This window comes from Cervus canadensis, chromosome 1 (genome assembly GCF_019320065.1).
Source record: "Cervus canadensis isolate Bull #8, Minnesota chromosome 1, ASM1932006v1, whole genome shotgun sequence".
NCBI lineage: Eukaryota > Metazoa > Chordata > Mammalia > Artiodactyla > Cervidae > Cervus > Cervus canadensis.
In genome coordinates, this window is record NC_057386.1 from 53667217 (window position 1) to 53739305 (window position 72089).

Below are 72089 nucleotides of genomic sequence, written 5' to 3' on the forward strand. Positions count from 1 at the left end.
GTAACCTAAGAAGATTTTTACTTATTTGACAATGCTTCCCAAGTAATTTAACATACCAAATTAACTTAATTAGCTTATATCTCTCTTTGGGACGTTTCAGTGTTCCTTTGAAGCAACCAAAACTTGACTAGAGGTCAGAGAACTATGTTAGAATTTGATCTGGGAAATTTTTCACCAAAAATATCAAAAAGTTTCAAACTACTTGGTCAAACAGGATCATAGGTCACCGTGAATCAGTATTTATCCACTTAACCAAAATGACAACTGAAGATCTCAAAGGTAAAATAAGGAAGTTATAACAGATTCCCGGCTAAAGGTAGGAGATCAGTATTTTAAGAAAACTATCCTCTAACAGAGAAAAAAAAAAAAAAACAAATCCTGCTTTTATACCAACTTACTTTTAAAATTTACAGAATTAAATTTATTCTAAGCCAACCATTCCCATGCACAAAACTCTGTTCTCAGTGTTATTTTCCACAAATCTTCCATAAATTTCTGTATCCACATTAATTTGTCTTTTATTTTTATTTTTTCTATCCAGACAACCAGCTCTAAGACAAAATTACTTTTTTTTTTTTTTTAGCATAATGCAGTTCTACTCCTATCTTTTTCTACTGAAAACACAAATCCTACTTTGCCATTGTATACTGAAATGTTTCCCTTATTACTTTTAGCAACTTTAATTTCATATCTAAATTCAAATCCTCAATTCTTAAAACCTTAATTATAAGTGAAAACTAAGAAGTAAGCAATTATGAACTTTTACATTAGCATTCTGTAGATTGGCAAACATAAAACCAATAATATTTTCTAAAGCTATGTGCCTTTTGTAGAAAATATCTCAGTGTGGCACCAAGTATATTTTTTAATCATCTAGATACCTTTAATTTCTTTGTAAAAGGAAGCCAGTTTTCAGTGATTAATGTCTTGGTATCTTGTTTTATTTGGAAATGACCTATTTAATAAACTTTCATCATTTGACTTAATTGATCACAACTCTTAATTTCAAATGCCTAAAATCTGGAGAGATTGTTTATTAATTTTTCCTTTTAAGTGTAGTTGATTTACAATGTTGTCCTAGTTCAGATATACAGCTAATTGATTTATATTCTTCCATAGTAGCTTATAGAAAGATATTGAGTATAGTGCCCTCTACCATACAGTAAGTCCTTGTTGGTTTGGGAGATTATTTCTAACAAGGTATTTCTAAAATGTAGTTATTCCTAAGGAGTTTACCCAAAAGCTCTTATTTATATTTAATTTATTTACAAAGATGTCATCATATGAAAAGCACTTTTTCTTTTCTTTATAAGCAATGCAATGATATTAAGGAAGTTAATTTTTATTGTTTCTCAACAACAATTAAGTTCAAACATTGAAAAAGAGTTTAACGTTTTACATGAAGCAACCACAGGCAATAATTTTTTTTTATTTATTTATTTTTAATTGAAGAATAATTGCTTTACAGTATTGTGTTGGTTTCTACCAAACATCAACACGAATCAGCCACAGGTTTACCCGTGTCCCCTCCCACTTGAACAAACCTCAAGTGCTTATTGCAGCTCTATTTACAATAGCTAAGATAGTCTAAGGTAAATGCATAGTTCATTAACATAAGAAAAACATTTCCATAAGAAAAATGCATTGGTTAGCTTTAAGTTCAGGTGGAACCAGGTATTGTCATGGCAACACAGAATTTTAGAAGAAACCTCTTTTAAATTTTGTATAGAGAAGGAGAAAAAAACATCTGACACTTGCAGTCTATTTCCTCCACCTGGGGGCCCCTAACCTTCCTGCTATACTCTTCCCCTATACTCTCACACGGAAGCAACCTAGATGTCCATTGACAGAGGAATGGATAAAGAAATTATGGTACATACATACAATGGAATATTGTTCAGTTATAAAAAGGAACACATTTGGGTCAGTCCTAATGAGGTGGATGAATCTAAAGACTCTTATACAGAGTGAAGTCAGGAAGAAAAACAAACAATGTGTACTAACACAAATATATGGCATCTAGAAGGATGGTACTGATGAGTCTATTTGCAGAGCAGCAATAGAGACACATAGAGAAAAGATTTATGGACATAGCTGTGGGAGAGGAAGGAGAGTGTGGGATGTATGGAGACATACATTGGCATGGAGACATGTCAACATAGATTACCACGTGTAAAGCCGATGGGACTTTGCTATATGACTCAGGGAACTCAAACCAGGGCTCAGTTGCAACCTAGAGGGGTGGGAAGGGCAGGGAGGTGGGAGGGATGTTCAAGTGGTAGACTTTTAAGATTTTTTTAAACTCCTTATTTTAAAAATAGCCTTTTTTTCTCTCTTTCTGATAAAAATTCCCTTACTTCCTAAAGAAGATTATGTAGAATGTTTTCATCTCAAAGGCATAAAGAAGGAAGGGAAGTTGAACCAAGGACCTTTGTTCCTTAAGCCCAGAACTTTTAGAATATCTGCAAGACTTCGGAGATCAAAAAAGTACATTTGGGGATTGGTGAAAAGGATAAGAGGACTTAGAATTATTTCTAGATCTTCATTTCTGTTCTTATAAAGGCTTGATTTATAAGGCAAGTAGTAAAGTAGTGAAGTTGCTCAGTTGTGTCTGACTCTTTGTGATCCCATGGACATAGCCCACCAGGCTCCTCCGTCCATGAAATTTTCCAGGCAAGAGTACTGGAGTGGGTTGCTATTTAATCCTTGGAGGCAATATGAATAATATGGAGTTTGCCCTAACCATCCAATGATGTTATCCTCAATTCCCTTCTTTACATCAAGAAAAAGATCTTCAACTAAAGTGGAAATCAATCATAATTGACAAAGACATGTTCCCCAATGTTCATTGCAGCACTATTTACAAAAGCTAGGATATGGAAGCAACATAGATATCCATCAGCTAATGCTCTGGTGTATATATACAATGGAATATTACTCAGCCATATAAGGAATACATGAGCCAATTTTAATGAGGTGGATAACCCTAGAGCCTATTACACAGAATGAAGTAAGTCAGAAAGTGAAAGGCACTCAGTCGTGTCCAACTCTTTGCAACCCCACAGACTATACAGTCCATGGAATTCTCCAGGCCAGAATACTGGAGTGGGTAGCCTTTCCCTTCTTCAGGGGATCTTCCCAAACCAGGTCTGCCCCATTGTAGGCAGATTCTTTACCAGCTGAGCCACAAGGGAAGCCTGTAAGTCAGAAAGAGAAAAGCAAATATAGTATATTAATGGATATATATATAGAATCCAGAAAGATGGAACTATTTGAAGGGCGGGAAAGGAGATGCAGTCATAGAGAGCAGACTTGTGGACACAGGGGGAAGGAGAGGGTGGGCTGATTGAAAGTGTAGCGTTGAAACATATACATTGCCTTATTTAAAATAGCCAGTGGGAACTGGCTGTATGGCACAGGGAGCTTAGACCCAGCCCTCTGTGATGCCATAGAGAGACGGAAGGGGTTGGGGGTGGAGGGATGTTCAAGAGGGAGGGAACATATGTATGCCTGTGGCTGATTCATATTAATTTATGGCTAAAACCAACACACTGTTGTAAAGCAATTATCCTCCAACTAAAAATAAATTTAAAAGTGTGATAGTCAAGGATTAATGCAAAAAAAAATTTTTAAAGGCTATTCATTGAGACCTACTTAAAGGATATAATTTGAAGGAATAATAAATTTCTACTCAAGAATAAAGAATAATTAAAATATTGCTTCTTAAAAAAGTGCTATATTCTAGATTTAGAACTGTGTGTCTGAGGAGTGTTTTAATAAGCTTTTCCACAAAGGCTTCAGAAGTTTTCTTTGCCTCTGGCTCAATAGTTTCACTTTAGTTTAGAGGAGAAGGCCTTGAGAAAAAGTTTCCAACAAGCTCTGAATGTCAGCTTCCAATTTGGCCAATTTCCTAACATACAATTAAAAAAAATCCTTTGAATATCTTATAGTTTTCTGTTGGATAAACAGTACATACTCCTGGGTCATAAATACTGAACAAGCCCATAAGGCAAGAGGTGTCCCAAAGGGTGCAAAAGACACTACCCCACCAAGTTCCACAGCTATACCAAAGATAACAAAAAGAGAGAAAGAAAGGCTTAGATAATTCCCTTGAAAGCTGACAACAGTGGTAGGACCCTGGCTGCACCTGGAGTGCAGCCCACATTTCCTCCCAGCTAAAATTTTTGGATCTTTAAATTGGTTGTTGCCAAGCCAAGTTATCAGGACAGAAGTTAGACAAACAGGAATGCAATGGCTGTGCTTGAGAAAGAAGGAATCCACAACCATCAGGTACTCAAAAGCAAACAAAGATCTAATTCTTAAGAATGTTTACTGCCTACCAGTCTGAATTTAGAAAGAAAGGGAGAAGGTGAAGTTTTACCTCCTCTGTTAGCCATGCACTACTGATGGAGACAGCGGTGAGAGAACTGACTTTGGTCAGAATTCTTACCTTTGCTGGCTTCTGGTTGTTTTCCTGGAATCCTTTCTGCAGGCTCTGGAGTGAGTAGTGTGTTCCAGCAAATCCCATCCTGGTCATCTAGATTTTAGAGGAGGAAAAGTCACACTCCCCCTACCTTCATAATGAGTTCTTGGCTGAGATCCCCATTACACTCAAGTGTTGTGTTTAGTCGCTCAGTCTTGTCTGACTCTGCAACCCCATGGACTACAGCCCACAAGGCTCCTCTGTCCATGGGGATGCTCCAGGCAAGAATACCGGAGTGAGTTGCCATTCTCTCCTCCAGGGGATCTTCCCAACCCAGGGATCAAACCTGCAATCCCACATTGCAGAAGGAATCTTAACCATCTGAGCCAGCAGGGAAACCCAAGAGCACTGGAGTGGGTAGCATATCCCTTCCCCAGGGGAACTTCCTGACCCAAGAGTCAAATCAGGGTCTCCTGCATTGCATGTGGATTCTTTACCAGCTGAGCTATCCAGGGAGCTCTTTTATTCTAGATCACATCATAAATGATAAGATTATCGAGGTTACAATTTCTCCACTGTGGCCACTGTGATTCAAGATGATCTTTGGTAAGGCTAGCCTGCTGGTCCAGCCCTAAAACAAAATGTTATTCACCTGAGGTCCCACACTGGACTCAGTCCAACTTAAGTAAGGTTCAGACTGACTCTAGACTCATTTAAGTTTCTAATCTTGATCCAGTTCAATCCCAGACTCAGTCCTATTTCTAGTGAAGTGAAAGTCACTCAGTCGTGTCTGACTCTTTGCAACCCCATGGACTATGGGATTCTCCAGGCCAGAATACTGGAGTGGGTAGCCTTTCCCTTCTCCAGGGGATCTTCCCAACCCAAGAATCAAACCAGGTCTCTGTGTTGCAAGCAAATTCCTTATCAACTGAGCTATCAGGGAAGCCCATTCAATTTTTAAGTCAGACCCAATCTGGTTTTAGCCAGTTTCTGGACACAGTCATGAAGGAGATGTGCTCAAATAACATCTGATACCTCAAGGAAAAGCTGCAGAGCTAGAATCTGAGAGGGACTTACTGCCTCCAGAAATCCCTGATAAGACAGCTGAGGTCAGGGGCTCAGTAGGTACCAAGTCTGGTTGATTTTGCTTCTGGGGGCCCTCAGGGCATCTTCTTTGGTATCTTCTTTTTATACCAGAATGTTTCAAAGATAAGCTAAGACATATTAAAATTTTTAAGAGCTTCTTTCAGTAAAAATTGAGGGTGGGATGACTTGGGAGAATAGCATTGAAACAAGCATATTATCATATGTAAAATAGATGACCTGTGCAAGCTTGATGCAATAAGCAGGGCACTCAAAGCTGCTGCTCTGGGACAACCCAGAGGGATGGGACGGGGAGGGAGGTGGGAGAGGTTTCAGGACAGGGGACATATGTACAGCTATAACTGATTCATGTCTCTGTATAGCAAAAACCATCACAATATTGTAAAGTAATTAGCCTCCAATTAAAATGAATAAATTAATTTAAAATAAAAATAATAAAGTCAAAGGGGAAAAATCAAAGAACCAATGAGATAAAGCATGCAATATGTTTAGTTCCTCGCACATAATAACTGCTCGATAAATGGTAACCATTATTGTTTAAAAGCAATCAATTCAATTGGACAGCATCCCTCCTAGGAGATAGTAAGGAGCTCCAAGGGATGAATAAATGAGAGACTTTTGTAAGCAGAAGAGAGCAGAAACAAAGAGGTTATATTAGGAAAAGAGCAGGTTGGTTATTACAAGGTTACTTTCCTTTAGGGGAGGGCAGGGGTCTATCCAAGTCATCTCTTGTGTTATTGGAAAAGAGGGTTTGCTCTGACCAGTGTGTTCTTTTGAGAAAACTCTTTAGCCTTTGCCCTGCTTCATTCTGCACTCCAAGGCCAAGCCTGCCTGCTACTCCAGGTGTCTCTTGACGTCCTACTTTTGTATTCTAATCCCCTATGATGAAAAGAGCATCTTTCTTTTTTTTTTTTTTTTTTGGTGTTAGTTCTAGAAGGTCTTGGAAGTGTTCATAGCACTGTTCAAGTATAGCTACTTTGGCATTAGTGATTGAGGCATAGACTTGAATTATTGTGATGTTAAATGATTTGCCTTGGAAATGAACAAAGATCATTCTGTCATTTTTGAGACTGCACCCAAGTACTGCATTTCAGATTCTTTTGTTGACTATGAGGGCTGCTCCATTTCTTCTAAGGGATTCTTGACTACATTAATAGAGATAATGGTCATCTGAATTAAATTCGCCCATTTATGTTCATTCTAGTTCACTGATTCTGAAAATATTAATGTTCATTCTTGCCATCTCCGGCTCGACTATGAACGATTTATCTTGATTCCTAGACTTAATATTCCAGGTTCCTATGCAGTATTGTTCTTTACAGCATCAGACATAACTTTTACCAACAGACACATCCACAAGCGAGCATCACTTCTGCTTTGGCCCAGCTCTCTTTCTGGAGCTATTTCTCCACTCTTCCATAGTAGCACACCGGACACCTACCAACCTGGGGGGCTCTTCTTCCAGTGTCACATCTTTTTGCCTTTCCATACTGTTCATGAGGTCCTCACAGCAGTAATACTGGAGTGGTTTGCCATTCCCTTCTCCAGTGGACCACGTTAAAGGAAATCAATCCTGAATATTTATTCCAAGGATTGATGCTGAAGCTCCAATACTTTGGCCATCTGATGCAAAGAGCCAACTGGATAGAAACAACCCTGATGCTGGGGAAGATTGAGGGCAGGAGGAGAGGGAGGCTCCAGAGGATGAGATGGTTGGATGGCGTCACCAACTCAATGGACATGGGTTTGACCAAACTCTGGGAGATAGTGAAGGATAAGGAAGCCTGGCATGCTGCAGTCTGTGGGGTCACAAAGAGCCAGAAACAACTTAGTGACTGAACAACAACAAGAGGTCTATCAAGCAGATTAACTGGTGCTGATCAAGAATTTTTTATGGACCTCATTGAGATTCTATTTCTGGGAGAGCCAAATCTGAAATTAGTCCTGGTTTGGGATGGCGGGCTTTGCATAAGGCTCCATTTGGGGCCTTTAATCTTTTTTTTTTTCTTCTTCAAATCAGTTAACTGAAGAATCCCAGAATATCACATTTTCCTTCTGTATGGCAGTGATCCCAGCTTCTCATTATCATAAACTGTGTGCATGTTCCATGTTCTCAGTAGTCTGCTAATTCTCTAACAGAAGAATTAATTAAACTTTATGAACGCCACTGCCTAGCACTCAACCTGGCACATCAGGTAGAGAACTTGCAAACTCACTCCCATAACATGCTGCCTCATTGTTGTTCCATTATTTTATCTGAGGAAATGGAGCATACATTACATGTATCCAAGCAGACACACAAAAACACACACAATGGATTAGCAATACAAACAGTTTTTCTGAAATCCTCCCATTTTGTGGTTTCTAAACTCTGAGAACATAAACAGATAAAGTGTATTTATATTCTCGAGAAAAAAAAAAATTCTTCCTTGTAGTTGGAGAGTTGTATCCAAAATTAAACTTTGGTGAAGGTAGACCTGCTTACCTGTTGCGTGACTTCCTTTTTTCACCACCACTTCTGGCTCCTGCACTGATTCTGCTCTCACGGGATGCATGATGCAGTCACACTGGGAGGCATGTTGACAACTGCATGGACCAGGAGCATCAGGGCGATGGGCATGGATGTTCCCTTTTTCTCCAATTAAGTTTCAGAGCCTGATGCTCTACCTTAGACATTAGGTTTGGATGTGGACTACTGAGAGTGCTGCCTCACGGTGGGAGGGATACAGAGTGACAAGACTTACAGCATCTTGGAGAGCACCTCCATGACAGTGCTGGAGGGATGCTGGCGATGGTGGAGAACCATGGGGGGAAGTGAGCTGGTGTTAGGAATGACTATGTTTTATTGGGCCACTGCTCAGCCTAAAATTATTCAAACTTCACTTGCATTCTGTGTAGAACATCCAAAATCCTTGCCATAGCTCTCAGGATCTCCTGTAGCCTCACCACCTTCTTCTTCAGCCACATGTGAGTGATGTCCTCCTCCATCCTCACTGTTCAGATCCTTTGGCAGTTCCTGCAACATGACTGGCTCTCCTGCTTGAGGGATTTTGTGGAAATGGTTCCTTCCATGTGGAAGAGTCTTCTTTTCCAACCTTCATCCAGCCAACGCCAACATGTTCTCTGAAACCCCTCAGATTTGGTTAGTGCCCCAGGTTTAGACTCTAGCACACTTTATTTGCCCTTTCTCACAATTCATCATCTTTCAATAGCTTCTCTGCTATGTCTTCCTCACTAGATCATAAGCTCCTTGAGAGTGGACCCCAAGTCCCTACAATTCCAAGGAGCTACCTTGCTGTCCCCTGGGCCAGAAGGATGCCAGACCATTGAGAAATATCTGTGAAGTGAATACAGATCTCAAAGCATTTAAAGATAATTCTCTGAGCCGACTGGGCGGTGCCACCAGAAACATGAGGACTGAATGAGCTCTTCCTGCGTTTCTTTCAAACCCTGCTGGGAAGAAGAAGTTTTGAAGGGCAGGCCCTCGAGGTGGGATTCTTGGTGAGGGATCTCAGCCAGGGGCCAGGCCAGGACCCTCACTGTGACATAAGAACATTTTCAGGAACTGATCGTCTACTGGAATTCCTCAGTTCCAAGGTCGTTATTAACTTTAAACTGTTATGCAGTATGAATAATTAGACTGTGGAAAAAAATTAGCACTGATAGTAGTTGCTACTTTAGTCATCAAAATCCTGACATCCTGACTAAGCTCAGCTGGACTGTGTAGACAGTAAGGTTTTGTAACATTGAAGTATAACCTAAAGCCACATCAGCATAGTCACCCCATTATAAGCAAAGGACCTGAGCACTTTCAAGGAGAGACCCAAGAGATCCTGAGGAATCAAGAACCCCCAAAATGATGATGTGGGAAAAATTGCCTTGAATCAGATTATTAAATATTAAAATAGTATTTCATGTAATCAAATCTCACCTCTGTATCTAGATAGGTTTTGCCTTCTGGGTGTGTGTGTGGTCAGTCTTCTCCAGGTCCTTAAAGTCCCTCATTAGGTACCATTTGAATGCCTAGGATATACTTGCTTAGGGGTCAGTAATCTAAGAGAAAGAAGGGTTTCTACCCACAAAGATCTTATTATCTACTCAGAAGGACAGAAAAAATAGGTGAAACAGAGTTAGAGGAATGAGAATACAACAACATTAAATTCCAAATGATACATTCAGTCCCTTCAGTGAGTCACATTGTAAAAATCCAGCTCAAACTCCAAAGCACCAGTTCCATGTTTTTTGGTCCTCTGGCATTTACCGTTTGGTCAGGGCTTCCATGCTTCCCACTATTTGGTACTATCTTCTCCAATTTAGTAAACTTGAATGCCAAAGGGTTTTAACTCTACTCATTATAGCAAACAGTGATTTTTTTTTAAGCTGCCTTACCTAGAAACTTGGTGAAGAATCTGCCTGAAATGCATGAAACCTTCCTGATATCTGCAATGCATGAAATTTTCCTGCATCAGGGAGATCCTCTGGAGCAGGGAATGGCTTCCCACTCTAGTATTTTTGCCTTGAGAATTCCATGGAGAGAGGAGATTGGCAGGCTACAGTCCATGGGGTCACAAAGAGTTGTTGACAGAGTTGTTGACTAACACTTTCACATACACTTTCACTTTCACATGTAGAAACTTAGTATTCTGTGTTCTTAGCAGATTATCAAACACTGTTAAAGATAGTTTGCATGATACCATTTCATGTGGATTCTCTGCTGAAAGACTATAATCCTAGTGCTTGTATTTCAATGACTTTATATATAAACAGTCAACTTGACCTCTATTACATGAGATATTCAGATTTACTTTATCTAAAATTAAATTGCAGCTCTTCAGTCCATGGAATTCTCCTGGGAAGAATAGTGGAGTGGGTAGCCATTCCCTTCTCCAGGAGATTTACCCAACCCAGGGATTGAACCCAGGTCTTCTGCACTGTAGGAAGATTATTTACCATCTGAGCCAGAAGACAAGCCCTACATTACCAACAGTGCTATTTCAATGATACATTTATGAAGTATTCATTTATTTGCAGAATTCTATCCACATGACCAATCACTGGGATAGGGATTGATATATGGTTTAGAGGGAATCTTGGGGTGGTTCAGGATCTACTGAAAGAAATTTTTTTTTTTGACTTGGTGTGAACTCAGGAAGATGCAGGTCTTCCATTTTCTACTAGCAGTGATCCTGCCACCAAACATGGCCCAGTATCTAAGAAACCTTAAAGAAGAACAGAGCTGATTCCTAATATCTGTCAAGCACCTGTATCAATCACTACCTGAAGCTACTGTACACCTGACCTTGCATGTAAGTGAGCCTAAAATTCTTTTTTATGTTCAAGTCCATGAGTTAGGTTGGATTTCACTTGCAAACCAAACAGACCTAATGGTCTCATTCATGGGGAATAAGGCAGAAAAGAGACTGTAGACAGGACAAGTATAAGTCACTGTGTATTTATTTGATATTCAACACACCTCCTTTTCCAGAGAGAAAAGACACAGTCTGAGTTATCCCATTTTAATAAATCCCCTGCTTCTGGCATCACATCCTGAATTTGTATGTCCAGTAATCAAGACTTGGTACCATCACACACAGTAAAATTTTCCCTGAGATTATAAAGCTGTGCCTTTGTCCACAGAATAGCTTTCATTCCGAGACTCAAGAGAAAAATTGGAAAAGGGAAGTCTTCTGTTGGTGGGAGACAAATAACAGAATTCCTAAGAAAAAAGGTGTAGCATCAACCACACCACTAATTCATATTTCCCTGTCTGTGAACACTTATTCTTTCAACATGTCCAAATATTATAGAAGGAAATTACACATAAAGAAAATTATTCTCAATGTTGTGTGCAGAGCAAGTTGGCTTATGGTAACCACCAGAGTTATCTTGATGCCTCATTGTCCAGTAAAACACGGAACTAGAGAGGTACAGACAGCCTTCCCCAGTGGCATATGGGAAAGAGAAAAACCCAGACAAGGATGATGAGAAAAAAACTGTTTCACACCTTACACATAGTCAGGTCTGTGACATCTTTCAAATGGTTTGAAATCAAAACAGGTCATGATCCTCCCCACATAGGAATGCGGACAGGTTTAGTGGATTATTGTCTCAAATCAGCAAAGCATAAGGCCAACAGACATGCATCCTCCGGTCTTGGCACACTGGGAGTCAGTTCTGAAGGCAAAACAACTTCGCCAGGAAATCACCCTCCTGAGTTGCAACGACTCAGGTGTGGGAAGGAGCCGGCTCACTGGGATCAGTCGCCCTGAGGAGGTGGTGTCAGTCCCCCACCCACAACACCCTAGAAGGGCATAATGAAATGACTGTGTTCCCTAGAGGACTCCCCTTTTTAAAAATAAACAATCAAAAGTTTCCCTAATATCACCTGCATTCAACAGTGGAAGAGGGCAGTGGGTCCCAGGCAGGGAGAGTGGGAAAGGAAATGGATCTCAGGCAAACACACTTGAGGACAAGTGATGGAGAGTGTGTGGGCCTCTGAGGCTGGAAAAGAGAGAGGCAGGCTGAGTGTCAGTGCTTGGGGCATGTGCAGGCATCATTCTATGGACATCACTCCATGGACACAAGGCTCACAAATCTCTCTTCGGCTCTGTGGTACTTCAGACAGGCATTCTCCAAGTCTCTCAGGAAGCCAGGAATTTCACTCTGCAAAGGAAAGGAAACTGTCACTTCTATGCCCTCACGGTGTTCACTCTTGATTCTTCAGGAAGTGGCAAAGATAATGAAGATGGCTTTTGGAATGATAAATATGACAATCGGGCCCCCGAGCAGATTTCCACAGAACGCGGCCACAGATGATGACACAGGTTAAGACACGAGGCACTGGTAAGGCAAGGTGGCCACTGTTGTAAGACCTTGTGCATTTTAGCTTTTGCTAATAAAAAGCAAAGATATTTATGAGATATCATATTATGAAAGAAAAAGGAAGGTAGAAGATGGGATTCACTTGGGCTGTGGGACTCTTCCAAAAAACTGAGAGAAAGGACTTGCTTTCCAGAATTAGAAAATGGTAAAGATGGGGGTGGGCAGGGGGATGAAGCAGGATATGTGATCCTCTAGTTAGCATCGAGCATTCAAGAATTTCCCCAAATGTTGTCTTATTTAATCCTTCTCTATAGAGTGGGGATATCCACCTCTATTTTTTGGAGGGGAGAAACTGATGGCTTGCCTAGGTTACACAGTCAGAAACAAGGTCAGGATTCAAAATATCTTGTGCTTGATTCTAAATCTATGTGCTTTTTCATTCCCCCAGGGAACTGGTGACCTCTCCAGTCAGTAAGTAGGACCTTACAAAGCAGACTGAATGGCAGGCATGATTCCAGGTCCTAGACAGTCTCTACTGATCCGGGTCAACTGGGGCTCCTGCTCCTCAACAGAAAAAGAAAACAAGAAAAAAACTGGAAGTTTTCCCAGGCTTGGACATGTCTCACTGCCTCCCAAGTCAGCTTGGCCTAACTCCTCCATAAGCAAACAGAGGGCCCGCAGCACCGTTGTTCCTACAGGGAGCAGGCTATTGTCTGGAGGTTCCAGAGAGTGATCCTGATGAGATCATGGTGGGCAAGCGGGGAGGGCTGGCATTGCAGGTAAAGATTCTATGTCTTTTGTCCTGGCTGCTGTCCTGGATGTTGGCAACTCCAGTCCTAACTAGAGTCAGTCAAACAAGCTGCATGAGGCCTGACAGTGCATCTCTCCAGACTGCTAAATTAACATCTGCCAAACACACCTCCCCTGATGTCTCCTGGGATCTTACCTTGGTGAAATTGTTAAGGATCCAGAACGGAATTTGGCCACCTGGGTTATTGAAGTAATACATGAAAACTAGAGAGCGAAAGAAAGCACAATTTACAAGAGGAAAAACAGAGCCAAACCCCTGGAAATACCCAGGCTTATATTCAGTCCAGAAATTAAGGAGGGAAGTAACACTGAATTCAAGTGAACTCTTGCCTTATGGGAGACTTACACATATACATTTAGGAAAACAGCCCAGGCACATTCTGCTCCTTTTTATTAAAGGCATGACTAGTGCTATTAATTGATACTTATTATCTATATCTAAATGGGATATATCTCCCATTTAATTATTTCTCTCATTAACTATCTGAATTATAAAAAGTTGATAAAATTGAATGCCAGTTTATAAATAATAAAATGAAGATTCAGAAGAGTAAAGTGACATGTAAAGGTGGCCCATTTAACACACGTCAGAACTAAGTTAAGATTTTACTGCTGCTTCAGGGTCACATCCATTCCAGTCTGGCAGATGGCTGCATTGACCCCTCCCAGCCTCTTTCCTGAGGCTGGAACTCAAGGCAGACAGGTTCCGAGTCCCTGGGTTTTTGCTGAGGAGGAGCTGCCTCCCCAGAGGTGGCCCCACCAGCCCTCCTGCCCACCCCTGTCCAGCTTGTGCATGTACAGGACCTTCCCAAAGTGAGTTTCTAAGCCTTCTGGTTCCCTTGGATGTTTTGGTTTCATCTGGACAATGGAGTCAGTAAAGAATGGACTCATCAGATTTAAACATCCATCTTGCATTCTAGCCAAGCTTCTGGGGTGAATTGAGTTTCATTTGGTTCTTTTGCACCCATGCCCAGTCTCTGACCTCAGGGAAAAAGCATCCTGCATTTGATAGGCCTGCAATCAGTGTGGCCTTCACATGGGTGGCCCAGGTAGATGCACCAACATATGCCCTGTATTTACCTTCGCTCCTCCAAGAGTCATAGCTCTGGATTGCCAGGCTCTGCTTGTACTGCTTCACCCTGATCATGCCCGACTTCTCTGAAAACCACGGTACAGAGATGCTCTGGGCCAGGATCATGTGGACCTTCCGCCCTTCAAAGTCCAGCTGTCGCCGCTGCCTCACATAGACACACTACACCACCAGTCAAGGCACAACATCAAGGCCAGCATGTCAGACGAGCCAGAAGCAAAGGGACATGATTCTGTTCCTCCACTTGGTGTTTGCTCCCTTATACTGTTACATCACTTCCTGTCCTTCTGCCTACCTACCCTGCAAAACCATGGCTCCTCCCACCTGGAGTTCTCATTTGAGAGCACGCACCGAGAACATCAGAGAGAGACTGGAGCAGAATCTCACTCACTAAACAATGGGGTTATTGCTCTCTGTCCTCCCCCTAGGCCCCAATCACTGATATCACTGATTTCTATGCACAAAGGATGGTCAGGCAAGGTTGCTTACACCTGGCAATCATAAGAAGATGCATAATATTTGAATAACCAAATATTAGTAGGCAGATGTCCTCGCTGGGTCTGGTTCACGAAGAATCGCAAAAGTCATTTCATCTCAGTAAACACTCACAGACCAACCACTACGTCTATGACACTATTACAGGGAAGATAATTCAATTTTAAGAAATGGCAGGAGTCACCACTTATTGAGCCCTTCCCGTATACATACATCCTATGCTTTACATTGAACACCAGTTCTGATCCTAAGAAAATCCCTTTGAGTTTGGCATAAGTCCCGTCATCTTACAGATGACAAAATTGAGGCTCAGAGAAGTAAAGAAACTTGCCAAAGATCCCATAGACTAGCTGGAGGGCTGGAACCTGAATTTGAAAACAGATCAGGCTCTGAAACCTGAAAAGACTTTCATAGCTGCAGGTGACTCAGCTCTTTAACGTGTTCCTTAGACTTTCTAGTGACAGAATTTTGGGTTTCACAGGGTAAGGAGTGAAAGCCTAAAATAATCCAAATAATCACTCTAAGTGCAACACAATTACACTTACTATAAAAGCCAAAACCAGAGCCCAAGGGCAACTCAGAGGCTCTATAGCCCTTACTGTGGTCTGCCCCTCCCCCAGGCACCCTGCAGGATAGTTTATGGCCCCCACTCTCTACTTACTGATGCATAAATTTCTTAAATGTTTTAGGGAAGGAATGATGTTGTTTTGGCTCTGAATTTCCTCCCTCCCAAGCCTTTTATTTTTTCCACAGCAAATATTCTCCCACAACTTGCTCAGCTCATGTGATAGACTTTACCTGAGACTCAACTGAGGAAAAATTAGCTTAATGTATCTATTACAATTTGACAGAAGTTTTTGCAGGGTTGCAAAGTCCAGTGTGTGACCTAGAAGCCCAGGGAGGTGAAGGGCCTTTTCCAAGGTCACACAGCAAACCAGGAGTGAGCACACATGCAACCTGAGAGCCTTCCCTCCAAAACTACTGCCCTTTTTCTCTACACTGTTCTCTGTGCTCAAAACCTGAACAGCCCTGCAGATACAGAGACTGAGATACTCATCATGGGATTGAATGGCATTGGAAAGACAACGCAGCAGAACTTCAAGGAGCCCCAAGTGTCTGCTCCCAAGAACACCCCCCCACAGGGTCCTGTGAGGTCAGAGTTCGCTCTGGTCCAGGTTTGCTCTGGTCCAGATCACTGTCTCTGAGCACAGCTGGACCTGGGTCCACACCTGCATCTGCTGCCCATAATGGTGAGACCCTGCCGAGAAGCTGAGCAGAGTTCTGAACGTCCCTCTGCCTCAGTTTTCTTCCCTGTCTGAGGGGGACGATGGCTCCTACCCTGCACAGTTTTGACAGGATGAGAGAAAACCATGTAAAATCTAAGAGAGTGCTGCTGCTGCTGCTGCTGCTAAGTCGCTTCAGTCGTGTCCGACTCTGTGCGACCCCATAGACAGAAGCCCACCAGGTTCTGCCGTCCCTGGGATTCTCCAGACAAGAACACTGGAGTGGGTTGCCATTTCCTTCTCCAATGCATGAAAGCGAAGTGAAAGGGAAGTCGCTCAGTTCTGTCCAACTGTTAGTGACCCCATGGACTGCAGCCTACCAGGCTCCTCCTCCATCCATGGGATTTTCCAGGCAAGAGTACTGGAGTGGGATGCCATTGCCTTCTCCGAAAATCTAAGAGATTAAGTAACCACAATTGGCTGAAATACATACCACCTATATACAAACTACCTAGCAGTCTGTGGGAATTGTGCCAAGAAATAAACCTTATGGAGTCTGTAATGTGGCCGAGCCAGGGTAACCAATCACACAGGAACAATACCCACACTCACCTCCACACCCCCTCTCTTTCTAGAGCACAATTATTCAGGAGTATACAGGCTTACAGAATGTTACAGCTGGAAAAGATTCCAACAACCATCCAGCAGTGGTTTCCAAGCAGTTTTTGCTTGTTTTTTAATTCCACAGACTCTTTGTTAAAAGAATCCTTTATGGAAATGCAGTGTGTAAAAATTCAGCTTCTATGACTGAAGAGGACAGTAGAGTTGAAATCTCACCTGTCCCCACCCCTGTTTCACCCCATCCACCCACACAGCAAATGTCCATCAAACCCTCCCAGCCTGGCCCTACCCATTCAACTGCTTCTAATTGAGGAGAATGAGGGGTAAAAAATACGCACCCAGTGTCCAGAGCCAACATTCAGGAAGGTGGGAAGGCGGAGAGCGCTGGAAATGTGGGGCCAGCATTGCAGCCTCCAGTCGGCTGCTAACCATCTGCCTGTGTGCGTCTGTCACCTGACTTCTCCGGGTCCCTGCTTCCTCCTCTACAGACTGAGGGAGGGCATTGGATACTCTTCATGAAAAGTTTTTTCAGGTCCTCAATTCTGATGCAAAAAGAGTTCCTAGAAATGTTCTCAAGAAAGTATGAGCTGCCTTCCCACAATTACTGTAGTAATTGTACATGTAGTCAGGCCCAGAAATCACACCCTGAGGTCTCTGAAAGCCGCACAAGAAGCAATAGCTTTAGCAGATGCTTGCACAAGAGTAAAAGACAGTGTCGTCCACACCTCCTGGCCATGCCACCATTGGGTGACAGCCACAGGCACAGAAACACCAAGAAAGCTGATCAATGTTGAACCAGGATGGGCTTCTCCGTTAGCTCAGATGATAAAGTATCTGTCTGCGATTGGAGTCCAATCCCTAGAACCAGAAGATCCCCTGGAAAAGAGAATGGCTACTTAATCCAGTATTCTTGCTTGGAGAATCCCACAGACAGAAGAGAATGGCAGGCTACAGTTCATGGGATTGCAAAGAGTTGGCCATGACTGAGGGACTAGCACTTTATTTTTGGAAAGGATACATCTCTGTTGGACATGGGAAAAGGGTACCTCATTTGCCAATAGACCGCTTCTTCTCCATCGACTTTTATTTCACGGAGTTCTAAAAAAAAAAAAAAAAAAATCAAATGATGTTATTGCATCTGGAAGTCTCTTTGGCTTCAATTAACAAGAAGTGTTGATATGAGAACCTTGTAGAGGATGATAAACCACTAAACCAGAAGGCACTGACTTCCAGGAAAAGTCATTATCACTGAAAGCTTGTTGCCCAGGAACAGTCTTTAGTAGACTTAAAAACACATTAAATATAAAAGAATCCAACAAAATTCGTTCATTGGATGCTACAAACATTCTAAGGTAGAATGTGATAATAAAATTAGGCTCCCAAAAAATAAAATTTCAAGTTATTAAATCATGGTAACCATTGGATGGCACTGCAATACCAATAGTTTTGCTGTTGTGACCTTACTCCTCACCTTAAATTTATTGACATATTACAAGTATTCTGGGACTGAGCAATGCTGTTTAGTGTTTACAGTTGTTTAATGAAGGTTTCGGCAAGATTAGTGTTCTTCTAAGCAGGAAGAAGCTCGACTATGCTAACATTATGCTACTTGCCTCTCTCCCATTTTGTGTTATACTACAGAGATAGGAACCAAATCTGCATAATGTCCACCATGCTTTTGTGTGCAAATAACATCAGCTCAAGGAGGAGGATAGCAAAGGGATACTATGAAGTGCACAGCCTCTGCCCTCAAGCTGTGTGGGAAGCTTCTAACTAACCATATAGAGGAGTCAAGCTAAGACTGCTGAAAGAGCCAAGAGAGCCCCTTGAGGAGGTGCTGACAGCAGAAATGTGTTGTTTAATTCAGCTTCTGAAAGAAGTAAAACATATTAGAAGCAGACTATGGAGTAAAGAACTTATCAGTACATTACTACAAGAGGCTGCAGATGCCCTTGAAAGGAAGGAAAGGAGTGGACATCCATTGCTTTTGCCTGCTCTGCTATGACTCTCCCCTTCTTGCCCCAGAATCTCTTTCTCCTTCAGGTCATCACCATTCCCCTCCTTCTCCACAATGTGGTTTAAGCAGGACTGACTCAGTGTTAAATTCAGGGCTGGGAAAATGAGTCAAACATGATCACAGCAATTAGTTTAGGGAATACATGCGTGGATAGTCTTGGCTTACCACTCTAGCAAGCTTAGGCCCAAAAGTGGTTTTGTAAAGGCTCTCAGGAAGCTCAGAGAAGATCTAGGAGGAATAGAGTTAGGTTAGGAACCTCAGGATTGCCCCAGAGAAGTCAAACTACTGCAGTCTCTGGGCCATACTCCATAGTGCAGACTCTTAATGCCAAGTACCACACATCAGAGGCTCTGCCAGTGTCTACAGCACATGACTGAACCACAACTGCTAGGAAGATGAGCAGAGAATGTGTGACTTCTTCCTTGAATTAGTGGGCATCACAATGCCCCCTAAATAGTAAGGGTATTTGATAACATTAAGTGACCCCAAACCATGACAAACATCCCCAAGAAATAAGCACATGATCCATGCTGAGGCAATAGGAGTCAATCCTGGGAATCTAGATGCCATAAGTAGGAATGTTCCTGTCCTTCTGTGGTTGTGTACATGGTTAGAATGTAAGCCTACATCTCCTGGGCTGCCAAGACACAAGAATCTGCCTGAGATTGTGGTCAACACAAAAGAAAACAGTCAAGCTGGAGAAATGAAGTACTGAATACAGCTGTCCTGGAGGCCAGATACTCATTGATTTTCAATGTCGTGAAACAATAAACTCTTTCCTTTCCTTAGACTGCCATTTGTTAGCTTTTCTTACTTGCAAACAAAATTCTTGACCACAACAAGGGTCTACCAGGATTCCTGTGCCCCTCAGCTAGCTGTGTATCTATTTTACAGTGACTGAGATGGCAGAGACCATTGTTCACTCTAAGTGGGAAAAAGATACCTTATCTATTCCCTCTATAACTCTCTATCACTTATAGGAAAAATCTAAGATGTGTAGCCAGGTGGCCAGCCTAGGCCCTTGGGGCTAATTCCAATTCTGCTACCACAACTATGCAAGAACACAAAATTGCTCATGGTTGTTTTCCTTTTTTAACATTTCATGTTGTTTCAGGTATTTCTCATTTTACTAATGCTGTTATTTGGGCCAAATGTCCTTATTCCACTCACCCCCCTCACCTCTCACTTCCCCATACACATGTATTCTTGCCATTTATAAAATTTCGATTCCATTTCTAAAGCAAAGTTCAAACATGACCTCTTCCAAAAACCCTTTCTTGAATATTCAGGTATGTATATCCAGGTATATATCAGGATATACCTGGATATTCAGGTATATATACAAGATGACAACAAACTTGCAGTAAGGGCAAATTATCACATTTAAGCCCAGCACTTCAGATATTTAAGCCAAAATTTTAAATGAAACATAATATAACTAAACTTATTGCATATATAACATAACTAAACCTATTGCATTCTACTGGCTAGAGTAATAGGAATAGATTCTACTTTCTAATAATTTTTTTAGATCAAGTGTGACTCACCTTGAACATACTGGTCCCACTGTTTTCTATAGTCTAAGTCCATATAGACATCTGCAAGTAGGTCTGGTGGAGATCTCACAATACCAGTGACCTTATACTCATAAAGTCCAGTCGGCTATAAAATGAGAGCAGAGAGAAATAGCCTGTTGGTTCTCGAGTTGCTATTACACAGCACATGAAAAATGGTTGTTTGTATGTCATTCCTGAGCCCCTCTCCTGTAGACTTGGTGATGCAATGCTGAAAAAGCAGGTGAGGATTCTGCTCTCACCACCTTTGCCACTGGAGGTGACAGCTACCCAGGTAAAGTAAAAAGGGTAGAAGAGAGTTATGTGATAAATGGTGTCTAGTTTTGGTGGGCTGGTTATTCATCCTATTCCAGTTTTGGTGGGAATTGTTTCTGTATTGGACTAATCAGAATTTTTTTCTAAATAGCAGAAGGAGCCAGCTATGGGAAAATTAAGAAAGACCATTCCTGGTTGGGAAAGGGCCCTCAGGTTGATTCATTGTCTTACTCAAAGAACAGAAAGTCAAGGGGTCCAGAGAACTGTGATGGGGGACAGTCAGAGAAGCAGTGGGGGCTGGGTCCAAAGGGCTTTGTGAACCAAGGTAAAGGGATAAGAGATCTTATTCTAATTGCTATGGAAAACAAATGAATTAATTAAAACAAGGAAATAATTTTTTAAAACATGGTTCTTGCTGCTTGAAAATAGATTATAAGGGGGCAAGAAGATGGGTTAGAAGACCAGGGCAATGATCCAGAGAAGAGATGTTGGTGATTGGACAAAGAGGTAACAGAAATGATGGGGAGAAGTTAGTGATTTAGGGACACATTTTGAAGTAATGTTAACAGGAATTGCTGACAGACTGGCTGTGGGGACAGAGAAAGCAAAGAATTTTTAAAAATTCTTATAACATTTGCTTAAACAACCAGGTAAATAGGAGATCAATTTTCTAAAACAGCTAAAACTTGCAGAGGTGGTGATCTGACGGCTGCAGGGTAACCAAGAGCTCTACTGTGAGAATGTTGAGCTTGAAATGCTTATTAAATATCCATGTGGAGGTATCATATATGCAGCTATCATCCAAGCTTCAGATTATTTTAGATAACCATAGAGAGAAATGAAATTCAAAATATTGTTTTACTAATTCCAACACAGAATTTTTCATCAACTGCTTCCTTTTTTCTATAAGCAACTCATGTATAGAAAAGAATGAAAGGGGGGAAGAAATACCAACTTCAAACCATACTAGTCCCTTTTAATTAGAAAAGGGCCATTTTTAGATTCCTAAGTACAAAACATATTCCTTGTTTTCATGTTAAACCATATTCTGTGAGGATGTGGGCTGGAGTGGATACACTCCACTCTCTGTACAATGGTAGCTAAGAATTCCTGAACTTCACCTTGACTAAAGACTATATTGTTAAGGTTAAACTAATGACTTAATTAATTTCAGTGCAAAAACTAATAAACTAAACAAAGTGAACCTTTTAGATGGACTCATACTTCCAGTTGCTAATGCAGTGTTATTGACTAATCAAACATGAATGACCCATGTTCTTAAACACTGTCCCAGGGACTTATGTGAAATCAAGGGGTAAGCATGGAAATCTTTCTCGAGATTCTGAGGCTTCAAGGGTCTCCTGACTCAGGTGGTATAACAATAATTCCCAGTTGAGGAATCTCAGATGTAGGTGAAAGTACCTGGCAGGGAATGGAAAGTAAAATTGAAACTGAATTCATAAGGAAGTGTCAGCTTTAAAAGTAAATGGCCTTATACCAAGTGTTTCCAACCAGCAAATGACAAGCTGGTAGGTCTGACCCCTTTACATGCTCTGCCATGGATACCCCAAAGAAGGGCAGGTTAAGGTAAAAAATATCTCCTTCTCCTCCTCCCTCTCCCCTCCCTCTCAAGGATGGGAAGACAGTGAGGGTTATAGACAACACACATCTACACTCACACAGCTTTGGGAGAGAGACAATTAGCTGCTCTTCAGGAATAATGTAGCCCCATTTTCTACATACAGTGAGCAAAGGGGATAATTATGTGTAGAGATTATGATCTTTCCAACTTCACATGAGTTAGCTTTGATTATTTGGATGAATTAAGGCAAACTGATTCCTCTGGGAATGTTTCCCTTTCCTCCTAAGTGTATTGATAATTATAGCTCTTAGTGACTTCAGTCCTGTAATATCACAGAAAAGGAAACAGAAAGCCCTGTAATAAGACAAAAATAGAATGCTGTGATTTATGTCAACACCGTAGAATGAACTATTATGATAACTTCCTTTAAACATTCCCTTCATGGAAGGGCTGAAAAATGCCAGAACACCGAAGAAACCAAATGCTCAATGACTCCTTTCCTAGTCTATCAGTAAATTTTTTTTTTTTAGGTAGTTAGCAGCCTCACTCAAATTTGGATCAATGCACTTTTTTAAACCATCATTTCTTTTAAAAGAGAAATTCAGCAAATACAATAACATTTTCATTCTGTCACTGAAAAAATAAAGTGAGTTTTTATAGTTATAAAAATAATTCTTAATCATTAAGAAAAATTATGAAATGCCCAAAGTAACAAAGTTAAAATGGCATGCAACTCTATAATTCACAAACACCTAATTGCAATATTTGACATATTTCTCCTTTTTGCAAAATATTTTATTGAAACAGTTGGTTTACAATGTTGTGTTAATGTCTGCTGTACAGCAAAGTGACTCAGGTATAATATATACCTATATTCTTTTCCATTGTGATTTATCACAGGACATTGAATATAGTTCCCTGAGCTTTACAGTAGAACTTTGTTGTTTATCCATCATGTATACGATAGTCTGCATCTGTGAATCCTAAACTCCCAACATTGAATATAGTTCCCTGAGCTTTACAGTAGAACTTGGCTGTTTATCCATCATGTATACGACAGACTGCATCTGCTAATCCTAAACTCCCAATCCTGCACTCCCTAATCCTTCCTCTTCCCCTTGGCAACCACAAGTCTGTTCTACATATCTGTTAGTCTGTTTTTGTTTCATAAATATGTTAATTTGTTTCATACTTTAGATTTAACATATAAGTGATATCGTATGACATTCATCTTTCTCTTTCTGACTTTTCCACTTAGTAGGGTAATTTCTAGGTCCATTCATATTGCTGAAAATGGCATTATTTAATTGCCAGCAACAGTGTAAGAGGTTCCTTCTTCACCACACCCTCTCCATCAGTCATTATTTGTAGATTTTTAATCATAGATTTTCTGACTAGTGTGAGATGGGACCTTGTTTGGATTTACATTTTTCTAATAATTAGCGATGATGACCATCTTTGCAAATGCCTGCTGGCCATCAGTATATCTCCTTTGAAGAAACATCTATTTAGGTTTTGTTCATTTTTCTATTGGGTTGTACTTTTTTGTTACTGAATTGTAGGAGATGTTAAATTAAGCCTTGTTAGTCATATCATTTACAAATATTTTCTCAGAGTCCATAAGTTGTTGTTTTGTTTTGTTTATGGTTTCCTTTGCTGTGCAATGTCTAATTAAGTCCCATTTGTCTATTTTTACTGATATTTCCATTGCCTTGGGAAACTAACCTAAGAACACATTGATATGACATGTCAGAAATGTTTTGCCTCTTCTAGGAGTCATACAGTGTCTTGTCTTATATTTAAAGTTTTAAGCCATTTTGAGTTTATTTTTGTGTATGGTGCGAGGGTATGTGCCTACTTCATTGATTTACATGTGGCTGTCCAACCTTCCCAGCACCACTTGCTGAAGCAATTGTTCTTTACCAGTTGTATGTCCTTGCTTCACTTATCAAAGATTAATTTTCCATAAGTATGTTGGTGTATTGTTGGACTCTCTATTCTGTGCCATTGATTCATATGTCTGTTTTTGTGCCAATACCATATGGATTTGACTACTGTAGCTTTGTAGTATTGTCTAAAGTCTGGGATGGTTATGCTTCCTGCTTTGTTCTTTGTCCTCAAGATTGTTTTGGCAATTCTGGGTCTTTTATGGTTCCATATGAATTTGAGGATTATTTTCTATAGTTCTGTGGCAAATGTCATGAATATGTTGATAGGTATTGTATTAAATCTGTATATTGCTTTGGGTAGTATGGCCATTTTAACAATATTAATTCTTACAATCCAAGAGCATGGGATATCTTTCCATTTCTTGGAATTGTCTTTAATTTTCTTTATTAATGTTTTACAGTTCACAGTGTATCTCTTTCACCTCCTTGGTCAGGTTTTACCTCCTAGATACTTTACTTTTTTGCTGCAATTTTTTCATTCTCTTTCTGATATTACATGTTAGCATAAAGAAATGTAACAGATGTATGTATGTTAATCTTGTATTCTGCTACCTTGCTGAATTCATTTATAAGTTCTAACAGTTTGTGCAGTGAGTCTCTATGGTTTTCTACATGCAGTATCATATCATATGATATGCAGTATCATATCATATCATTATATATGATCATATATCATATATAACAACAATTTTACCTCCTCCCTATCATTTTGAATAGGTTTTATTTCTTTTTATTGTCTGGTTTGTATATCTAAGACTTCCAACACTATGTTGAAGAGAAATGGTGAGAGTGGTTATCCTTGTGTTGTTCCAGATTTTAGTGGAAAGACTTTCAACTTCTCACCCTTGATTATTATATTGGCTGTAAGTTTGTCATAAATAACTTTTATTATGCTGAAATATGTTCCCTCTATACTGACTTTCACAAGAGTTTTATCATAAATGGATATGAAATTTCACCAAATTATTTTCTTGCATCTATTGAGATGATCTTGTGGGGTTTGTCACTTTTACTGATATGATGTATCATAATGATTGATTTGTGTGTTGAAACATCATGGTGTCCTGAGATGATTTCAACTTGGTTGTGGTGTATGACTTTTTTTATTGCTGTTGGAATTGATTTATTAATATTTTGTTGGGAATTTTTGTATCTATATTGACCCAAAATATTGGCCTGTAATTTTCTTTTTCTGTAATATCTTTCTCTGGTTTTGGTATCAGAGTGATGACTTCATAGAATGTTTTTTGGCATGTTTGTTCCTCTTCAAACTTTTGGAACATTAGAAGAAGATTGGTATAAGTTCTTCTTTGTGTGTTTGGTAGAATTTAACTATGAAGTCATCTTATTCTGGGCTTTTGTTTGTAGGGATTTTTTAAACTATAAATCCTATTTCACTTTTAGTGATTGGTCTGATCATGCAATCTATTTCTTCTTGATTCAATTTTGATGGGGTGTATGTTTCTAGAAAGTTGTCTTTTTTCTAGCTTGTCAAATTTGTTGGCATATAATGGCTCATAGTCTTCTCTAATTTATATATACATATATTTGTGGTTGTTATTGTTGTTGTTCAGTTGCTCAGCCATGTCTGCATGCAACCCCCTGGACTGCAGCACATCAGGTTTCCCTGTCCTTCACTATCTCCCAGAACTTGCTCAAACTCATGCCCACTGATTCAGTGATGACATTCAACCATCTCACCCTCTATCATCCCCTTCTCCTCCTGTCTTCAACCTTTCCCAATATCAGGGTCTTTTCCAGTGACTCAGCTTTTTGCATCAGGTAGCCAAAGTATTGGAGCTTCAGTTTCAGCATCAGTCCTTCCAATGAGTTTTCAGGGTTGATTACCTTTAGGATTGACTGGTTTGATCTCTTGCTGTCCAAGGGATTCTCAATGGTCTTCTCCAGCACCACAGTTCAAAGGCATCAATTTTTTGGTGCTCAGCCATTTTTACTGTCCAGCTTTCATATCTGTACATGACCAGTGGAAAAACCACAGCTTTGACTAGACAGACCTTTGTTGGCAAAGTAATGTCTCTGATTTTCAATATGTTATCTAGGTTTGTCACTTTAATTTCATGGCTGCAGTCACTGTCCACAGTGATTTTGGAGCACAAGAAATCCAAATTTCTGTAGTATTGATTTTTATTTCTAGCAATCTATGGTATCGATTATTATTTCTCCTCTCTCAGTTCTTATTTTGTTGTATTTTTTTTCCATTTATTTTTATTAGTTGGAGGCTAATTACTTTACAATATTGTAGTGGTTTTTGCCATACATTGACATGAATCAGCCATGGATTTACATGTATTCCCCATCCCGATCCCCCCTCCCACCTCCTTCCTCCAGGACATGGAAGCAACCTAGGAAGCAACCTAGATGTCCATCAGCAGACAAATGGATAAGGAAGCTGTGATACATATACACCATGGAATATTACTCAGCCATTAAAAAGAATTCATTTGAATCAGTTCTAATGAGGTGGATGAAACTGGAGCCCATTATACAGCGTGAAGTAAGCCAGAAAGATAAAGACCAATACAGTATACTAATGCATATATATGGAATTTAGAAAGATGGTAATGACAACCCTATATGCAAAACAGAAAAAGAGACACAGATGTACAGAACAGACTCTTATTTTGTTTCTGGTCTTGTTTTCCATCTTATCTTCTTGGTGGGTATGGCCAGAGGTTTGTCATTTTTTTTTTTACCCTTTCAAAGCACCAGGTCTTGGTTATATTGATTTTTCCTGTTTCATAATCTCTATTTTATTTGTTTCCTCTCTGATCTTTATTATCTCCCTCCTTCTGCTGCCTTTTTAGTTTTGTTTGTTCTTTTGCTTTTCTAATTCTTCTAGGTTAATGTTAGATTGTTTAACTGAGATTTCTTATTTCTTAAAGAAGACCTGTATCACTATGAACTCCCTTTTAAGAATTGGTTTTCCTGCATCCCATAGACTTTATATCATTGTGTTTTCATTATCATTTGCCTCAAGGTATTTTTAGTTTATTCTTTGATTTCATCATAACAAATTTAAGATGCTTGAAATAATTTATATACTCTTAAATTTGTTGAGGCTTGTCTTATGACCTAATATGTCATCAATCCTAGAGAATTTTCAAAGTGCAATTGAAAATAATGTGTACTTCGCTTTTTGGGAAAGTAGACATTTTTCTTTTAAGTAAATAGATACTTTTACATGTTACAAAATGGAAGTAATATAATATAAACAGGCTATGCTATTTTAAAGAATACTACTTTGAAGCTTGGAGAGATAACACTTAATTTATTTATGAATTATTTCTGTTTCCATACACTTCTACAAATGTGAAATATTTTTGAAACAACTATTCCATATAAACATGGACAATAATGACAATTTTTCCTTCAGAAAACAGGAAGTTTTAGTAGAGATATATTTTAGGGTAAATGATACTAACATTTTGTCTCTTTATAGTTTTTATAAGTGTTTACAAATGTTTAAGGAAATTATTTCCATTTTTGTATTCTCACCAGTAGCACAGGAGCATCTCATCAGGATTGGGTACCACTGTTTCTACAAAAAAATTTAATAGGTAAAGAGCATAAACCTTAGTTTTATTTGGCTAGTGTTCTCAGTATTAATGTGTAAGTCTCTTGCAAAGTATTGATATGTAAGCTCTGCAACACCTGTTGAAGATACTTGTCCAAGCATACTAACATTTCAATGACTCCAAACAAGCTTACTTAAGTGGTTCTTGGCTTTTCCTAAGGCTCCTCCAAAAGACCAGTTCTAAGAATGGCTCAGTTTATCTAAAGTAAAACACATTGCATGATTTTCTAATACTCTATTTATAGGGTATTTAATTCCCTACACTTCAAATAGTTAATGAATTGTTCAATAGTAAGGAATCAGTATGAAGCATATAATACAATTAGCAGAAGAAACAGAATATTTGTTAGAGTATGTGCTATCTTTCTTGCTAGAGAATCCCTATGGCCATGTGCATAGTTAATAACTATCCTGGTCTCCTATGCAGGTGAAGGCAAAAAAGAAAGTCACTCAGTCGTGTCCAACTCTTTGTGATCCCATGGACTATACAGTCCATGGAATTCTCCAGGCCGGAATACTGGAGTGGGTAGCTGTTCTCTTCTCCAGAGGATCTTTCCAAGCCAGGAATCAAACCCAGGTCTCCTGCATTGCAGATGGATTCTTTACCAGCTGAGCCACCAGGGAAGACCATATAACACCTCCTTCATGTTTTGAATACACGCAGGATATTAACAACCCAGCAGCTATTCTGTGGCTAAGAGACAGCAAAGAGGATGTGGCCTAAAAAGATTCAAAGAGTTTTACTAGCCATATTGGTCAGGTGATCCAGTGCCAGCAACTGGTGACCTCTAACTACTTATTAGGTGAGAAAAATAAACCTCATTTTATAAAGTCATTGTTAATGCAGTTTTCTTTTACTTGTAACTAAAAAGCAATCCTAATTATTTTGAGTAGTCCTTACTAACAATGAATTTTACTTCAGTTCTGTAATCCTGGAAGAGTAGAGGTATGAAACACTCACTCTCTTTGTGATCCAGAAAACAGCTTACCACAAAAAAGCCACCTTTTCCCCCATGATTTAGATGAGACTCACACACACACACACCTTATTCACCTATCACAAGGCCAAATACAGCACCTCTAAATGTCCTTTCATTGTCCCATAAATGATCACCGAAACAGTTTACTCCAATGATCAATCATAACAAAATGCTTGATAACCAAACTGGTAAACATATTTCCTTCCTTCAGGTCCCTAAACATGATCGAGCCTCAGCCTGAGCAGCATCTAGATGCTTCTAAAAATAAACTGGTTTCAGGCAACAAAAATCTCTTTTCTATTCTCCAGTCAGGCCACCTTCATATCACTTCCCCACACATGACTTCAGTTTTGTTGACTCTTGTCTATAAAAAATACCTTTCTGCCTCACTCCTGAGACACCCACAGATTTTCTGGTCAAAGTATGCTGCCTCAATGGACATGAGTTTGAACACGTTCCAGGAGACGGTGAAGGACAGAGAAGCCTGGCATGCTGCAGTCCATGGGGTCACAACGAGTCAGACAAGACTGAGCGACTGAACAGCAACAGCAATTCTACCTACTATAATAACCCCCTAACCCTTGGCAATAATCCTTTGAATGAAAGTTTTTCCTTACTAAGTCCAGGTTTGTTTTTTATTTGATATTACACTAAAGTACTGTTAAAAACTTTATATATAAATACTCTAATTATTAATATACTTAGTGAAACACTACTGACAGTTGTACGGTTACTTGTCCTAAAGCAGAATAAATTCTATAAGAGCCAATGCGTTTACATATGGCAAATATCCAAATATCATAGCGTTTGCATATGACATTTGCAATTCCCACATGAGAGTAATTCCTACAGAGGAGTAACCCCTACTGCCCCTATACCCTGCCACCTGACCTGGAAAAAGTCATCTCTCATTCTCTTCAATTTTGGTATTTATCTGCATTTATATCACTAACTACAAGACAGCCCCGATGAATCACGTCTTTCTAATCCTGTCAGTACACTGAATTTTCTTTGCTTTTAATAGAAGAGTTCATTTCTATTCCTCAGGGGCCAGGAAGTCTCCTCAATCCACTACTTTGGAAGATTTCCAACACTAGCCCTGTGGGGCAAGAGTAACAGGCTCAGAAGGTATGAAAAGCAAACGTTTTTTCATTAGGGAGAATCACTCCTAATTGCTGTAGCTGTCACTGGGAAGTGTGCACCATGACTGTAAGAAGAAAGACAGGTGACTAAAACTGATTCAGTATTTGATATCTCTTCAAAATCACACAGCAAGTTTAATACTGAAGGACTGTAGAGAGCTGGCTAAGATAACACTGATAGCAAATGCTCATTGAGTGCTTACTGAATACCAGGGCCTGGGCTGAGTGCTTTACAGGGGTCACCCTACTTAATCTGCACGATGAAAACATGAGAATGTGGGCCATTAGTAAACCCATTTAAAGACAACAAAATTGACGTTTAAGGACATTCTGAGAAATTCCTAGAAAAGTTAATTCTGTAGACACAGGAAGTAGCTTGGTGTTTGTCTGAGATTAGGAATGGGAACAATAAGAGATTGCAAGTGAGCAAGACATTTTTTTTTGAGGTTACACAAATGTTCCAAAATTAGACTCTGGTGAATGCTGCATAACCCCATAAATTTACTAAAAACCATTGAATTGCACACTTTAAATGAATGTATTTTATGGTAGTTAATAAATCTTCAAAGCTTTTAATTAGATATATATAAAATATATATTTTATATATATATATATACATATATATATATATATATGAAACTTATCCAAGTTTCATAACACACAGACTTGAAGTTCATTAGTTACAACAGAACTTGGACCTGAAGCCAGTCATGTGACAGTAGAGTTTAAAGTTTATTATTAAAGTTTATTATCCTGCCTCCAAAAGTCACTGACCTCTGCCAACATATTGTTAAATAAATATTAGGTTGGGGCAAAAGTAATTGCTGTTTTGCATTGTTGAAATTTGCCCTTTGATATTGGGATACATTCTTATATAAATGTGGTTATATTATACATCATTTTAATGTGCATTTCTCACTTTATGTTGTTTGCTAATGATTTATTACTTGCTGTTTATTTTAGATTTATTTTAGACTAGCAAAATTATGTTAGACCAAAACCAAATTAGAGTAATTTTCTTATTCAAGTTCAAAATGGGTCATAAAGCATCGGAGACAACTCACAACATTAACAAAGCATTTGGCCTAGGAACTGCTAATGAATGTACAGTGCCATGGTGGTTCAAGAAGTTTTGAAAAGGAGACAAGAGCTTTGAAGATGAGGAATGCAGTGACTCGCCATCAGAAGTTGACAGTGACCAATTGGGAGAATCATCAAAGCTGATCCTCTTACAACTACACAAGAAGTTGCCCAAGAACTCAGTGTTGACCATTTATGGTCATTCAACATTTGAAACAAATTGGAAAGGTGAAAAAGCTTGGTGCCTCATGAGCTGATCACAAAAAATTTGTCATTTTGAAGAGTCATTTTCTCTAATTCTATGCAACAACAATGAGGCATTTCTCAATCAGATTGTGACATACAATGAAAAGTGGGCTTTATAGGGCAACTGGCGACAACTAGCTCAGGGGTTGAAATGAGAAGAAGCTCCAAAGCATTTTCCAAAGCCAAACCTGCACCAAAAAAAGGTCATGGTCACTGTTTGGAGGTCTGCTGCTGGTCTGATCCACTGTAGCTTTCCGAATCCTGCCAAAAACACTGCATCTGAGAAGTATGCTCAGCGAATAGATGAGATACACCAAAAACTGCAATGCCTGCAGCCGGCATTGGTTTACAGAAAGGGTCTAATTCTTCTCCATGACAACTCCTGACTGTATGTCACACAACCAATGCTTCAAAAGTTGAATGAATTCATCTACAGAGTTTTGCCTCATCTGCCATATTCATCTGCCCTCTTGCCAACCAACTACCACTTCTTCAAGCATCTCAATGATGTTTTGCAGGGAAAATGCTTTCACAAGCAGCAAGAGGCAGAAAATGCTTTCTAGAGTTCTTTAAAACCTGAAGCTTGGATTTTTATGCTATAGGAATAAATAAACTTATTTCTTGCTGGCAAAAATGTGTTGATTGTAATGATTCCTGCTTTGATTAATAAAGATGTGTTTGAACCTAGTTATAAAGATTTAAAATACATGGTCTGAAACCGCAATTATGTTTGCACCAACTTAATGAAGAAAGCTGAAAGCCGAAAAATTGATGCATTTGAACTGTGGTGTTGGAGAAGACTCTTGAGAGTCCCTTGGACTGCAATGAGATCCAACCAGTCCATCCTAAAGGATATCAGTCCTGGGTGTTCCATTGGAAGGACTGATGCTGAAGCTGAAACTCCAGTACTTTGGCCACCTCATGCAAAGAGTTGACTCATTGGAATAGACTCTGATGCTGGGAGGGATTGGGGGCAGGAGGAGAAGGGGGCAACAGAGGATGAGATGGCTGGATGGCATCACCGACTCTATGGACATGAGTTTGGGTAAACTCTGGGAGGTGGTGATGGGCAGGGAGGCCTGGCATGCTGCGATTCATGGGGTTGCAAAGAGTCAGACACGACTGAGCGACTGAACTGAACTGAACTGAACAATAATGCATTGAAATGCACAAAGTTATAGCAAAGATAATTTATATTTTATCATTCCAACCATAGCTCATTTTAGTGAGAGAGGTGTTATAATTTTTTTTTTCCACCAAGGCAAGGGTAAACTAAACCTGTAATGGATATACTGGGACACAGATCACCCTCTCTACAGCTCACAGACAAAGGCCATTTAATTAAAATTAGGTGCTTCAAAACATATCTTCTCATTAGATCTCTGGACAAATTTGGAAGAGCAAGATTTATCTCCAGTGTATAGATGGGGAAGCTGAGACTCAGCTAGGGTTTTATGTTCATAAATCTTAAAATCATAGAACAATTAAGCATCCAAACTATACTTTAGACCAGAGGTTATTATGTCATGCTGGTTATTTTTAAACAGTCCACAAGCTAAGAATGTTTTCTATATTTCTAAGCAGCCAAAGAAAGGCAATCCCAAAGAATGCTCAAACTATCGCACAATTGCACTCATCTCCCACGTCAGTAGAGTAATGCTCAAAATTCTCCAAGTCAGGCTTCAGCAATACGTGAACCGAGAACTTCCAGATATTCAAGCTGGTTTTAGAAAAGGCAGAGGAACCAGAGATCAAATTGCCAACATCCGCTGTGATCAAAAAAGCAAGAGAGTTCCAGAAAAACATCTATTTCTACTTTATTGACTATGCCAAAGCCTTTGACTGTGTGGATCACAGTCAACTGTGGAAAATTCTGAAAGAGATGGGAATACCAGACCACCTGACCTGCCTCTTCAGAAACCTGTGTGCAGGTCAGGAAGCAACAGTTAGAACTGGACATGGACCAACAGACTGGTTCCAAATAGGAAAAGGAGTACGTCAAGGTATATTGTCACCCTGCTTATTTAACTTATATGCAGAGTACATCATGAGAAACGCTGGGCTGGAAGAAGCACAAGCTGGAATCATGATTGCCGGGAGAAATATCACTAACCTCAGATATGCAGATGACACCACCCTTATGGCAGAAAGTGAAGAGGAGCTAAAAAGCCTCTTGATGAAAGTAAAAGATGGGAGTGAAAAAGTTGACTTAAAGCTCAACATTCAGAAAACTAAGATCATGGCATCTGGTCTCATCACTTCATGGGAAATAGATGGGGAAACAATGGAAACAGTTTCAGACTTTATTTTTTGGGGCTCCAAAATCACTGCAGATGGTGACTGCAGCCATGAAATTAAAAGATGCTTACTCCTTGGGAGGAAAGTTATGACCAACATAGATAGCGTATTAAAAAGCAGAGACATTACTTTGACAACAAAGGTCCGTCTTGTCAAGGCTATGATTTTTCCAGTGGTCATGTATGGATGTAAGAGTTGGACTGTGAAGAAAGCTGAGCACTGAAAAATTGATGCTTTTGAACTGTGGTGTTGGAGAAGACTCTTGAGAGTCCCTTGGACTGCAAGGAGATCCAACCAGTCCATCCTAAAAGAGATCAGTCCTGGGTATTCTTTGGAAGGACTGATGCTGAGGCTGAAACTCCAATACTTTGGCCACCTCTTGTGAAGAGTTGAGTCACTGGAAAAGACCCTGATGCTGGGAGGGATTGGGGGCAGGAGGAGAAGGGGACGACAGAGGATGAGATGGCTGGATGGCATCACCGACTCGATGGGCATGAGTTTGAGTAAACTCTGGGAGTTGGTGATGGGCAGGGAGGCCTGGCATGCTGCGATTCATGGGGTCGCAGAGTCGGACACGACTGAGCGATTGAACTGAACTACATGAACTGAAGCAGTTATATAAGTCAATACAAAATAACTTCCATTTTGCTTCATAGCCTGTAAAGCCCAAAATATTTTCTATGTGCCTTTTACAGAAAAAAAGTTGGCAATCTCTGCTTTAGACTATTGCCACCATCACTTTTAAAACATATAACCTGAGAAAGATGTGAATTACTAGTCACCTTGCATTTCCACATGTAAGAAAATAATCTTTGTGGCATAAGTTCTAAATACATTATACTGTATTTTGAATCACATGGGACTTTATGATTTAAGTTCAGACCACCCTTCAAACTAAATCTGTCAATCTTTAGAACACCTTAGGGAATAAATACCAAAAAAAAACTTAAATATATCATATACAAACTCAGAAAACTAAAGAGAAAAAGAGAATATTTAAAGAAGCTAGAGAGGGGAGGATAGGGGAGCACTTTATCAATATAGAGGAATACAGATGAGGATTATAGCAGACATCCCATCAGAAACCACCCTGCTAAAAGAGTGTGTGGTGAAATATAGAATGTTTTGAAAGAAATAAGCCACTGACCTAGAACTCTATATCCAATGAAACTGTCCTTCAAAAGTGAAGCAATAAAAACTGAGGGAGTCCATCAATAGCAGACTACTCTGGAAGAAATGTTAAAAGACATTTCTGAAGGAGAAAAAAGCTATAGGTCAGGAACTCAGATCTACATAACATTGAAAGTGCCTCTTGTCTTAAAACTTCTGAAAGACATGAGCTTTGTCTTTTAGAGACATCAGTTATCACCAGGGCTTAGGAAAACACAAGCAAACAATAAAATCTGAAAGATTGCCAAATGGGTCATGAAGCAATATTCTGGAGTATTCTTCTCATTAAGGTACATTCAGAAAATCCAAAGGTAACTATAGAAAGATGTGTTTCCTACATTAAATGGTAGCTATTTTATATTTCTATAAGATGTATATATTTATATAAGATGAGGTAGCTATGTTATATTTATAAGATTTTTTGCATATTAGCAACACATTAAAAGTACCAGGGTAGAATTTAAAAGTTCATATTAACATGGATTCTCCCTTGCTTACAAAAAAATAGCCATTTGCATGGATTCCATAAAGAGTAAAATAGTTATCCGAAATAGTGTCAGGGAGCGGTGAGCTTGTGAGCTAACAAAGTACTCACACAAAGAGCCTGCTAGAATTCTCCTTCTGCCCACAGGTGTTCATTTTGATGTTAAAGGCCAGTTGGAAGACCAGGCAAGAATTGACCTCTACTTGGCATTGCCCTGGTTCAGCTCCTGATTCACACAAGTATTGGTATGGTGTTACGTCCAAGGATCTGGAATGTCCAAAACCTTCCTAAAAGTCACCTTGCCTGTCAGGTTTTCCAAGGCCCAATGATAATAAAAGCTTTGGTTGATTAATAGCCAGCTGGTGTGACCTTCATGCAAGGATGAGGTTAAAGACAGGGTGGCAGCACAAAGTTATAATTTTTTTAATTTATTTATTTTTTATTGAAGGATAATTGCTTTACAGAATTTTGCTATTTTCTATTAAATCTCAGCATGAATCAGCCATAGGTATACATATATTCCCTCCCTTTTGAACCTCCCTCCCATCTCCCTCCCCATTCCACCTCTCTAGGGTAATACAGAGTCCCTGTTTGAGTTTCCTGAGCCATACAGCAAATTCCTATTGGCTATCTATTTTACATATGGTAATGTAAGTTTCCATGTTACTCTCTCCATACATCTCACCCCTTCCTCCCCTCTCCCCAGGTCCATAAGTCTGTTCCCTATGTCTGTTTCTCCATTGTTGCCCTGTAAATAAAATTTTCAATACCATTTTTCTAGACTCCATATATATGCATTAGAATATGGTATTTATCTTTCTCTTTCTGACTCACTTCACTCTATATAACAGGTTTTAGGTTCATCCACCTCATTAGAACTGACTCAAATATGCTCCTTTTTATGACTGAGTAATATTCCATTGTGCATATGTACCACAACTTCTTTATCTATTCATCTGTCAATGGACATCTAGGTTGCTTCCACGTTCTAGCTACTATAAATAATGCTGAAATGAACAATGGGATACATGTTTCTCTTTCAATTTTGGTTTCCTCAGGATTTATGCCTAGGAATGGGATTGCTGGGTCATATGGTGGTTTTATTCCTAGTTTTTTAAGGGATCTCCATACCATCTTCCATAGTGGTTGTATCAATTTACATTCCCACCAACAGTGCAAGAGCATTCCCTTTCCCCCACACCCTCTCCAGCATTTATTGTTTATAGACATTTTGATGAGGGCCATTCTGACTGGTGTGAGGTAATATCTCATTGTAGTTTTGATTTGCATTTCTCTAATAATGAGCAATGTTGATATCTTTTCATGTGTTTGTTAGCCATCTGTATGTCTTCTTTGGAGAAATGTCTGTTTAGGTCTTTTTCCCACTTTTTCATTGGGTTGTTTGTTTTTCTGACATTGAGTTGTATAAGCTGCTTGTATATTTTGGAAATTAATCCCTTGTCAGTTATTTCATTTGCTATTATTTTCTGTCATCCTGAGGGCTGTCTTTTCACCTTGCTTATAGTTTCCTTTGCTGTGCAAAAGTTTTTAAGCTTAATCAGGTCCCACTTGTTTACTTTTGTTTTTATTTCCATTACTTTAGGAGGTGGGTCATAGAGGATCTTGTTTTGATTTATGTTATTTAGTGTTCTGCCCATGTTTTCCTCTAAGAGTTTATAGTTTCTAGTCTTACATTTAGGTCTTTAATGCATTTTGAGTTTATCTTTGTGTATGGTGTTAGGAAGTGTTCTAATTTCATTCTTTTACATGTAGCTGTCCAGTTTTCCCAGTACCATTTATTGAAGAGGCTGTCTTTGCCCCATTGTATATCCTTTCCTCCTTTGTCAAAAATAAGGTGCCCATAGGCACATGGGTTTATTTCTGGGCTTTCTATCTTGTTCCATTGGACTGTATTTCTGTTTTTATGTCAGTACCATACTGCCTTGATGACTGTAGCTTTGTACAATAATTTGAAGTCAGGAAGGTTGACTCCTTCAGCTCCATTCTTCTTTCTTTGGCTATTCGGGGTCTTTTGTGTGTCCATAAGAATTGTGAAATTTTTTTGTTCTAGTTCTGTGAAAAATGCCTTTGGTAACTTGATAGGGATTGCATTAAATCTGTAGATTGCATTTGATAGTATTGTCATTTTCACAATACTGATTCTTCTTACCCAGGAACATGGAATATCACTCCATCTGTTTATGTCGTCTTTGATTTCTTTCATTAGTGTCTTATAATGTACTGTGTACAGTTCTTTTGTCTCCTTAGGTAAGTTTATTTCTAGATATTTAATTCTTTTTGTTGCAATGGTGAATGGGATTGATTCCTTAATTTCTCTTTCTGACATTTCATTGTTAGTTTATAGAAATGCAAGTGATTTCTGTATACTGATTTTGGATCCTGCCACTTTGCTAAATTCACTGATTAGCTCTAGTAATTTTCTGATACTATCTTTAGGGTTTTCTATGTACAATGTCATGTCTTCTGCAAACAGTGAGACCTTTACTTCTTTTCCAGTCTAGAGTCCTTTTATTTCTTTTTCTCCTCTGATTGGTGTAGCTAGGATTTCCAGAACTTTGTTGCATAGTAGTAGTGAAAGTGGACAGCCTTGTTTTGTTCCTGATCTTAGGGGGAATGCTTTCAGTTTTTCATCACTGAGAATAATCTTTCCTGTCAGCTTATCACATACAGCCTTTACTATGTTGAAGTAGTTTCCTTCTATGCCCATTTTTTGAAGAGTTTTAAACATAAATGGGTGTTGAATTTTGTCAATGGCTTTTTCTGCACCTATTGAGATGATCATATGATTTTTATCTTTCAATTTGTTAACATGGTGTATCACACTGATTTATTTGCATATATTGAAGAATCCTTGCATTCCTGGAATAAACCCAACTTGATCATGCTGTATGAACTTTTTGATGTCTTGCTGAATACTGTTTGCTAAAATTTTGTAGAGGATTTTGCATCTATGTTCATCAGTGATGTTGGCTTGTAGTTCTCTTTTTCTGTGTTGTCTTTGGTTTTGCTATCAGGGTGATGGTGGCCTCATAAAATGAATTTGGAAGTGTTTCTTCCTCTTCAATTTTTTGAAAGAGTTTTAGGAGGATAATCATTGACTTTTTCTCTAAATGTTTGATAGAATTCTCCTTTGAAGCCATCTGGTCCTGGGCTCTTTTTCGGGGGGGGGGGGGGGGGATTTTTTTTTTTTTTATCATAGCTTCAATTTCAGTGCTTGTAATTGGGTTGTTCATAATTTCTATTTCTTCCTGGTTCAGTCTTGGAAGATTGAACTTTTCTAAGAATCCATTGATTTCTTCCAGGTTATCTATTTGATTGCCATATAGTTGTTCATAATAGTCTCTTATAATCCTTTGTATTTCTGCACTGTCTGCTCTAACTTCTCCTTTTACATTTCTAGTTTTGTTGATTTGATTCTTCTCTCTTTTTTTCTTGATGAGCCTGGCTAAGGGTTTGTCGGTTTTGTTTATCTTTTCAAAGAAGCAGCTTTTAGTTTTATTTATCTTTACTATTGTTTCTTTCATTTCTTTTTCATTCATTCTGCTTGGATCTTTATGATTTCTTTCCTTCTACTAATTTGGGTTTTATTTCTTCCTTCTTCTTTTTCCAGTTGCTTTAGATGTAAAGTTAGGTTGTCTATTTGATGTTTTTCTTGTTTCTTGAGGTAGGATTGTATTGCTATAAACTTCCCTCTTTGGACTGCTTTTGCTACATCCCATAGGTTTTGAGTTGTTGTGCTTTCATTGTCATTTGTTTCTATAATTTTTTTAATTTCCATTTTCATTTCTTCAGTAAACTGTTGGTTATTTAGAAACGTTGTTTAATCTCCATGTGTTTGTATTTCTTACAGTTTTTTCTTCTAATTGATATCTAGTCTCATAGCATTGTGATTGGAGAAGATTCTTGATATGATTTCAATTTTCTTAAGTTTACTGAGGTTTGATTTGTGACTCAAGATGTGGTCTATCCTGGAGAATGTTCCATGTGAACTTGGGAAGAAGGTGTATTCTTCTGCATTTGGATGGAATGTCCTGAAGATATCAATGAGATCCATCTCATCTAATATATCATTTAAGACTTGTGTTTCCTTATTAATTTTCTGTTTTGATGATCTGTCCATTGGTGTGAGTGGGGTGTTAAAGTCTCCTACTATTACTGTGTTACTGTCAATTTCTCCTTTTATGTCTTTTATTTTAATAGACAAATACTTGTTTGTCTTAAGTATTGAGGTGTGCCTATGTTGGGTGCATAGATATTTACAATTGTTATGTCTTCCTCTTGGATTGATCACTTGATAATTATGTAGTGTCTTTCCTTATCTCTTGTAATCTTCTTTATTTTATGGTATATTTTGTCTGATATAAGGATTGCTACTCCAGCTTTCTTTTGCTTCCCATTTGCATGGAATGTATTTTTCCATCCTCTCACTTTCAATCTATATGTGTCTTGAGGTCTGAAGTGGGTTTCTTGTAGACAGCATATATATGGATCTTGTTTTTGTACCCATTCAGCCAGTCTGTGTCTTTTGGTTGGAGCATTTAATCCATTTACATTTAAAGTAATTATTGATATATATGTTCCTATTGCCATTTTCTAATTGTTTGGGGTTGATTTTGTAGATCTTTTTTCTTCTGCTGTATTTCTTGACTATTTAAGTCCATTTAACATTTGTTGTAAAGCTGGTTTGGTGGTACTCTATTCTCTTAACTTTTGCTTGTCTGAAAAGCTTTTTATTTCTCCATTAATTTTAAATGAGATGCTTGCTGAATACAATAATCTTGGTTGTAGATTTTTCCCCTTTCAGTACTTTAAATATATCCTGCCATTCCCTTCTGGCCTACAGAGTTTCTGCTGAAAGATCAGTTGTTAAGAGTATGGGGTTTCCTTTGTATGTTACATGTTGCTTCTCCCTTGCTGTTTTAATATTACTTCTTAGTGTTTAATATTTGTTAGTTTGATTAGTATGTTTCTCTTTGGGTTTATTCTGTATGGGACTCTTTGTGCCTCTTGGACTTGATTGACTATTTCCTTTTCCACTTTGGGGAAATTTTCAACTATAATCTCTTCAAAAGTTTTCTCATACCCTTTCTTTTTCTCTTCTTTATCTGGGACCTCTATAAATGTTGGTGCATTTGATACGGTCTCAGAGGTCTCTGAGACTGTCCTCAGCTCTTTTCATTCTTTTTACTTTATTCTTCTCTTCAGAAGTTATTTCCAACATTTTACCTTCCAGCTCACTAATTGTTTCTTCTGCTTCAGATATTGTGCTATTGATTCTTTCTAAAGTATTCTTAATTTCAGTAATTGTGTTGTTCATCCCTGTATGTTTATTCTTTAATTCTTCTAGGTCTTTGTTAATTGATTCTTGCATTTTCTCCATTTTGTTTTCAAGGTTTTTGATCATCTTTACTATCATTATTCTGAATTCTTTTTCAGTTAATTTTCCTATTCCCTCTTCATTTATTTGAACTTCTGTGTTTCCAGTTTGTCCCTTCATTTGTGCAGTATTCCTCTGCCTTTTCTTTTCTTTCTTTCTTTTTTTTTTTTTTTTAAGTTATTGTTTTTGAGTTTTCCTTTTCCCAGGCTTCAAGGAAAGTTGAATTCTTTCCTTGAAGAAGGTTGAATTCTTTCTTCCTTTTGATTCCTGCCCTCCTAAGGTTGGTCCAGTAGTTTGTGTGTGCTTCATATAGGGTGAGATTTATGTTGAGTTCTTGTTTGTTTGTTTGTTTGTTTTTCTTCTGATGGGCACGGCTGAGTGAGGTGAAAGTTATACTTTTATCTGCAGACAAAAGTAGTGGATCCTCCTCATCCCTCGCCCTTCATTCCCCCAAAGCTATATCTTGGGACCAGCATCTTCATACTGCCTTATACCACACCCTCCTCCTGAGAGAGAGCTGAGGCTCTGACATATCTGTCTATCCAGTCGTATGCTCAGGGATCTCAGAGATGAAGGAATAAGGACGAGAGAGAGAGGTGGCTTTGATCAGTGGCAGGACATAGAAGGAGGCCACACCAGGTGCTCAGCTTTAAACTTTGGTGGTTTTACCCATGAATAAATAGGCTCCATTAAGTGTCCTGGGTACAATAACTGTTCCAACAATCATGCTGGTACACATAAGGGCGGGAGAAAGTAGAATAGTCCTGTCATCCGGAAGCAAAAAATCCCATGATGCTATCAGATTCTGATCCCACCTCGAGAATGGGAGTGGAAGCTTCTCTTTCATGGAGGTAAGTGTGTTCTCATGGCAATTAAATATCTGCTTCCCTCTGAAAGGTAAAACTTTCTCTCAGCCCTGCCTGGTGAGCCACAGAGTTTTACTCGAGAGGCCAGGCTCTCAACAGTTTAGTAGATTATCAGCATATAAAAGAACAAACAGTCCCTGAGAAAATACGGTCTGCCTCTCACCAAACTCACTGATTAGAAGACCCATGAAAGAACAAACACAGGCCCCTCTCACAGTGCCAAACAGTGGGCTTAAAAAACATAATAAGTCAAACCATCAACCAGATCTTGGTATTTTGCCATGTTGTGTGGCTTGTGGGGTCTTAGTTCCCTGCCCAGGGATCAAATCCGTGACTTCAGCAGTGAAAGGACAGAGTCCTAACCCCTGGACCTCTAGGGAAGTCCCAGATCTTCACCCCCCCCACACCAGATCTTTTTTTATACCAACATTTTCTTGTTCTAAGTCAATGATGTGAACCTCTGCAAACCATCAACCATCATGTCACTGTGTCTACTGACATAGGAACCAATCTAAAGCTCCATTTAGACCTGACTGTAGTTCCCTAGAAAACTTATGCAAGTGACCTATGGCCCTATCCTGCCAGGAGAATTTCTCAGCACTGTTCAGGGAACCACATTCACTCCCAAGTGGCCACTAATTTAAAAATAAGGGAAAGTGAGTCTTAAAGTAGATGCTGCTTTCATCTTAAGACACTCTTTTACTTTCAATCTTACCTTTCAGTTCCCGCTGTTTCTCATCTCTAGGGCCCTCTCCTGACTCCAAAGTCAGAACCTCCTTGAGCACCATATAAGATGCTCTGCAGACATCAATGGTTATCAAAGTCTGGTCCCTGGACCAGGAATTTCTATGTAACCAGAGAATTCCTTAAAAAGAAAATGAAAAAGAGGAAGGAGGAAGAGGAGAAAGAGAAGAAGGAGGAGAAAGAGAGAAAGGGGAAGTGGAAGGAAAAAAGAAGTAAAAAGGAAACTCTGAATCCAGATGCACGAATCAAAATTAGGAGTTGAGTTCTTTCTGTTAATTTTTAGAGGCCCTACAGGTGATTCTGGTGCACTAGCATTTCAACATACACAAAAGTAGGGAGGACAGAATAATCAACCTCTATGTGAGAGGGGAGTTTTTCCAAAGGACCATCCCTTCAAGTTCCACCACAGCTCAATTAAATTTGAAAGAGACACGTGTACCCCAATGTTCACTGCAGCACTGTTTATAATAGCCAGGACATGGAAGCAACCTAGATGCCCATCAGCCGACGAATGAATAAGAAAGCTGTTGTACATATACACAATGGAATATTACTCAGCCATCAAAAAGAATTCATTTGAATCAGTTCTAATGAGGTGGATGAAACTGGAGCCCATTATAGAGTGAAGTAAGCCAGAAAGAAAAACACCAATACTACTAACACATATATATGGAATTTAGAAAGATGGTAACGATAACCCTATATGCAAGACAGAAAAAGAGACACAGATGTATAGAACAGACTTTTGGACTCTATGGGAAAAGGCAAGGGTGGGATGATCTGAGAGAACAGCATCAAAACATGTATACTATCAAGGGTGAAACAGAGCGCCAGTCCAGGTTGGATGCATGAGACAAGTGCTCGGGGCTGGTGCCCTGGGATGACCCCGAGGGATGGGATGGGGAGGGAGGTGGGAGGGGGGTTCAGGATGGGGAACACATGTAAATCCATGGTTGATTCATGTCCATGTATGGCAAAAACCACTACAATATTGTAAAGTAATTAGCCTCCAACTAATAAAAATAAATGGGAAAAAAAAGAAAACATACACATGAAAAAAAAATTGGGAAAAAAATTAAATTTGGACTCTAAGTAAATCTTGCTAATGTCCTTAGAGCTCCCCAAACAATTTTGTTGTGCTTGTGCTGTGAGAAACACTCTCTGGTCAATTTCTCCTCCAGATATTTTCAGGAGACAATCCCTCATTTTACTTCTATTTCCACTTGATTGTTACTTCTGGAAGAGAGACTTTCCATATTCTATTTATCTAAAGTACATCGCAACACCCCTGGATACTCTCCACCATAACATCTCTGTATTCCTTCATCCCACTTTGCTTTCTTTGTAGAGATTTTCAGCTGCCATTTCATTATATACTATGAGTGTATTATCATCAGTGAATATGGTTTATTGTTCAAGAAGCTCATTTATTGAACCAGCAGCTCCAAATCCCTGTTCCCTGCATATCTGCAGCACCTACAAAGCAGTACCACATGGTAGGAATTTGATGAATATCTCCTAAATAAATGAATGAGAGTGGGGAGGAGCAGAGATTTTAATCCAAAGCTATTTGCCTCCAAAACCCATGTTCTTCCTGAAGTAGCACATGGAATAACACACAGTGGCTTTGCACTGGTTTTGCTTGGTTTGGGGAAAGAGAAGTTACTTCTGAATTGAAGCAAGCTGCATATTTTTGTACTAAGTTCATCAAAGTCAACTGGTTCATATCTGGTTACTAGTTATGAGGTCTTGTATGGTTCACCTAACAACTATGGGTTTTATGCCATCCGTAAAATAGGAAAATAAGCCTGTATCTCTCTTCTAATTCTTAAGAGAGATAAATGAAAAACTATTATGTAGAAGCATTTTGTATATTAAAGCACCTGTAAAGATAAGTTACTACCATTATTACCTGGGCAAAAAAAGAGAAGGTAAGAACAGGGAAACTGAGAAAAGGAAAAGAAATTTTTTAAAAAAAAATGAGAGGAAATGTGACAGTGTGGGACAGAATGATTTTGAAGAGAATTTCTAAGTTTAAAATTCTGTGATTAAATAGGAAAAAAGAAAATTAAAATCTGTCAAAAGTAGCAATTTGTCCAAGATTCAGAATTATTTGTGTCTACTAAAATCACAATCTGTTTTATTTTAAAATGTTATCTATTTGTTACATTGTAAACTCTCTCAAGTGCTTCTACACTTAAATCTTTTCCAAACATATAATAATAGCTTTGTTATAGCGTCATTTAAATCATAGTCACAGCTCACTGCGCTTTCTTAACCAATTGTTCACAATCCTAGAACCTCACATTAGGGCTGATATGAGGACTAAATAAGGCAGTGCCTGCAAAGCACTTAAACAGTTCCTGGACCCTAAGACAACATGCAATGTGTTCACTATTACTGTAGCTGTTATTATTAATTCATCAGTCAACAGTGCCAGAGGAGGGAACTGATAGATCACAGCCACTCTTTCAGATACTTGACTTAGCTGTGGTGTGTAAGATGGAAGGGGTAGAGGGCAACTTAAGGCCAAGAAGCTAGTTAGGAGCTCACTGGATTTCTTCACGTACATTACCCTGAACACCCACTCTCTGAAAAGTCCAGTCTCTTCTTTACCTATATTCAAACCTAAGATACACCTTGCCACACATATACCACTGACATCAACCAAGGAGGGGGACTCCATGTCCTTTTCAGGCAAGTGCATGGGGCTAATAATCAGGCAGACCCACATTATAACACTATCACTAACTTCTAACAAACCACTTTTCCTGTTGGGTAGACCTCAGACCTGAGAATAATTTCAGTTTACCTCTTCACCTCCTGCTTCCACAAGTGGCAAAGTTAGCTGGAGGCATCACCCCAGAAGCATTTGTTCCTCCTGGTTCTGGAAGACTCCTGGGGTCCGGACAGGCTGCAGCCTCCCAGGGGTCCCCTGCATGCTGCTACCTTACCTTGTTCAGTGGTCGCTGGTAGACCCTAACAACTGAGGTGACCACTGGCATCTCCCAGCCTGATATCCGGAGATGCTGTAGTTCTGCACAGGCCTCCTGGAACTCCTCTTCAGAGAACCTGCTGGCAGAGGCCATTCTTCCACAGCCACAGCCCTTCTGCCTGCAAAGGAGGCAACACACAGGCTTAGTATGTGTTAAAGACCAGGGCAAGAGTGTGGCCCAGGGTGATTGGCAGGAATCCTAAAAGAGATAGGGTAGAAGGCAGGACTTATCAATGTACTTGGTGGCAGTGTAGCCCACTTTCCTGTTAAGAGCCATCTGGTTCTCTTTTTAATTTCACTTTCACTTTTCTCCAAGATTCCTTCCTCCCATGCTCAAATTCATTTGTACACCAAAAGTTGTTGTTGTGTGTGTGTGTGTGTGTGTGTGTGTGTGTTTTAAGGACCCTTAAAATAGGAATAAAAGAAAAAGCTGGAAACATTAAAAGGGACTGATGGTGATGGTATGAAACCCATCCCACATTCTGGGTGCCCTAAAAAAATCTAGAGCTGTGTATCCCAGGAAGTTCCCAAAGGAAGACTAAAGGGGTCTTGAATTAGCACCAGAGAAGGCCACTCCTGCTTTCAAAGCCTTAACCTTCTACAGAAAACTGGGATAAATGTATAACCCAGATCTGTCTATTTCTGTGGCCAGGGGGAATGTCAAACAGCTAATATATATTAAGATGAGGTAGCTCCAGTTATAAATTATTCTTGCTTGAGATTTGGGCCTTAGGCTCTTTGCACTGAGGCCTACAGTATTATCAGGTGAGCTGGCAAGGGAGCAGGAGTTAGCTTGAACATGAATACTGAGCTAAGACAGGGGAGAGTTCCAGAGGTGCTAGAAGTTAGATTATACACACTATTGCTGAGACTGTACCTGTCTTCATCTTCACTTTTTGAAGAGGCTTTTCCAATAAATCGCACCCAGTCAGTGGAACAAGAATTAGACTGGTAGACATACTAACACATATATATGGAATTTAGAAAGATGGTAACGATAACCCTATATGCAAAACAGAAAAAGAGACACAGAAGTACAGAACAGACTTTTGAACTCTGTGGGAGAAGGTGAGGGTGGGATGTTTCGAAAGAACAACATGTATATTATCTATGGTGAAACAGATCACCAGCCCAGGTGGGATGCATGAGACAAGTGCTCGGGCCGGGTGCACTGGGAAGACCCAGAGGAATCGGGTGGAGAGGGAGGTGGGAGGGGGGATCGGGATGGGGAATACGTGTAACTCTATGGCTGATTCATATCAATGTATGACAAAACCCACTGCAATGTTGTGAAGTAATTAGCCTCCAACTAATAAAAAAAAATTTAAAAAAAAAGAATTATACTGGTAGAAACTGACCAATCTAACAAGCCAGATGGACACAATCTCCAAGGTCTTTTTCAAAGCAAGAATATCCAGACCAGTAATTAGATCACCAAAGCTAGAATCTGAACTAGTAAACTAGAGGTGTAAACAGATTAGATAAAGGAGAGGACATCAGGGCTACAGCTCTAAATTGTGGACTTGCTGAACGCAGAGGAAGAAAGCAGAAGTGAACTGCAACCCAAGTGTACCCAATCCCTCCTGGTAACAAATCTTGCCAGTACATCTCAGATCTGATTAGTGGCAAGCAGTATGGGAGCTCTTCAGTTATCCAGGGTCCTTGAATCTACAATTTCAAATAACAATACAAACCTGGAGGAGGAGTATTGTCGCATTATTCATCTCCCTCAAGAACAGGGAAGGGAGCTCAGCCTCTAGCTAGGGAGCATCAGTAAAAGCAGCTGTGGCCAGCTGGAGGCTCAGAAGCAGTAAAAGCAAGGCTGGGCTAATGCAGCACTGCAAAAGTTGTAGCTGTTAACGTGTTCACAACAGGTACCATACAAGAGCTCTGCTGATTATTGTCTAGACTGGAATCCACTAAAAACAGCATTTTCTGCCACAAAGAACTGTATGACCTTGATATGCAGAAATGGAAGGAAGGGGAGACTGGGAACCATCCTGTCACCTTAAAGCAAAATGCAAACCTGATGGTTACTTTTTTCGTAAGATTCTCTTAAATATCTACATTCAAATTTTGCTTTCTCAGTGCATTTCCCAATCTCCACTTTTTTAGTTATTTTGAGGAAAAATTTTTAAAGGATTCATCTATGTGTTTTTTCACTCAAAAATTTAGCTTTGTGCCTAAGATGCTATGTTAATGGTAAAGACAATGTATTTTATTCAATGGAGGTCAGTGTTAAAATTTATCAGCAAAATAGAATAAATATTTGTAGTACTAGGGCAAAAAGTCTAACAGGAGGTTATAGCTGCATATAGAAGACAAAAATAAATTCTAACCCTTTTTGACCAACACATCAACTTTCTTTTAAAAACTAGCTATTTAATATTATGGGTTTCCCAAGTGGTTTAGTGGTAAAGAATTCACCTGCAAATGCAGGAAATGTAGGTTCAATCCCTGGGTTGGGAAGGCCCCCTAGAGAATGAAATGGAAACCCATTCCAGTACTCTTGCCTGGGAAATCCTGTAACAGAGGAGCCTGGTGGGCATCAGTCCATGGGGTCACAAAAGAGCTGGATGTGACTTAGTGACTGAAACAACAACAATTTAATATCTCCCAAATGATAATGATAATTTTTTTTTAACCATTGGAATGTGAATCCTAGTAGGGCAAGGGATTTTTGTCTGTTTTATTTACTGTAGTTTTTCTAATGTATTTCTTTTTCTTGGGGATGGTCTCGATCACTGCCTCCTGTACAATGTCATGAACCTCCGTCCATAGTTCTTCAGGCACTCTGTCTATCAGATCTAATCCCTTGAATCTATTTCTCACTCCCACTGTATAATCGTAAGGGATTTCTTTTAGGTCATACCTGAATGGTCTAGTGTTTTCCCCTACTTTCTTCAATTTAAGACTGAATTTGCTAATAAGCAGCTCATGATTGGAGCCACAGTCAGCTCCGGTCTTGTTTTTGCTGACTCCATAGAGCATCTCGATCTTTGGCGGCAAAGAATATAATCAATCTAATTTCAGTATTGGTCATCTGGTGATGTACATGTGTAGAGTCATCTCGTTGGAAGAGGGAGTTTGCCATGACCAGGGCGTTCTATTGGCAAAACTCTATTAATCTTTGCCCTGCTTCATTTTGTACTCCAATGCCAAATTTGCTTGTTACTCCAGGTATCTCTTGATTTCCTACTTTTGCATTCCAGTCCCCTATGATGAAAAGGACATCTTTCTTGGGTATTAGTTCTAGAAGGTCTCATAGGTCTTCATAGAACCATTCAATTTCAGCTTTTTCAGCATTACTAGTTGGGGTATAGACTTGGATTACTGTGATATTGAATGGTTTGCTTGGAAATGAACAGAGATCATTTTGTCATTTTTGATACTGAACCTGAATGGCATTTCGGGCTCTTGTGTTGACGAGAGAGGGCTACTCCATTTCTTCCAAGGGATTATTGCCCACAGTAGTAGATATAATGGTCATCTGAATTACATTCACCATCCAGTCCATTTTAGTTCACTGATTCCTATAATGTCAATGTTCACTCTTGCCATCTCCTGTGTAACCACTTCTAATTTGCTTTGATTCATGGACCTAACATTCCAGGTTCCTATGCAATATTGTTCTTTACAGCATCGGACTTTACTTCCATCACTAGTCACAGCCACAGCTGGGCATTTTTCACTGTGGCTCTGTCTCTTCATTCTTTCTGAAGTTATTTCTCCACTCCTCTCCAGAAGCATATTGGGTACCTACTGGCCTGGGGAGTTCATCTTTCAGTATCATATATTTTTGCCTCTTCATACTGTTATTGGGGTTCTCAAGCAAGAATACTGAAGTGGTTTGCCATTCCCTTCTCCAGTGGACCATTTCTTGTCAGAACTCTCTACAATTACCTGTCTGTCTTGAGTGGCCGTACACAGCATGGCTCATAGTTTCTTTGAGTTAGACAAAGCTATGGTCCATGTGATCATTAGTTTGATTAGCTTTCTGTGATTGTGGTTTTCATTCTGTCTGCCCTCTGAAGGATAAAGATAAGAGGCTTATGGAAGCTTCCTGGTGAAAGAAACTGACTGTGGGTGAAACTGGGTCTTGTTCTGATGGATGGGGCCATGCTCAGTAAATTTTTAATCCAATTTTCTGTTGATGGGTGGAGTTGTGTTCCCTCCCTGTTGTTTGACCTGAGACCAACACTCAGTACCCCTGACCCTGAAGCAGGCCATCCTGACCCACACCTCTGCCAGAGACTCTTGGACACTCACAGGCAAGTCTGGGTAAGTCTCCTGTGAGGTCACTGTTCCTTTCTCCTGGGTCCTGGTGTGCACAAAGTTTTATTTGTGCCCTCCAAGAGTCTGTTTCCCCAGTCCTATGTAAGTTCTGTAATCAAATCCCACCGACCTCCAAAGTCAAATTCTCTAAGGATTCTCAGGCTCTTTGCCAGATCTCCCGGTTGGGAAATCTGCTGTAGGTCCTAGAACTTTCTTAACAGTGCAATAATTTCTTTGGTATAATTGTTATGAGGTTTGTGGGTCATCTGCTTGGTGGCTCTGTGGTGGGGTTAATGGTGAACTCCTCCCAAGAGGGCTTGTGCCACAGGCTGTGTGACCCAGGTAGTTGCATCCAGAGCCCTTGCCCCTGAGGCAGGCCACAGATGACCTGTGCCTCTGCAAGAAACTCAAACACAGGTCTGGCTCAGTCTCTGTGGGGTCTCTGGGTCCTGGTACAAACCAGGTTTTGTTTTAGCCTTCTGAGCATTTCTGGCAGGTATAGTATTTGATTCTAAACACGATTTCACCCCTCATACCATCTTGCTGGGGCTTCTTCTTTGCCCTTGGACATGGGGTATCTTCTTTTGGTGGGATTCAACATTCTCCTGTTGATGGTTGTTCAGCAGCGAGTTGTAATTTTGCAGTTCTCACAGGAGAAGATGAGCGCATGTCCTTCTACTCCACCATCTTGCCAATTAATCACTTGCCAGTGATCAAGACGATGTCCTAGAAAAAGAAATGCAAAAAGGAAAAATGGTTGTCTGAGGAAGACTTACAAATAGCTGAGAAAAGAAGAGAAGCCTAAGTCAAAGGAGAAAATGAAAGATATACTCATTTGATGCAGAGTTCCAAAGAATAGCAAGGAGAGATAAGAAAGCCTTCCTCAGTGACCAGTGTAAAGAAATAGAGGAAAACAATAGAATGGGAAAGACTAGAGATCTCTTCAAGAAAATTGGAGATACCAAGGGAACATTTTATACAAATATGAGCACAATAAAGGACAGAAATAGTATGGACCAAACAGAAGCAGAAGATAGAAGAGGTGGCAAGAATACACAGAAGAACTATACAAAAAAGATCCTCATCACCCAGATAATCACAATGATGTGATCACTCATCTAAAGCCAGACATCCTGAAATGTGAAGTCAAGTGGGCCACAGGAGGCATCACTATGAACAAAGCTGGTGGAGGTGATGGAAATCCAGTTGAGCTATTTCAAATCCTAAAAGATGATGCTGTTAAAGTGCTGCACTCAATATACCAGAAAATTTGGAAAACTCAGCAGTGGCCACAGGACTGGAAAATGTCAGTTTTCATTTCAATGCCTAAGAAGGGCAATGCCAAAGAATGTTCAAACTACCCCACAATTGCACCCATCTCACACACTATCAAAGTAATGCTCAAAGTTCTCTCAGCCAGGCCTCAGCAGTACATGAACCCTGAACTTCCAGATGTTCAACCTGGGTTTAGAAAATGCAGAGGAACCAGAGATCAATTTGCCAGTATCTCTTGGATCATAGAAAAAGCAAGAGAATTTCAGGAAAAAAATCTAGTTCTGCTTTATTGATTACACCAAAGCCTTTGACTGTGTGGATCACAACAAACTGTGGAAAATTCTGAAAGAGATGGGAATACCAGACCGCCTTACCTGCCTCCTGAGAAATACGTATGCAGGTTAAGAAGCAAAAGTTAGAACCAGACATGGAACAACAGACTGGTTCCAAATTGGGAAAGGAGTACTTCAAGGCTGCATATTGTCACTCTGCTAATTTAACTTATATGCGGAGAACATCATGTGAAATGCCGGGCTGGATGAAGCACACGCTGGAATCAAGATTGCTGGGAGAAATATCAATAATCTCAGATATGCAGATGACACCACTCTAGTGGCAGAAAGTGAAGAGGAACTAAAGAGCCTCTTGATAAAAGTGAAAGAGGAGAATGTAAAAGTTGGCTTAAAACTCAACATTCAGAAAACAAAGATCATGGCATCTGGCCCCATCACTTCATGGCAAATAGATGGGGAAACTATGAACATAGTGAGAGACTTTATTTTCTTGGGCTCCAAAATCACTGTAGATGATGACTGCAGCCATGAAAATAAAAGATGCTTGCTCCTTGGAAGAAAAGGTATGACCAACCTAGGCAGCATATTAAAAAGCAGAGGCATTACTTTGCTGACAAAGGTCCATCTGATTAAAGATGTGTATAGATGTGAGAGTTGGACTATAAAGAAAGTTGAGTGCTGAGGAATTGATGCTTTTGAACTTTGATGTTTGGAGAAGACTCTTGAGAGTCCCTTGGACTTCAAGGAGATCCAGCCAGTAAATCCTAAAAGAAATCAGTCCTGAATATTCATTGGAAGGACCGACGTTGAAGCTGAAACTCCAATACTTTGGCCACCTGATGGGAAGAACTGACTCCTTGGAAAAGACCCTGATGCTGGGAAGGATTGAAGGCAGGAGGAGAAGGGGACAACAGAAGATGAGATGGTTGGATGGCATCACCAATTTGATTGACATGAGTTTGAGCAAGCTCTGGGAGTTGGTGATGGACCAGGAAGCCTGGTGGGCTGCAGTTCATGGAGTTGCAATGAATCAGACATGACTGAGCCACTGAACTCTTTTGTTTTGTTTTGTTTTTCCTAATGCATAGCATGTACCTAACACTTAGTAAATACTGTGAAATAATGAGAGAAACAATTTTGAAATCATTGTATCTGCTTATGAACAGCATCAAACAATTTCAGTGTTTCAACAAAGACTCAACTTCTCCCTTGGCATTATTCTTGCCCTCCCATTACCTACCCAATCTATCAAGAAGGGTTTGGATTTACTGAAAACTAGGGGATGGCTCTCTGATCCTGATCACTGCAATATGTTCTTCTCTGATTCCTAAGAACCCAATGGAAAAATCAAAGGATGAAATGAGGCCACAAAAATCCCTGGGACTATTTTAGAATGCACAGAAAGCAGAGAGGACAGTCATTGAAAGGCCATTTCCTTTCCAGCCTCTGCTCTTTACCACAGATATTGTAATGGAAGAATTCATTTCTTCCTTTTAGAATTTGCATTTGGTTACTTAAATTGATTTTCACTCTCTAAGAAACTCTTATTGTAACCATGTTTTTAGTTAATACCTGCAACGAAATTTCCACTGATGGTGGGTACCATTATACCACCTCCTACAAAAGAAGTGATCATGCTTGTGGCTTCTTTTGTACTTGGATCATTTTAAGCTATTCACAATCACCTTTGCCTGGAATAGGCACAGTCAAGGTATTGATTTTTCCAAGTTCAGTCAAATATCCTGGAATGTTTTTCAAGATTTCCAATACTGGGGATTTGAAAAGATCCTAAGCATAATTGGTTTGGGTTCCCATTTTCTTCTTAATTGCTGAGCCCCAAAAGAACATTGAATCCATGTGCTTCATAGTTATATCTACAAAATTCATTCAAGTTTTCCTTGGTAAAATTATGTGACATGTTTGTCTTCATGAGCCTAACACCTTCCTTCTCACGTTTTATTTCTTGGAAATAGGAAGTGGACAAAGGTAAAAGTAACAGGAATCAGTTTTGCACACAAGAATGAATCTGTAAAATCAGATGCCAAAGGGGGAGGGTCAACAGTCTCACTTCTAGAATTACAGCTCTGACACGTCTTAGGGGGGAGTTGAGGGCATCTCTAGAACAAATGTCCTTAGAAAGCCGGAGAACAGAGCTAATGAGGGGACAGAGTCCTCTCCACCTCATATCCAGGAGCACCTGGGATCCAACACCTCACCACAGTACCCTGCTGAGAAAATTGGAAGCAGACTTTTCACTAACTCCTGCTGTTTGGTGGTTAGTTATATTGTAAACACAGGACTTGGAGCACAAGAAGACTCACAAAATCCAAGCTATGACCTTTTAATAAGACCTTAACACTCAAAGTGAGACAAAAATGGGTCTATCCTACCTCCTGACTATTATGGTACTTACTGGTTTTGTGACCACAGGCAAGATCATTGTCTCTGAACTTAGACAGTTTTTGACTCTAAATAAATACAATAAAACTCTCCTGACCCTAAGGTTAGAATTTAGAGCTTACCACAGTGCCTGGCATTAGCATAGCAGCCAGTTAATGTGTGTCATTATTGTTTTTTTTTTTTTAAATAACAGCATTATTGAAATATCATTCATATATTGTACAATTAATGCACTTAAAGTTTACACTTCAGTGACTTTGGGTATATTTACAGAGTTGTGCAATCATTACCACATTCAATTTTAGGGCATCTTATCACCCCAAAAGAAACTTCATATCTGTTAACTTCCAATCCTGGGTGACCACTAGCCTACACTTTTTCTCTGTGGATTTGCCTATTCTGGGCATTTCATATAAATGGAATGATACAATATATGGTCCCTTGAGGCTAACTTCTTTCACTTGATATGATATTCTCAAGGCTCATCCTATATTAGTACATCATCTAAATATATATAATGTAAAAGTATTTTCTCTCATTCTTTAGGTTGCTTTCATTTTTTGATATATTTTGAAGGAGAAAATTTATCAGTTTTGATGAAATCCAACTTACCTATTTTTTTCTTTTGTTCCTTGTGCTTTTACTGTCATATCTAAGAAATTGTTGTGAAATCCAGCGTCATGAAGATTTTCCCCCAAGTTTTCTTCTAAGCTTTTTATGGTTTTAGTTCTAGTATTTAGGAATTTGATCTATTTTAAGGTAATTTTTGTATATGTTGTGAGGTAGGAGTCCAAGTTCATTCTTTTGTATGTGTTTAACCAGCTGTCTTAGCATTATTTGTTGAAAAAGTTAGACCTTTTTCTTCATTGAATCTTTTGCCACTCCCTTTAGACTGTGGCTCAGCTGGTAAAGAGTCCACCTGCAGTGCGGGAGACCTGGGTTGGAAGATCCTCTGGGGAAGGGAAAGATTACCCTCTCTGGTATTCTGGCCTACAGAATTCCATGGACTGTATAGTACATGGGCTCACAATGAGTTAGACATGACTGAGTGACTTTCACTTCACTTAGAAAATCAACTGATCATAACTGAGAAGGTTTACTTTTGACTACCAATTTTCATCCATTGATCTTTGTTTATCCTCATGCTAATACAACACTGTCCTGATTATTGTTGATTTGTATTAAGCTTTTAAATCAGAAACTGTAAATCTTTCAACCTTTTTCTTCTTTCAAGCTTTTTTCTAATTACAAGTCATCTGCAAATACAGATAGTTTTACATCTTCCTTTCCTATGTAAATGTCTTTTCTTCCTTTTTCTTGACTAATTGCCCTGGTCACATCCTCTAATGCAATTTTTAATAGGAATGGGAAGAGCAGACAACCTTTTCTTGCTTCTGATCTTAAGGGGAAAGAATCCTTCATCATTAAGAATAAGATTAGCTGCTGGTTTTTCATGGATGGTCTTTCACAGGTTAAGTTCCTTCCCACTGAGAGTATTTATCATGAAGGAATGATACTGTTACTATACAAAAACACAGCTGTTCTGTCTTCCCTTTTCTCTACCTCTCTCTATATTCCTTTTTTTGGTTTCTTTCCAGAGTCTGGTAGGACACAGGACTACTACAGGAAAGAGGAAGCCATGGGCTGCTGTGCCTCCACTCCCTGAAGTGCCGTGAACAGCACCTGCCACCCCTCCCTCCTGCCTGCACTCCTGACCCATGATGCCCTTGTTGTCTGGCACAAGCTGCATCCCCCCCACTTTGATCTGCTCTTCTGGACCACTGTCTCCTGGCTCTGGGGCCCCTGGCTTCCTGTCACTCTCCTTCAGAGTTCAGATCCCCTTTCTGTCTCTTCCCAGGTCTCCTAGACTGCTTTGGAAGCTACTGGTGTCTGGGCAGCTAAAGGCTATTTTCCAGATGGCAAAGTTTCCTTTTCACTCGTGTACCAGTATGACTCCACAATATTTTATGAAAACTTTTTAATGCCCGTCATTGTGCTTGTTTGATACAGATAACACTCACAATAGTCTCATGATTTTGTTCCTAGTTTGGTCCTATTTTTCAAAAGATGAAACAAAGGCTCTATGTGGCTAATTTGTCTGAGACTACACAGTAAGTGGCAGAGCCAAAACTGGAGTACAGTTTTGTCCATTAGAGCAAAAGAGAGGGACATACATTTAGTAGTAATCACTAAGATAAAACTCAGAGCATCATTCACATGTTGGAAGAAAGAGAAAGAGCTAGAAAACAGCTATGTCTCATTTCAATGCAAGGCTTCTATTTCTCTGGCTTTTGCTGACTTGTACAGCCCCATTTTCTGAAAAACATATATCCACCACTCAGGACAAGCCAGACCACATCAATCTATGTCTAATCCTGTGCCTTTTCATGGGCTTATATCTCTGCCTGTCTCTTCTCCTCAACTGCTAACTTGTAGATGCCTGGCCAATTCCTATTCCTACTTCAAGGCCCAATAAAGAAATCACTTCCCCTGGGAAGTCTTTCTAACCTACACCAGGCTATGCTTCATCATACGCCACACCACTTACATCACAATGCTCACCACATTCATGCTCTCCCCCTTTCCCACAACAACAAACCACCAATAAAACATCAGTATCTTGAAGGTCTTTTCCATGGTGAGTTCTACTCTGTCATCCTGGACTCAAGAAATTCCTAGCCCAGTGCTTCTTAAATGACTGATTTGACCTTTAGGATGAGCTCTTATGGACAGATGCCCTTCCTGGGAGAAGATATAAACCACATCCCTACCCAAAGAGAGAAATGATTGTGACAGTTTCATGCTTCCTTTAATTGTGAAGAATCTGTGTCTAATGCAAGGGACTCAAGTGTGTGAAATCTGAACTTAAAGCAGTAAAACCACCTTTTCACTCTGAACAGCACTATTCACAGTCACTAGGTCACCATGAGGCAGACCTTAGGAAAAATGATGATACAAAGGAATAATCCAAAGGCCTCACTTCAAACACAAGGCAAGAGCACCCTAGCCTTCTTAGATATTTCTCAACATCCAGGGGTCCAGAGTCATTGCCCGAGACCACCCTTAGGTTGAAAAGCACAAGCCATTCTTGTCTTCAGTTACTAAACACAATGACCATTTTACTTGTGACTCAGCACCATCTCAGTGAAAAGAAGCCAGCTGCATGAGAGAGTATTTCTGGATCCTTTGTGTCAGCTCTGAGAGCTAAGCCTTCATCCAGTCGGTCTCTTTTTGCTTTCTCCTCAAAAAGAAGGCTTTCAGGTCAGACCTAGGATGACAGTGCCTAGCAGCCCCTGAAGGGCTCTTGACATTAATCCTCCCCAATTTTCCTCCAAGCCCTGGCACATCTAGGGCTTGAGGCACATGTGTTATCTTCATTTAAGCATGAATGTTGAACCACTGGGTATTTTTTTTTTCTGGGCTTTCTGATAACTTTGTTTATAAAATGTGGTTTTGAGAAATACTACTCCTGGTCATTTATCTAACAGACCATACTGTGGTCTGTAAGCTCCATTTTTCTTAAAGTTTTCACATTCTATTAAAAGGAAATTCTCACCATAAAATTTACTCAGGCAGAGGAGTTCACCTGAGGTTGAAACTGTAAAGTGTCCAATTATCTCTCAACTATTGGTTGCATATGATCTTTACCTCAGTCCTTGGAAATAAAGACAATGTACAGCAAATGTTCTACAAATGTTCACTTAGCAAATGTTTTGGAAAGGATAAGAGCATGTTGGGAATAAATCACATGGTCTTTAGTACATTTTAATGTTATCGCCTGTTAACAGGCAGAGTGGCATGCCAGCTCATGAAAGAATACCCATATTCTAAGGAATTGATAGATTTCTGAATGGTTGAGCTTGTGGTGTACCTGTTGTAAAGTTGAAAGGGCTGTCAGAACAGGATGCCATGTCTGGGGGAGCGGAAGCTGTGAATCATAGATTGTCTTTCCATTCTGATAATATCCAGGCCATTAGCCCACTCTGAGTAATGGTATTTGAGGCTTTTCATATAAGACTATCTAGTTTTCCACTTCAGGGGTTATATTAATTCTAAAACCAAGTAATCTAATTTAACCTTACTCAAACAGTAGTAGGTTCAAGATCTTTTACCAAACTCTGTGGAAGAATAGAAGCATGCTTTAGAAGCTCATTCGTTCCATTTCTATGAAGTATCCAAGATAGGCAAATCCGTAGAGACAAAAATTAGATTAGTGGTTTTCTACATCTGGGAGGATGGGGTAATTGGAGAATGATTGGCTTAAAGGATGTGGGGTTTCTCTGGGGAGGGTAATAAAACGTTCTTAATTGTGGTGAGGGTTGCACAACTCTGTATATATAGTAAAGCCCTGAACTGTACACTTTAGGTGGACAAATTGTATGGTATGTGAATTATAGTCAATAAAATTGCTTTAAGAACCACAAAAAAAACTTGCTCTTGAAAACAGAGAAAAGATGTTAATACTTACAGGTGGAAACAAGAGAACTAAAGTCAGGTTCCACGGGGGCGGAGGGAAATCCACACAGCACAGCTCCCTTCTGGTTTTGGGCTTTCCTTTCCTCTGAAGCAGTCATCTTTTCTCTCAAGACATGTTTAGGTCTGGGAGGGTGGGAGAGAGGGACTTACAGTAGCAGGAAGAGAGAATCGAATAACTGATTAGAAATGAAACCCACTGGGAGTTGGTGAAAAGTGTCCTGAGAGCAAAAGCCCCAGACCTGAGCCTCTTGGTGGGGTCCTGGTGCTGGTCCTACTTCGTGAACAACTGGTCACAAGCACCATGTCTTTTTCAAAGAGGGGACGAGAGAGAGTGATGGTCCATCAGCTGAGACATTTCTCCCACCACCTTAGCTTCTCCAGTCTAAAGACAATTTCTCCAGAAACGAACCATTCCCCCCACCCCCAACACACAGTCCCCCATGATCCTGGGGCAAATGGCTCTGGAGTCAGGGCTGTCTACAAAATAAAAAAAACAAGGGCTACCCTTGAAGCAATTTATAAACCAAACATTGTCCAATATACAAACAACAGAAAACTTCTTTTTTTTTTTTCAGGCCAGGCAGGCTGCCATAGAAATTATTCAGACAGAATAATAAATTACATCGCGTACCTAAAGGCTTTGTTTTTTATTCAGGGGGACTTATTTTATTTGAAAGAGTCATCATCATCTTCACTCTCTCCAAACCCCCTCTCTGCCACCATTTTGTTAGCTCTCCAATTTCCAGTGTTAAATCAAAAGCAAACTTAACAGCTGTATTTAATACAAATGATTCCAAATACCTTCTAGTGTGATCATACTTTCCAAACTTTTACAAGTATACAACTGATAAATTGCTTTTATATGTAATATTAGACAGTCAAGAAGTATTGTGTATAAACATTTTGGAGAAAAGGTTCATCAAGAGCATATTCTGCACAAGTGTGACTCTGAGCTCCAGGGTTAATCTGTTCTGTACCTGTGGGCCTCTGCTTCCTCACTCTGGCAATGCAGACCTATCACTGTTTGGTGCCGTTCTTGCCTGCATTCCTGTGGTGGAAACAAAGTCTGAGCTGAGTGCTGATTTAAGGACATGGTGGAGCATGGGGCAGGAAGCCCAGTTTTTCCTCTCTTCTCAGAAGTGCCTGCAGCTGGGTGACAGTTGCGCCAGTGTCATATTGGGGTCCTTTGGAGTTGCTGGATCAAATTAAGATGAGTGATATGGTGTCATTCCTGCTCTTCTGCCCCCCATTTCCCTGGGAGAACCAAAGAGAAAAAGCTCTCTATTCCACTGCATGCAGCCATCCGCCTTCCATGACAAGGCAAGCATTGCCTTTGGGGAGCTGCCAACTTTCGTTGGTGGAACTTGAACCCTTGGCCTCCCAGGAAAAAGTAGTGAAGCTACCAGCTGAGTCAAACAGACCTATTTCCTGAGTCAGTGACTGAACAGAGACAGAGGAATGTGAAGCATTTTCCCCTCCCCTCACCCATTCTTGGAAAGGCTGCTGGCACAGCCAAAGATGCCCTCCTCTGGGTGTAACTGCTGGGCCACTGCCAAGCCTGCTGAGGGCAGCGCTGCTTGTCAGCTTTTTGGTGAGTGTCCTCACCGTCTGTTTTCCTAACTTGAAAATAACTAGAACGAAGACTCCTTTTAAAAACCTGTTTTCCCCCCTTCTTTTCTTTCTCCCATTTTCTTACTAACAGCTGTCTTATTTTTCATTGGAGTCATGACTACGTGGCAGAATAGAAAATTTTACTCTTTCCTGGATTGTCATGCTTCTGCATCCCTTGGAATGGATATGAATAAGCTTACACTCAAGCATGGAGATGCAAGCATCAGAGAGGTCAGTGGAAAAAAAAAAGATGGAAAAAAGAGTGGCTCAGACAGTAAAGAATCTACTTCAATACAGGACACCTGGGTTTGATCCCTGGGTTGGGAAGATTCCCTAAAGAACGGAATGGCAAGCCACTCCAGTATTCTTGCCTGGAGAGTTCCATGGACACAGGAAACTGGTGGAGCTACAGTCCATGGGGTTGCAAAGAGTCAGACACAACCGAGTGACTAACGTGTGTGAGTGTGTGTGTGTGTGCACATGCGCACGTGAGAGCGTGTTAATCACTCGGTCATGTCTGACTCTTTGCAACCCCATGGACTGTAGCCCCACCAAGTTCCTGTGTCCATGGAATTCTCCAGGCAAGAATACTGGAGTGGCTTGCCATTCCCACTGACTCTAGTCTGTGCAGTGCATGGGTGGTTCAGTGGTAGAATTCTTGCCTGCCACGCCGGAGGCCTGGGTTCGATTCCCAGACCATGCAGCCAGTTCCCCCCTGGGGCTTCCCTCATAGCTCAGTTGGTAAAGCATCCGCCTGCAATGCAGGAAACCCTGGTTCGATCCCTGAGTTGGGAAGACTGCCTGGAGAAGGAATAGGCTGTCTACTCCAGTATCCTGGCCTGGAGAATCCCATACTGTATAGTCCATGGGGTCTCAAAGAGTCGGACATGACTGAGTGACCTTCCCTTTCACTTTCACCTTTCACTTTTCTAGTCTATGATGGCAGTCACATAAAAATGGACAGTATATGAACAAAGATTAGCAAGGATCATAAAGAACCAAAACAGAATGTGAATATTTTCTGTGTTAAACTGTTTCTAATGTTTCTATAACAGTGTTTAAAAGTTGCCTCTTTTTAATGAGAAGTGAAAGGGAAATGTATTACAAATAATGAACCTACACAAAACAGCCCTGCTTCTGTTAGTATCTTAATAACTGGATATAAAACTAATCTTCAATCTGCCATTCCTTCTATTTCCCTCCATGTCTTGTCAGGCATGACTCTGATTCAAACATTCTGCAAGGAGTTTCCACTGCTCTCATGGGGCAAGGTGACAATTCCCAAGACTGTAGAGGGCACATCACTGGTAATCTTCCAGAAGGGATGTCAGAACCAAAGGGTCCTTCTCACACCTCAGTGACAGGGTTCTGAACCTTCAAAAGTTGGGCCAGGTACCCATATGTCTCCTTCAGTTGACTCCCAATCAGATGGGATAAGAAAGACTTCCTGACATGAATAACTGCCCTGGACATCCTGACCTCCAGACTAGGTGAAGTTGCATCTCAGTAACTCCATCATCCATCCCAATGTCTGTCTGCAGTTTACCTATGTCACCCTTAGAACACAGAGGTTAGGGTTGAGAATTGTGACTTTGGTTTAGTGAGCTCTGTTGGCAAGGTTGGCAGTCTTACTTTTCTGGAATTGCTTGTCTCGCTCCTCTCTTGGTGCTCAGGCTCAACAGCCAGGGAAGGAAAGAATCCAATCCAGAACCCATACAATGTATGTGCAGGTATAGCTGTTATTGCTAGTGTTATACATAGCTGCTATTGTTAATGTTATATATAGCAACTGTGACAAAATGATTGGGCTCAGGTCTTGGTTCATTCATTTGTTATCTTTGATTAATGATTTATCTCTGAGTAATCACTTTCCCTCTTTGTAACATGAGGGAAGTACTAGAGCCTTCTTCACATGGTTGATGTGAGGACGAAATGAAATGATCCTTGGAAAGTGGTCCCATGGTGCCCAGCACATAGTGAGAACTCAATAAATGTTAGTAGTGATGTTGTTATCATCATCTTTATTACTCCACTCAGCATGACACCCTCTAAGTCCATTCATGTCACTGTAAATGGCTTTATTTCATTATTTTTAATGGCTGAGTAATACTGTATTATATGTATGTACGTGTGTGTGTGTGTGTGTGTGTGTGTGTGTGTGTAAAAGAAGTTGTGGTATATATTTATAAGGAGTGTTATTGAACATTCCTTAAACAACATTTATGTTGTTTCCATGTCTTGGCTATTGTAAACAGTGCTTCAATGAGCATTGGGGTGCATGTATATTTTCAGGCCATGCTTTTCTCTAGATATATGTCCAGGAGTGGGATTGCAGGATCATATGGTAGCTCTATTTTTAGCTACCATAAAAATATTCCATAATTTTTATGGTACCATAAACTACCATAAAATAGTTCTTTGTAAGGAACCTCCGTACTGTTCTCCATAGTGGCTGTACTAATTTACATTTCCACCAAGAGTGCAGGAGGGTTCCCTTCTCCCCACACCCTCTCCAGCATTTGTTGTTTGTAGATTTTTTGATGATAGCCATTCTGACAAGTCTGAGGTGATATCTCATTGTAGATTTGATTTGCATTTTTCTAATAACTAAGCTATTTTGAACATTTTTTCATATGCCAATTGACCATCTGTAAGTCCTCTTTAGAGAAATGTCTATTTGGGCCTTTTGCCCATTCTTTGAGTGGGTTGCTTGCTTTGATTCTATTAAGTATCAAAAGCTGTTTGTAAGTTTTGGAGACTAATCCTTTATCAGTCACATCATTTGCAAATATTTTCTCCTAATCTGTGGGTTGTCTCTTCATTTTGGTTATTTTTCCTTTGCTGTGCAAAAGTTTTTTAGTTTAAGTAGATTCCATTTGTTTATTTTTTTCTTTTATTTCCATTACTCTGGGAGATGGATTAGAAAAAATTTTGCTGTGACTTGTGTCAGAGAATGTTCTGCCTATGTTTTCCCTTAAGAGTTTTATAGTGTCCGGCCTAACATTTAGGCCTTTAATCCATTTTGGACTTATTTTTGTGTATGGAGTTAAGGAATGATCTAATTTCATTTTTTACATGTGGCTGCTCAGTTTTCCCAGCACTATTTGCTGAAGAGACTGTCTTTCCAACATCATGCACTCTTGCCTCCTTTGTCATAAATTAATTGACTATAGGTGCATGGGTTTATTTCTGGGTTTTCTATTCTATTCCATTGATTTATATTTCTATCTTTGTCCAGCACCATACTGTTTTGATGACTGTAGATTTGTAGTAAACGTGAAGTTAGGAAGCCTGTTCCTCCAGCTCCTTTTCTTTTTTAGATTTGTTTGGCTATTTGGGGTCTTTTGTGTCGCTATACAAATTCTGAGATTTTTTTGTTCTAGTTCTGTGAAAAACATCATTGGTAATTTGATAGGGATTGATTGCACTGAATTTGTGGATTGCCTTGGGTAGTATAGTTGTTTTAACAGTATTGATTCTTCCAATCCATGAACATGGTATATCTTTACATATGTTTATGTCTTCTTCAGTTTCTTTCATCAGCATTTGTAGTTTTCAGAATATAGGCCTTTTGTGTCCTTAGGTAGGTTTATTCCTAGGTATTTTATTCTTTTTGATACAATGCTAAATGCATCAAATTTACCATTTGAATTTCTTGAATTTTTCTTTCTAGTCTTTCATTGTGAGTATATAGAAATACAACAGACTTTTGTGTATTAATTTTGTAACTTACAACTTTACCAAATTCATTGATGGGTTCTAGTAGTTTTCTGGTAGCATCTGTAGTGTCTTCTATGTATAGTATCATGTCATCTGCAAACAGTGACAGTTTAACCTCTTTCCAGTCTGGATTCCCTTTACTTCTTTTTCTTCTCTGATTGCTCAAGCTAGGACTTCTAAAACTATGTTGAATGAAAGTGGTGAGAGTGGACATCCTTGTCTTGTTCCTGATCTTAAAGGATTCCTGATCTTTCAGCTTTTCACCATTGAGCATGATGCTAGCTGTAGGTTTGTCACATATGTCCTTTATCATTTTGAGGTATGAATCCTCTATGCCCACTTTGTGGAGAGTTTTTATCATAAATTGGTGCCTAATTTTGTTAAAAGCCTTTTCTGCATCTATTGAGATGATCACATGGTTTTTATTCTTCAATTTATTGATATGGTATGTCACATTGATTGATTTGTGAATGTTGAAAAATCCTTGCATCCCTGGGATGAGTCACACTTGACCATCATGCATGATATTTTCAAAGTACTATTGAATACAGATTGCTAGTATTTTGTTGAGAATTTTTACATCTATGTTCATCAGTGATACTGACCTGTAATTTCTTTTTCTGTGGTATATTTGTCTGGTTCTGGTATCTCATGTTCTGTCATCCCTATCTCCTACTGGCTTCAATCTTTCCCAGCTCAAGAGCACACAAAATATTCTCCAGGATTGACCACATCCTGGGCCACAAGGCAAGCCTTGATAAATTTAAGAAAATGAGATAGTTAGATGGCATCACCAACTCAATGGACATGAGTGTGAGCAAGCTCCAGGAGTTGGTGAGGGGCATTGAAGCCTGGTGTGCTGAAGCCCGTGGGGTCACAAAGAGTTGGACATGACTGAGCAACTGAACTAAACTGACTTGAGAAAAATGTGTATTCTGCTGCTTTTGAATGGGATGTCTATAAATATCTATTAAGTCCAACTTATCTAAAGTGTCATTTAAGGCCTATGTTTTCTTATTAGTTTTTTGTCTGTGTGATCTGTCCATTAATGAAAGTGGTGTGTTAAAATCCCTCACTATTATTGTGTTACTGTTGATTTCTCCCTTTATGTTTGTTAATATTTGCCTTACATGTTGAGGTGATCCTATGTTGGGTGCATATATATTTATAATTGCTATATCTTCTCCTTGGATTGAACCCTTGATCATTATGTAGTATCCTTGTTTGTCTCTTATAAACCGTCTTTGTTTTAAAATCTATTTTGCCTAATTATTGGAGTATTAGTATGCTCCAGCTTTCTTATTATTTCCATTTGCATGAAACACCTTCTCCCATTCCCTTACTTTCAGTCTGTAAGTGTCTGTAGATATAAAGTGAGTCTCTTGTAGACAGTGTATGTATGGGTCTTGTTTTTGTATCCACCCAGTCAGTCTATATCTTTTGACTGGTGCATTTAATCCATTACATTTAAGGTAATTATCAAGGTGTATGAGCTTGTTACCATTTTGTTAATTTTTTTTGCTTTGTTTTTTGTAGATCTTTTCCTTCTATTGTATTTCCTGCCTAGAGAAGTTCCTTTAGTATTTGTTGTACAACTGGTTTAGTGGTGCTGAATTCTCTCGCTTGTCTGAAAAGCTTTTGATTTCTCCATCAAATCCGAATGAGAGTCTTGCTGGGTATTCTTAATTGTAGGTTCTTCCCTTTTAACACTTGGAATATATCATGCCATCCCTTCTGGCCTGTAGAGTTTCTGTTGAGAAATCGGCTGATAATATTATAGGTTTTCCCTTATGTGTTATTTGTCTTTTTTCCCTTGTTGTTTTTAATAATTTATTAAAATTGTCTTTAACTTTTGTAAATTTGATTACCATGTGCCTCGGTGTGTTTCTCCCTGGATTTATCCTGCCTGGGACTCTGTGCTTCCTGGACATGGTTGACTATTTCCTTTCCCATGATAGGGAAGTTTGCAGCTAGTATCTCTTCAAATATTTTCTTAGGTCCTTTTTCTCTTTCTTCTCCTCTGGGACCCCTATAATGTGAATATTGGTGTGTTTAATGTTGTCCCAGAGTTCTGTCAAGCCATTTTCAGCTCTTTTCATTCTTTTTCCTATATTCTGTTTTGCAGCTTTGATTTCCACCATTCTATCTTCCAAGTCACTTATCCGCTCTTCTGCGTCAGATATTCTGCTATTGATTCCTTCTAGAGCATTGTTAATCTTTGTTTGCTCTTTCTTTAGTTCTTCTAAGTCCTTGGTAAATATTTATTGCATCTTCTGAATCTTTGCTTCCATTCTTTTTCTGAGATACTGAATCATCTTAACTATCATTATTCTGAATTCTTTTTCTGGGAGGTTTCCTATCTCCACTTCATTTAGTTGGTTTTCTAGGGCTTTATCTTGTTTCTTTACCTGGGGCATTATCCTATTTCTTTTCACTTTGGGTATCTTTCTATGGTTGTGATATTAGTTCTGGAGGCTGATGGGATTGTAGTTCTTATTTCTTCTTTCTGCCCTATGATGGATGAGGATATGAGGTTTGTGCAAGCTTCCTGATGAACGGGACTGGCTGTGGGGAAAACTGGATCTTGCTCTTGCAGGCGGGGCCATGCTCAGTAAAACTTCAATCCAATTGTCTGCTGATGGATGGAGTTGTTCTCCCTCCCTGTTAGTTGTTTGGCCTGAGGCAACCCAGTCTTAGAATCTATAGGCTTCTATAGTAAGGCTATTGGTGACCTCCAAGAGGACCAATGCCAAGATGCATCTCCCAGGGCTGCTGCTACCTGTGTCCCTGTTCTGTGGCAGGCCCCTTCCAACCCACACTTCTGCAGGAGACCCTCAAACACTCACAGGTAAGTCTGGCTCAGCCTCCTGTGGGGTCAGTGCTCCTTTTCCCTGGGTCCCGGTGTTCACAAAATTTTCTTTGTGCCCTCCAAGACTCTCTGTTTCCCCAAGTCTTATCAAAGCTCTGTAATCAAATCCTGATGGTCAAAGTCAGGTTCCCTGAAGATTCCTAGTCCCTTGGCCAAATCCCTAGGCTGGGGAACCTAATGTGGGGCTTAGTACCTTCACAACTTTGCAAGAACTTCTGTAGTATTATTGTTCTCCAGTTTGAGTGGGTATAGGAATTGATTTTATCAACATTGTGCCTCTTCTACCATTTTGTTGTGGTTTCCCCCTTGTCCTTGGATGTGGGGTATCTTTTTTTGGTGGTTTCCAGTGTCTGCCTGTCAATGGCTGTTCAACAACTAGTTGTTATTTTGGTGCTCTGGCAGAAATGAGTGAATGTTCTTCTATTCCACAGTTTGAATCAGTCTCATCATCTTTATTATATTTTCCCTCCATTCCTCACTTTATTCACCACAAGGTGAGCTAGCAGCATGTTTATGTGACAGCAGGAACAGGGAACCAGGAATGAGATCCCTTCCATTCTAGTAGTTGAATGACTTTGACAAGTACTTAGGACTTCTGAATCTATCACAACAGCTGTAAAACTTGGATAGTGACTCTCACCACACAGAGTTCCTGGGAAGACCACTATAGTAGGATATGGGGTAATGTTTGTTATATACTAAGTGCTCGTTAAGTAATGGTTGAATCAGGACTTAGCTTGACCACTCACCCAACTTGTCTTCTCTTAGCGTATATTTGTAACTAAAGAAGACATCCCAACTTTCCTTGTGCTGCTTTTAACAAGTTGAGTTCAGTTAAGTGGCTCAGTCGTGTCTGACTTTTTGCGACCCCATAGATGGCAGCCTGATAGGCCTCCCTGTCCATCACCAACTCCTGGAGCTTGCTCAAACTCCTGTGCATCTAGTCGGTGATGCCATCTAACCATCTCATCCTCTGTTATCCCCTTCTCCTCCTGCCTTCAATCTTTCCCAGCATCAGGGTCTTTTCAAATGAGTCAGTTCTTCGGATCAGGTGGCTAAAGTATTGGAGTATCAGCTTCAGCATCAGTCCTTCCAATGAATATTCAGGACTGATTTCCTTTAGGATGGACTGGTTGGATCTCCTTGGAGTCCAAGGGACTCAAGAGTCTTCTCCCAAAGAACTGGCCACCAAGCTGGGCTGAGTGTACACTATTGAGTTTTCTGTACTGTACATAAAAGTAATAAAAAGGCTGCTTCAGCTGGTATCAAGCAAAAAAAAAAAAAAAAGAGTCTTCTCCAACACTACAGTTCAAAAGCATCAATTCTTCAGCACTCAGCTTTCTTTATAGTCCAATTCTCACATCCATACATGACTACTGGAAAAACCATAATTTAACTGTACGGACCTTTGTTGGCAAAGTAATGTCTCTGCTTTTAATATATTATCTGGGTTTGTCATACATTTTCTTCAAACGGGCAAGCGTCTTTTAATTTCATGGCTGTAGTCACCATCTGCAGTGATTTTGGAGACCCCCAAAATAAAGTCTGCCACTGCTTTCACTGTTTCCCCATCTATTTGCCATGAAGTGATGGGACCGGATGCCATGATCTTCGTTTACTGAATATTGAGCTTTAAGCCAGCTTTTTTCACTCTCCTCTTTCACTTTCATCAAGAGGCTCTTTAGTTCTTCTTCACTTTCTGCCATAAGGGTGGTGTCATCTGCATATCTGAGGTTATTGATATTTTTCCCGGCAATCTTGATTCCAGTTTGTGCTTCATCCAGCCTGGCATTTCACATGATACACTCTTCATATAAGTTAAATAAGCAGGGTGACAATATACAGCCTTGATTTACTCCTTTCCCGATTTGGAACCAGTCTGTTGTTCCACGTCTGGTTCTAACTGTTGCTTCTTGACCTACATACAGATTTCTCAGGAGGCAGGTAAGGCGGTCTGGTATTCCCATCTCTTGAAGAATTTCCCAGAGTTTGGTGCGATCTACACAGTCAAAGGCTTTGGCGTAGTCTATAAAGCAGAAATAGATGTTTTTCTGGAACTCTCGTGCTTTTTCTATGATTCAATGGATATTGGCAATTCGATCTCTGGTTCCTCTGCCTTGTCTAAAACCAGCTTGAACATCTGGAAGTTCACAGTTCATGTACTGCTGAAGCCAGGCTGGGAGAATTTTGAGCATTTCTTTGCTAGCATGTGAAATGAGTGCAATTGTGCGGTAATATGAACATTTCTTGGCACTGCCTTTCTTTCGGATTGGAATGAAAACTGACATTTTCTAGTCCTGTGACCACTGCTGAATTTTCCAAATTTGTGGGCATATTGAGTGCAGCACTGTAACAGCATCATCTTTTCGGACTTGAAATAGCTCAGCTGGGATTCCATCACCTCCACTAGCTTTGTTCATAGTTATGCTTCCTAAGACCCGCTTGATTTCGCATTCTAGGATGTCTGGCTCTAGGTGGATGATCACACCATCATGATTATCTGGGTCGTGAAGATCTTTTTTGCAAAGTTTTTCTGTGTATCCTTGTCATCTATTCTTAATATCTTCTCCTTCTGTTAGGTCCATACCATTTCTGTCCTTTATTGTGCCTATCTGTGCATGAAATCGTCCCTTGATATCTTTAATTTTCTTGAAGAGATCTCAAGTCTTTCCCATTATATTGTTTTCCTCTATTTCTTTGCACTGATCACTGAGAAAGGCTTTCTTATCTCTCCCTGCTATTCTTTGGAACTCTGCATTCAGATGGGGGTATCTTTCCATTTCTCCTTTGCCTTTAACTTCTCCTGTTTTCTCAGATATTTGTAAGGCCTCCTCAGACAACCATTTTGCCTTTTTGCATTTCTTTTTCTTGGGGATGGTCTTGGTCACTGCCTCCTGTACAATGTCACAAACCTCCATCCATAGTTTTTCAAGCACTCTATCTATCAGATCTAATCCCTTGAATCTATTTGTCACTTACACTGTATAATCATAAGGGATTTCATTTAGGTCATGCCTGAATGGTCTAGTGGTTTTCCCTACTTTCTTCAATTTAAGTCTGAATTCGGCAATAAGCAGTTCATGATTGGAGCCACAGTCAGCTCCTGGTCTTGTTTTTGCTTTCAACAAAGAGGGAACCAAAGCATGAGCCAGCTTTTGGCAGGTGTTGGACAAGGACTGTGATCACAAGACTACTGTCCAATACTTCCCAGAGAATGTGCAAATTATGTTATTTGAGCAGAAATATCATCCAAGTTTGTTTTGGAACCACAGTGACCACATCCCAGGACTGGGGCACTGAAGAAGTCCAGCCAACATTTTGCTATTTTATTTAAAAGTGTGAATCATCAGACAAGCATCTCTCTACATCCAGGTGCTATATTCAGAATGCATGTAACACCTACTTCCTTGGCATCTGAGCCAAGAAAAAGCCTGGAAAAAGTTGTCCTGGGCCTGGGGAGAATGCAGAAATTAACATCTCAGCAGTTGAAACTAAGAAACCTCAGGAATATAGCTTAAAACTCTCCAGGACTAAGTTTCCTCTTACATAAAATAGAACAATAATAAGAAGGTTGTACAGGTTGTTGTTACCAGGAGCAAATGAGATGTATGAAAAGTGCTCAGAGGAGAGCATGGCACATGTAAGACCCAAATGTGTGTTTGCCACAGTTTTAATGATTAGTTTACTAAGATCTTGGGGATTTTCAAAGGGCATCACATTCTCACCTTTGCTTTAATAAGGTTATATTCTTTTTGGAGAATAGACTTCATATATAACAAATGAGGTGAAGATACATAGCTGTTCAGGATATATTTCAACTGAGCAAGATCCTTCCCTTCTAGGTGGCTTGGAATAATTTTCTGCAGGAGAAAATGATTAGAACTAAGACTTGCAGGGAATTTAAGAACTGTAGTAATTGATAGGACAGAAGGAAGGGTGAGTAACTTGGTAGAAACTCTCCAACTTGCTCTGATGATCTCTGGCAGCTTAGTCGTAACCACACACACACACACACACACACACACACACACACACACACACATCCAAGGTATTCAGTGTTTGCTCACAGAACCACCTAATTTCCCCTATTGCATGCATCAATTTTAATTTTCATTCTCCTGATCTCTCGTACACCAGCTCACATGGCCTAGCTATTATTTGATCCTAGTCTTGCTCCATAAGATTAACACATGGTTCAGTCTTTAGGTTTTTGATCCCAATTTCTCTCCAGATTATGGTTACCTCTAATTGACTCTTTGCGAATTAGAGAAACTTGATCTAGGTCCCTAGAACCCCTTTTCAAAGATTACATGCATCCACAATGAGGCCCTACAAACCTCATGAGCAGTAACAGTGTACCTTGTCTTGGCCCTGTCATCTTTTAGGGACAATGAGTAGATCTAGTTTACTCCTGTGATCAAGGCAGTAGCAGGTAATAAAATCTCTTTAACATAGCACTCAGTGAAAGAACTTCATAAAAGCACTTACCACTCATGGGACAGTCCCCCCAGCCCTGGTTGTCTCAGCATTTGGAAAAACCAGGGCCCTGGATTTCACAGAAGGATGGGTCCTTCTCTGCGCTGGATCCTAGAGGTCTGCTCTGTTGAGTCTCATGCAACTTCTATCATCAGTTTGCTCAGTCTTCCCAGCATCCAATTATAGGGACTCTGTTTTCTGTTTAGGATAGTGTCACTTATAGGCCAACCAGAAGGTACATTTCTAGGTAGTAACAGTTTCATTGTTTGGGGGTTCATTTTTTTATGATTCAGGATATGTCTGGAGGACACACACACACACAACAGCAGCAATAACAACAGTGCAAACAGAAGCTCTATGAGGCTCTCTGATTTTTGGAAACCACAGTCAGAACTTACAGGCTCTAGTCCTGGCCCCACAACTTACAAGCTGAGACATCTGGATTTGTCACAACGTTTTCCAAGCTCCCTTCCCCAATCTATAAAATAGAGATGATGAAACTAACCCTCCTTACTCTAAGGGGTGTTATGGTGCCAACAGACCACAGATAGAAAGTCATACCTAGTGAAACTTTCCAAACAAAAGAAAAATAAGGCTCAATTCAGCCTCAAGTCATAAGAAGATTTTGTTTATTTTAAGGAAAAAAATGATTCTTCCATGGGAGGAGAGAAAAAATGAAAAAGACAACTACTATTTTGAGGACTATGAAATGAAACCCCTACATATTATTTTTTTCATGTCAAATTATGGCTTCTCTTTTGTAAACAGAAGGGAAAATATAGTTGTTCTTTTTTTTTTTTTAAACAAAATGTCTTCTTTAAGCCAAGGTTGGATGAAACTACTGATGCAGCAGTCAGGGTTGGCTGGGTCTTTGCTCTCTTTGCATTCTTTCAATATTTGTTGGACACCACTGCCTCATCAGGTATTGATGGAAAATATGTTGGAGCAGTTGCTTGATAACCAATTGGCTCAAATCTATTTGTCAAACATCTTGAAACTATACATTAAATGTGCTGGGGAAAAGTTTTGTTCTCTGAGGATATATAAGCTTTGCGTCATGCTAGGATTGAACTCCTAGAGTTCTGTTTTTCACTTCTCTTTGGACCTCTTCCTTTAGGATATTTAATTCTCCATTAGCAGTGGCAAGAGTAAGGTCCAGTGGAAAACTGGTAATAGCTTTGGACAGAGAGACAAGACTACAACTTATCATTAATATGAGTGAGTTGGAACAATGTGCTGACTTCAGAATCCTGTGAACATTGGCTTACTATGACTCTCTTTTTGTTGCTTGCATTCCTCATGATTAGGACAAAGCATAGAAAGTCTAAAGTTGGTATAAAAAATAAATCAAAAGTGTGTGTTGCTAGCCAGGTTTTTGAAGTTTATTCCTTTGATCTTTGCACCAACTCTGGAGGCAAGTATTTTTACCTCCTTTTTATGGATGAACAAACATGCTAAATAGTTTTTCCTAAAACTCAAAGCTGATAGGTGGTACTGGATGTTTCTTAGAAAAGGTGAGGTTAATCCAAGTTCTTATAGAAGTGAGATGCATCATCTCGGGAAACAGAAGGGCATTTTATGCATCAGATTTGCCAATATATAAATCAAAGAGTCTGAGAATACAAAAGCCTTTCATTCCAAAATGTACTCTAGTATTTATAAGCCATGTGACCTTGGACAAGTCACTTCATATATGTAGGTTTTATTTCTCTGACTTATAAGGTTGTTGG

At 39.7% G+C, this 72089-nt stretch overlaps 1 protein-coding gene and 1 non-coding gene across 2 annotated transcripts; one reads left to right on the plus strand and one right to left on the minus strand.

Annotated features, from left to right (window-relative positions):
* Positions 1–11061: 11061 nt before the first annotated feature.
* Positions 11062–45058, minus strand: LOC122436957 (phosphatidylcholine transfer protein-like). The gene is made up of 6 exons (XM_043461332.1): positions 44924–45058; positions 20153–20267; positions 17607–17686; positions 14240–14411; positions 13296–13363; positions 11062–12190 (listed from the first exon to the last, which is right to left on the minus strand). The coding sequence occupies exons 1-6, from the start codon at positions 45056–45058 to the stop codon at positions 12095–12097; spliced, it is 666 nt and encodes a 221-aa protein (XP_043317267.1). The 3' UTR covers positions 11062–12094.
* Positions 45059–59926: 14868 nt separating this feature from the next.
* Positions 59927–59997, plus strand: TRNAG-GCC. The gene has a single exon. It is a non-coding gene; the product is annotated as a tRNA-Gly (tRNA).
* The last annotated feature ends 12092 nt before the right edge of the window (positions 59998–72089 follow it).

Coding starts and splice junctions, on each gene's coding strand:
- LOC122436957 (XM_043461332.1), bottom strand. CDS start 45,058: ATGGCCTCTGCCAGCAGGTTCTCTGAAGAGGAGTTCCAGGAGGCCTGT. Junction 14,412..17,606: donor TTCCCATGTCCAACAGAGAT/GTATCCTTTCCA, acceptor CTGGTGGTGTAG/TGTGTCTATGTGAGGCAGCG. Junction 13,364..14,239: donor TGACTCTTGGAGGAGCGAAG/GTAAATACAGGG, acceptor TTCGCTCTCTAG/TTTTCATGTATTACTTCAAT.